The sequence below is a fragment of the Gallinula chloropus genome (assembly GCF_964237585.1).
Source record: "Gallinula chloropus genome assembly, chromosome: 3".
NCBI classification, from domain to species: Eukaryota; Metazoa; Chordata; class Aves; order Gruiformes; family Rallidae; genus Gallinula; species Gallinula chloropus.
Window position 1 is genome coordinate 22,244,063 of NC_140087.1, and position 71,925 is coordinate 22,315,987.

Here is a 71,925-nt window from a genome sequence, read left to right on the forward strand (position 1 = left end):
GGGAGTTGGACCCAAATGCTTCTCTCTCTTTTTCTTTTTTTTCCAAGTAAATTAAGCCAGCGTAATAAAAGAGACTGCCACTGTCCCTAAGTCTTATTTCTCTGGTGGTTATCACTATATTTGCTGCCATAAGCTCCTAGGAATTCACAGATCACTCAGTGTCTCTCTCAGACAGACAAAAAGAAAAAGGTCAGGCGAAACCCTATCTATGCCACTCTAGGGCCATCCATGCTCCCGTGCAAAGAAGCGGTCTCAGGGATTGCCACGTTAGCCTCAGACGAGCAGAGGGGTCGGTGCGGTGCCACAAAGAAAAGCACCCTTACGTCCCAGAGCCCCGTGGCCACCACAGCTGAGCGCTGCGCTGGTGAGATTACCCCAGCACTGGGCTTGCCCCTTGCTCTCCTGCAAGCCACAGACCCATGTCCCTAATGGCTGGTGAGAATTCAGTTCCCTGGGTGCATTGGTGGCTTTGGGAAAACGCAATCTCTATTCACAGGCAGGGGAACATCACCAAGTGATTTGTTACAAATTATTCGCCATGCTCTAAGAATAACCAACTTATTTCATTTAAAAAGAGGGCAGAGAGGTTCTCTGCAAGCACATGAGTGTTTTTCCCCAAGGAAAATTTCATAATGGTTAATATAAGCAGAACTACAGTAGTGCATATGGTTAACAGCTGCTTTAACATGATATGGCATAACAACTGTCTGGAAATCATTAGCCTAAATTTTCTTTAGTATTTGGATAATTAACCAACAGACAGAGCTATTCCAGCTTATCAGATAATAAATAGATATTTTTTTCTGTATTAATTACAGTACATACAGTCCCGTTTCTCAAAATAATACAGGAAACAATTGCAGAGTGAACAGAGAAAAAAAAATCATAGGTCTCAATAGATATTTAACAGACATTTAGATCTTTCCAAAATGCTGAAACATTCATGGGTTCCAAAGAAGACTTTCCTTTAAGGAAATTAAAACATAAAACTCTATTACTGTTAAGGTTGCAGAGAGACTAACAAAAGCCTGGAATATAAATATTTATATATGTATAAATTTTGTTAAATATATTAAACCATAAAGCAGAGTTCTCAGGGACTTTGATAGTGTAGATCACCTTTTGGTACACAGGTTTTGTAGCAGGCCTTTATTACTCTTCACAACTGCCACCTTCCCCCACTTTTATCTGCCCGTAATAGTTTTGCTGGATGTTCAGCTATTTCTTTAGGTTAAACAGTGATATCAGGGAAAAAAACTTAGCTCTCGTAATATTAAGCAGAGCCAAAACTGAAGAGGAAGAGAGATCAGCAAAGCATATGGAGGGCAAAATAGCCTTCCTGGCTTTGTGTTGATGTACAGAAAGATAGAAGCCATTGTCATCTGGCATGAAAACACATGTGCATGGTGTCAAGAAATTACAGGAAGGAAGCTTGAAAGATAGAATAATTCAACCAGCCAACAACTCTATAATTTGTTAACAGTCCTGGTCCAGAGGTTCTGTTGCATATTCAAACTTTGTTCATTACGCAGAATAATTAAATTATAATGATAACATCGCTTTGAAAAGCTTCTTTAGCAAGCAAAACTGGTCAAAGAGACCACCTAAAATTTAGACGGTACATAAGCAGCAGAAATAAATGCTTATGATTGCAGAGATGAATTCTTGTCACCTTCCCATGAGTCTGGGCAGTATGGAGATAAGGAATGTTGACATTAAGCTTTCTTTTTATGCTTCCCAGGGTGTTTTTGTGCACCTGTCCTTCCTTGAGGAATTCTGTCCTTCCAGCTCAGAATTCATGTTTAATGTCCACAGAAAGCTAAAGCTAAAGCTAAAGCTGATGCAGGTACATTCTGTGTTGTTTTGAGTGGGGAAGTTACATGTTTCAGTTATAGTGAAGCTTTTGGAGTGTGGAGGGAGAAGAGACATGACCAAATTACAAATAGCTACTCAGCTGCCTGAGAATAAGCTAGAGAATAATTTGACCCAATTGCCTCTTCTTTTGGATACTACTGAATGCAACCTTCACTATAGCTGGTCCACAGCGTTTCCTTTTGTACCTCATACGTACCAAAGCATCCATCTCTTTACAGCACACATCTGAAAACACAGCGGTAAATGCCAATCCTATAATGGACTTTGAAGCATGGGTGTGTTCTTCCTTGGTAAAGATAGATTCCTTTTCAACAGTAGCCATTTAGTAAGTAATATGTGCAATGCACTGGTTCCTGAATCTGATGTCTTGCACTTCTGCTACTATGCGACACGATAGAAGCCAGGGACAAAAGACTTACTAAACATCAATAGCTTTTCCACAAACTCACCACCACTATTAATTAACTGCCTCTAATGAGTGTAGCATGCTTTCTAAAGTCCAAATCTGGTGGTTTGGCTGGAGTTCAACAATAATCCTACCATACTGATAGGTTTCAGCAAACTACCAAAATGCCTATTGGTGGTATTCATGGGACAGTATAGCCAGTAAAGGTATTGGTTGCATTTCCTTGTATATGCCTTCTGTGTGATTCATGGTCCAACATGAGTAATGACTGCAATTCCTGTAAGGTCATGCAGTAGGTTTACACTATGCACATATCTGATCACTTTTGTTCAATGGAAGTTGTTGCAACACAGATCAAGAGCTCGTTTAGCTCAGAGAACTAAACCTTGGGAACAGATACAGCATTGAGTTCCTACTAGTTTTGGTTCCATGGGAGACAACTGAAAAATTCACATTTCCTCAGAAGTGTCATGAGTTAAGCTATTTCTCCCAGATCTCCATATAGCAGAGAATGCTTATGGGCTGAACAGTCCTGCACAATATCGGATATTTGTTACTTAAATCTCAGGAGTACAGTTCTTTGAGTTTTGTCTTCTTCGAGTTTGACCCATGACCTTGCAAAAAGCAGAAGAAAGTCACCCTGTGCCTGAGAGGGACCTCCTGAGCTGCAGGAGTGGAAGTCTCACCATCTTCCAAGTGAGCATTTCCTCCCTTGCAGAGCGCACTGGGATACTTTTGCCATACCTGCCCCAAGCTGCCATACACAAGCACGTTTTGACAGTAGCAGATTTCCAGCTTCCCGAAGGAGTTTACAGGAGTGAGATGTCAGCTCTCTGATGGGTTACTATTGCTGTCATCTTGGCACAAACATAGGTGCACAGCCATTCACATACATCAGGTCACGAGTAAACAAGCACGTAGGGCTCTTGTGAGCGTGGGCAAAAAGTAATCCTTATTTAGGGAAGTTTTTACCTCACTTGCCCTTTTCCAGTCTTATATGACAATAGCTAGAGTAAGTCTGCACAACAATAGAGTCGGATTCTAATCACAAACTAATGTCTCTGTTCTCAGCACATTGGATGAGGAAAAAATTTCTGTTCCCTTTCCCATTGTTGGCCTCTGACCAAGTTCCATGTGGGTCTAATACTGCAATCTTCATTCAAATAAGAAGAGATTTATCAAAGTGAGGACCAGGATTTTTGTCTATAAAATCAGCTGGTTCCTGTTAGAAGATTCATTCAATCATGATGACATTTGTGATATCTCCACCAAAATCAGCAAAACTCATTCCTTTCGCTTCACAAGATTCATCTCATTGTATCTTATCAAAGTCCTTTTTGTTACTCAGACCAGTGACTGTAAAGAATTATCAAGAAAAAAAATAATTCTGGAACTGCTTAAGACTACTGATTCCATGAGGGGGATGGGATGAGTGCATAGAAATCCCCTTCCAAATTAATAGCATTTGAATCCTGAAACAAATGTCACACAATAAAGTTGTCTTCAATATTACAATAAATTTAATGAGCCTTAGAGCAATTCAGTCACAATAATAAAGCACAGAATCATGCAAATAACACTAATAGTAACAGACAAATTCTAAGAAAAAGTATTGCATCTATCTGACAACAATAATGGTTAGAAGATGAGTAATTAAATCAGAAAACAAACTTTCAATGGCAAGCTTACTAACCAGACATTTTGTAATTTAAAATATGTCTAAAATAAAATTAGCAAGAAATTATTAATTATCCTACCATGCTATTATTTTTTTTTCTTTTCAGTTTTATATATTCCACCTTTGTTTTCAGTATTTAGGCAAAACTTTGTGGGAATGCTCTTCACAGTTAGCTTCTATTTAACATTTCTCATCTGTTATCTGGTACTAGGAGGTAAGAAATGACATTAAAAGAAAAATATTGGGTCAGTGAAAGAAAAAAAAAACAGAGAAAATATCCAGCTTCAATCTCATTTTCTGTAGCATTATAAGGTGCTCTTAATCTGTCAAAAATGGGAAACAGCACTTTATAGTTCCTTAAATGCTGTTAAAGCCTGAATGTACCAACCAATCCACATCCAAAAAGTGACAGCAACGTTTTTGAAAGGACTGCTGCCAGACAACAAATAACATCTACACTTTGAGAAGTGGAATTTGTGTCCTAGAACTTACTGCAAGAAAAGGGAGAGAATTACTGGCCATCTTTACGGGTGTCTGAAGACACATTTAATCCATGAGCTAATTGATTTATTTTGGCAGGAGAGCTGTCTTTTTCTCTTTCTCCTCTTTTTCTTTTTTTCCCTGTGAAACAAGCAGGCTATCAGGACAGCTTTTAAAAATGTGAAGATCTGCTTAATAAACTCCTTTGAGAGTAGTTGGAACACAGATGTTTCTTGAAATTATTAGTTATAGCTGAAGATAAAACGATGATGGCAAATTAGAATTCTGAGTTTTATACTGTGCAGCTATTAAATCTCTTTTTCTATTGGTGATCTTATCCAGCCGTATGCAACAAATGAATTACTGCAAAGCATGTATTGAATGTACCACACGTACGTAGCCAGATAGTTGGATGACATATGGCTAATGCAAACATTTGCACTCTTCTTCCACGGGGGAAGCATTTACTTCTGTAGTGTAGAGCATCAACAACTTAATGTCCCAAAGTGCAACCGATACAAGAGACAATGTTGGGTTTGTTTTTTTTTTTTCCACAGCAAATTTCACAGCACCATCCCTGTAGCTGTTTTCCTACAATGCATAGCAGCAAAATTTGTGTCGCTCAGCACTCGTGGCAGAAAAAGCACTTGGTTGCCTTTGACCGGCACGACTGACCATGTTAGATCTTGGCCTTTGGAAAAAGGACCTTCAGCATTGGCACTTAGGGATCAGGGACTGGCACAACTGTAGAGTTCACGGGCTTGAGAATGCCATTTTCTCCTCAGGCAGCCAGTGGTGGCTTGAACAAGCACCTCATCAAAGGCAGGCAGGCATCTCCCAGCTGTGAGCACGGGCATGCAGCCTTCGGTTCCTCTCCAGGCTATGCTCTTAACTGCTGCCCACAATTAAGTCTTGTTTTCACCATGTCAAAGCTCTGAAGCTGTTCCTTTCTGGTTTTTGCTTTTTTTGTTCTTACATTCCCTTTCAGATCCATCACTTTCCCCACTAGAGCTCGTTTAAGCCATCAGGGGTTTAAATTCAGCCCTGGCAGAAGTCAGGGAGTAGGTTTCTGTGCCCACCTCCAGTGATACAAGGCTAACCTCGGGACCCACGCTCCCAGATGAGCCCAATGCCAGGCACAGGAAAGCCAAGCATGCTGATTTTCCCGTGCCCTCAGATTTTGCCTGCCAATCTACCAGCAAAGCCTCTCCAGGCTGCCAGTGGCGGCTGCCACAGTAAACAAAAAGCAAACTCAGCAAGGCTATGTCACCTGAGGAGCTGGCCTCTGGTCTCAGGAGCTTCTCTTGAAGTTCACCAGGAGATTTCCAGCCAAAAAGCTTCATGTTCCCTTTCCAGTAATGGCTGCTTTTTTCCAGTGCTGAGAGCAGAGTTCCCATAAAAAGTGTACTCTTGTTATTGTTATGGGACAGTAATGCTAATATTATAGTAGTACCCAGAGGTCTGGAACATAGTCCTACCACGTTGTATGCTGAACAAACATAGCCATGGGTTTTGGCCAAGGCATCAACTCTGCTATGGCAGCAATCACCACCACATGCCCGCAGAAGAGCAGGGTATACCAAGCAGGAGCAGACCCCCACAGCTGCTGGTTAGATGCCTTCAAAAACCCAACCTTGCATGACCTGAGGGTGGATTTTCACCCTCCTTTTCACAACCTAATGAAACCTGACAGAAGAAAAAATGTATAGGGTGCAGCATAAGATAGAGGGCAAGATAGGAAGGTCATCACAACCCTCACAGAAGAAGTAAGGAAATATCTGATCTGAGCACCACCACAGGCTAAATTGATTTGTTTTTTCAAAGGAAATATTGCAGTCACAAGATGGCCCTTCCAGAGAGATTTTAATGATTTATGGTAACCAATAACTGGCTTATGCTCTCTCCTGGGGTGCTGAGATCACCCTTTCACATCTAAAAGTACACACTCCCAGCTTTTGGCTCTCAGACATGTCTGCAAGCAAGATGGTGACAGGAAAGATGCCACCAGAGTGTGTCTGAAGGAAGCTTTCCATGGTTCAGACACATGATCTGCTGGAGACACTGGAGCACAGAGTTTGTTCATTTGTTTATGTCAAGAATCAAAAAGACCTCAACAAATGTCATTAGCTTTAACGTATTTAGTTAAACATTTAACCACATTAGCATGAGAAAACTGTAGTTACTGTGCCAGTTGGTTTGCTGGAGAAGCAATTACCAATTGATAGACGCTGTTTATCAGCACACTCTGAACACTACATGTTAACTGATGTAGCATTCCTCAAGCACAACTTCTGTCCTCATACTGCTGTTAACTATCTGTCCTGGGGTACCTGGAGGCTGTCCCCATGCTTCACCATCCCATGAGGTACTCTACAGGCGCACAATGTTTCACAGACCTTATTTCAAAGACTTTTAAAATGACGTTCATGGTTTCTGGACTGGATTCTCTGTTAGTTTAGATTGGCAACCCTGCATTGACTTCAGTGGAAGTCTGGTAATTTACACCAACTGCGAATTTGGATCTTTATTTCTTCTTCTTTTTATTTCTGAGGACAGACTGGTTTATTTTAAAAGCTGGCTGCTGACTAGAAATGTGTGAAATAACTTTTTTTGCTGCATAAATATTTTTAAACAGTATTTTCAAGGATTTTGCAATGAGTTACATGAAGCTGGCAAAGCTGTGGTACCCCCTTCATCCTGTGCAAACAGAATTATGTAAAGATCAGGCCTTTGGGACGTTAACATGTTCAAGCAAAAAAACATTTAAAAAGCAAGACTTTTTTCCAGAGACCCTTAACCTTTCCCCATCCTGACCCCTGGAGTGACATTCCACCATCCAGAGATATCACCTGATTTATCCTGACCACCCCCACTAGATTTTTTTTTAATACCCCAGGTAGAACCCACTGGCCAGTTCACTCCTTGCATTTGCCATCACCTCAATGAATAATTAATATCATGCTGTGAGTCCCTTGGTCTATAAAGCCTTCTCCAAATTCAATTAAATTTCTAAGAGTAGGCACGAGGCCATCTGAAAGTTGTTTTTCCCTTGAATTTAATAGGTTTTGGACTAGAAAGCTGGTCCTCTGGCCTGGTAGTTTTTCCCACATAAGGGAGGCCTTTCTTTTTCTTCATTCTTCAGAATTACCTCAAGATCCTCTTAGCAGTAAGCACTCACTTAGCCATACACCTCCCCAGAATATTTTATGTGATGGAGCTCTTCTAAACATGGACACAAATATTTATGACTGCACTGCAAATGGTTTCTGCATCCCTTTGAGCATTGTCTAAGGCCAAAATTCATATCCAAGGAATCAAGTTTAAAACCTTGACATGAAAAATCAGGTCTTGGCATCTGGTTCTCGAAGGAGGACTACACCCCTGCTAAGGCTGGAGGGATGCCTTGCCTTCTCCAGAGCTGCCACTTGCCCAGCTCCATGCATGTACCTCAGTATCTTCTCTCCCATCCAAGGCTTTCCTTCCCATCTCACCAGTGTTTTGGGGAAGGCAGTCCTAGTCTGTGCAATATCCAGTCTCTCTTGCTGATGAAGAAATTTGCCTCCTCACCTCTAATCACTCTTAAAACGGGCTCACATTTAGCTGTGCACTGGTGTCACCAAAGCAAAAAGATAACAGCTTGGACAACAGCAAGACAGACATGGACAGATACCTACAGGTATGCAGGATGTCTTTGATCCCTCCTTTGAGCTTGAACTCTTCCCTTCCTCATCCTCCAAAGGCAGTGGTGCAAGGCTGTATGTGGGTGGGCAAGAGCTGTGCAGCCGGCTTTTTGGGCATTATGGTATTGATGGCTCCTCCTGGAATTTGCTTCATTTGAGGACCTTCATGCCTTGCACTCTTGCACTCCCCATTTGATGGGAACTGATGCTGCTGCCTGACCCTTTCCAACCTGCCTCCCACCTGCCTGCTGCTCGGCCTCGTCTCGCTTTGCACTCCAAGCCCCATGGGACTGCTTCCCCAGCTGTGCACTGGCTCTTCACTCTTGCACTCCTGTCACAGACATGCATGCACACACACCAACACATCTTCCTCTGCAGGGATTTCTGCAGCTCTCTGCCCTCCCTCCTGCTCCCAGTTCAATGTTCCCAGCCTGGCAGCAAGGGCTGGCTCAGATGCAGAGAGCCCAGGGACATTCATCCACCTGAGCTGCTCCCTCCTGCTGAAGGTGGAGGGCAAGGCACAAGGGGCCAGGCAAGGAGAGCTTCCTCCTGAAGGCAGAGCTGAAATTTATAAGATGGCTGGAGTTCTGCCTTTAGATCTTTCCTGGCTCTGCTCCCAAGCAAATCATGTCAGTGAGAAGAGCTGGAGCACTGCTGGTTTCCCCCCCTTCTCCTCAGCCCTGGAAGACCTGCTCAGAGCTCAGCTCTCTGGCTTCTGAATCACGGCTGAGCTGCACACAGAGCTGGCCATCGCTCCCAGCCTCTGCTCTGCCCCTCCATGCGCCGCTTCTATGTATCACAGGTGTTGTGCATTTCCCTCGAAGGACTGAAAGGAGTTTTCAAGAGCTCCAAAATCACTCAAAGTTAATGGGAGCTGGGAGCCCAAAGCGCCCCTGAGGAGCTGCACTGCCCCAGCGCCACTCAAGCCCTGATGTGCACTGGAACCGGGATTCCTGAGTCACAGGATGCTTTTAAAAATGTGTTTCGCTCTCTCACACAAGCAGGAGCCAAGAGCTTGCGAGTTCTGGTCTTGCTTCTGCAATTAAACTGCTCTGAGGCTTTTAGGCAAGTCACAACCCTACTGAGCCTCTTTCACCATCTGTAAAACGGAGATAACAATATTTAACATCCTTCCAAAATAAATGTTAATAAGACTTCAGCAGCTTATGTCTGCATAGGGTCTTGAAGATACAAGGCGCTGGGAGAGCATTATGTGTTGTTGTTACTAATTGTGAATATCCTTCCCTTTAGTTTGTTGTCAATTATTATTAAAAGTGAGAATTTGTGATCCAATGTAATATTACTCTGAAAAGATTTAGTATCTTTCACAGCCTGTAAATAACTTGGTTGTATTTGTCTGATGCAGAGATGGTAATAGGAAACAGATTTCAAAAGTGGTGCAAAAAGGAATGTGTGGTTATTCTGACAATATAGTTTTCTTAAATTTAAACCTGATAAATCAGCTTTGGGCTCATATTTTCTCTGAGAAGACTATTTTTAAGTGAGGCAACATAAATGAATTCCGTAATTGGAACATAAACATTAGCACTATGTTTCTACCCTTCCGTTTGTACTAATGAATAAACAGACACATGTTGGGGCTTTAAACAACATTTGGCAATGAAGGAGAGGGAATTTGTTCACAAATTAATGAAGGAATCTGACGAAGGTCTTCCTGCCACCAACTTTTTGACCCCAAGAAGTGAAAAGCGACCCCGTGCACTGTAAGATGAGACAGTGTCACCGAGGGCACTGTGGCATATCAACTGTTTACCAAACATGAGATACCTATCTGAAGCCATCTAAAATTTGGCAAATGAAAGGTAATTGGAGTGAAAATGTTAGATCAACTGATCCCCCCAGCATGGGAAGTTACTCAGACACAGGAAAGCTCTGCTATGTTTCCTTCATCCTTTTTTTCACCTCAGAAAACATAGGACACTAGATATATCTGCTCAGGCTCTGCATCTCCAGCATGGATGTTGTTTTTCCTCTCCCATCTTGCTCATTCCAATGGATTCACACTACCATGGACTTCCCTCTAGTGGGAGCTAGCCCTAAAAATCCACCTTAATGTAGAGAGTGGAGTAGCTTTTGGTTGTCATGTCATGAAGTCAGTTTAGGAGATGCAGACACTTTCTCAGGGAAATGGGATTGCTGGTTTGGGTCTTCCTCTTAGGGATTTCCATCTCTGTCCCCTAACACCAAAGGTTTCCCAACCCTTCTGGATCATGATGTGTCAGCTGAAGGCTTGTTGATGCTGCTCTTCTATTCTTTTTTAGAGGAATGAGTAAGCACACGACCATGTCTGCAGAAAATGAAGCCTGGACTCTCTTCCATGGCTGAAGTTTCTTGTTTTCTCAAGCCACGTAACACCACTGTGTAGGTCCAGGTGTATGTATGGTTTTGTGTGGTTTTAATGTAGCTTCTTAGCTCCTTTAGATTTAAATCCATAATATTTTTCTAACATAATAGCAGTTTTGGAAGGGTCAGCGCTAATGAGTTATATTATAGTTGGTAGAGGCTCTCTGAGTATATGGATCTTGAATGGAATTTCAACTTCCGTGGAGCTAAAGCAGATAGGAATTTCTCAAAAGAACAGAAAGGAGTGAGAATGTTAGTCTTTTCCATATTTCTAAGCAGCCAGTTATTTTGGAATCTATTGCAGATGTATCCCGTTAACTGTCAAGTCACTTAGTAAACCCACCAAATTACTGCACGCTCACTCAATAAAAGTACTAGATACATAAAAAAGCAAGGAAGTTCTCAAGGTTTTTCTTAAACCTAACCAGGAAAAAAAAAATGTTGTTTGTTCTCTTTTTCTTCTTTCCTTTTTTTAACCAAGGAGTACAGCCAGGGAAAATGAATGTTAAAAAAAAAGAGCACAAAATGAGGGCTTACATTTCCAAACCTCGACATACCACATGTGCCTATAAAATACAGGAAATGGGTACAAATGTGAAGCTGCACAGAGGATTAGAGGCACATGAACACATTTAAAGCAGGTGGAAATAATGTCAGCTGGCGCTGTAATGCTAGGTTTGTACCAGGGGCAAAGAGTAGGTGGGGCCATACTGCTATTAACTTGCTCTTGATACAATTTTCTGAAAAGAAATCATAAGTAAAAACAATTTCTAGCATCCTTAAACAAATGTACAGATGTTAGTTGCATCTCTCTTCCCAGCGCTTTGAAGACAGGAAAGCCTCCAGGCCTTCAAGCTCAAATGCAAAGCCTTCCAAATCCAAAGAGCTACTTTGTCAACAAAAGGAGCCTTGGGGAACATCACTGAAGTGACTTTTTTTTTGTCAACTGGCATTACAGTATCATGCAAGGCCACCACATGACATCAAGCTATTGGGAAATCTGTGCCCTGGTGCTAAGTTCTCCACGGATAAACATGTCATGCATTAAAACAATAATGGGATGCAGGCAGGACAAGTAATAAAATGGCCTCTACTGCCCCCACAGACTCATCCCTGCAAGATCAGCACAAAAATTCCCCTATTAATTCTCAAGTAGGATGCTTTTGGATGCACTGTATCAGAAAGAGCTTGGCAGGGTCAGTGTAAGGCCTACTGAGAAACACAACTTTCGTCTCTCTTTGGATAGTTCTGCCAGCAGCAAGGGTAAAAGTAACTTTTTGTTACCTATGCCCAAGGTTACAATCTCCTCTCTGAAGGTACTGGGGTCAGCTGGAGCTGATAGGGCCCGGCAGTCTGGGGGAAAGGGCTCCAAGCTGGTGCTGAGGCACAGCACAGGATGGTCCCGACCCTGTCTGCATCCTCTGGGATACAAGTCGCTCTGTGTGCACAGTTGGTAAAGTTTACTGCATCCTGTGCCTCTCCTGCCAAACTCTCGCTCACAGTGAGGATCCAAATCAAAGGCTCTCCTGCCTCTACAGCCCTGCCTCCTCGTAGCAGCTTAGATTACACATTTTCCACGGGCTAGAGAACCAGCCATGTCCTACGGCTTAAAAGCAAAAACTGGAGGATCGACTGGGTCCAAAGAAATTTTTGTTTCCAAAAAAGACAAAATGTGAATGATTTCAGAGTCTGGAATCCCTTTGGTCGATGCCTTCCAAAAGCAACCCTAGCCCTGCATCCAAAATCTACTGAGGGAGAGAAAACAAGCAAACCTTTCCCACTTCTGAAGATATGGCATACTTGCTTCAGTGCCCATTAAATGAGATAGTAAGTTTTCCTCCTCTTTGCCAGGTTAAACTACAGATACTCCTTCCCATTCTCTTGTACTGTCTTCCAGAGCACAAATAAAGCACCATCTGGCCCTTCATTAACTCTATTTGATTTCTTTTGATCTCATGTAAACGATGAGAAAAAGATCTAAGACTCCCTTCTCCTCTTTAGACATGTGCATAACTCATATCAGTGTCAATGGGAGTTAAACATGCCTATGGAGAGGAAGAAATAGAAACCACTGTGTGTTTCGCTGTAGCATCTTTGCATTTGCAAAATGGGAAGAAAAATGGTCCAAAACCTAATTCCCAGACCACATTCCTTCAAGTATTTAAAGTGGACTTTAGAGAGGATGTAGAAATACCAGGATACAGGACACAGTAGGGTATTTGACGTTCTTACCCATAAAGCAAACCATCTCAGTTGTCATGAATTCAAGTGTCTGATGCTCAAAGGAAAAGAAAAAGTGTAAAATTTAAAACTCATTTTGAAGTTTTCCACACTTTATCTTATCTTTATATAGAAGATAAAAATTGCTATAAATGAAAGCCTGAGATCACAGAGCCTTCCAAAGCCCCTCTTTTATTTATTATCCCAAATAGCACTATCATTCCCCATCTGAAGGAAGCAAGGTCAGTTTTATCTTCTCTCACTGCTGGTCAAAGTTTGTAAGGGCAAAAGATGGTCTCTCTGTTTTGCATTGGCCAAAGAAAAAATGGATCCAGAGAGCTGGCAAGTGCTGGTTAATACCTCACACTTCCTAAGGCATGTGGAGAAGTTTGTGCCTATGTAACATCACTGGTGTTGAAAGCAGGGAAGCATGCACCCTCATGAGAACCAGAGATACATGGGCAAATCATGGTTAGGCAGAGAAGCAGGGATGCTGCATACCCCTTCACGTCCCCTGGAGTGAAGTGCTTGGTGCTAACCGAGGCTTTCACCTTGTCCTGCACCACACCCTGGCACTGAGGTTCCTTCCTTGCCCTGTTGTCTCAGCACCCCATCCCATCCCTGTCCCTTCCACCGGCAACCATCCCCTGGTGCTCATTTGGTGAGGCTTTTCATGGATCAAGTGATGGATTTGGGGATGTATGAGCATGGTGAGAAATTACCATGAGAAATTACAAGCCTGCTCAACAGCTCATCGGTCTAAACACAGAGCCGGTCTGCCCAGCTGAAGTCCTGTATATGCATGTGTGTGTATCTGTATATTTACACTAACACACATATACACACACGGCCTGTGTCAGCAGCCTGTCCCACCCAGGTGCTCCCAACCTGAGCACTGACCGCACAGCCCAGGCGCTGTTGCAGGCCCTGCGGGCGCTGAGCTGCCAGACCAGGACGAAAGAAAACGGTGGGAGAGGGGTTGGGGAGAGCAGAGCCCCCCCACCCCCGCCCTGCGCACCGGCGGTTGCGCGCGGCTCCACGGGCACGCAGCCGGGCATGGCCCCCGATCGCCGGGCTCTCAGCCGTTTCACTGCGCCGCTGCGGGCGGGCTTGTCCCGCCATCCGCGGGTGCGCAGCGTAGCGCCGGGGAGCCGGCTGGCCCTGCGGAGACCCGGCAGCGGGGAGTCGCGGGGAGCCGTGGGGAGCCGCGGGGAGCCGCGGGGAGCGGCGGGGAGCGTGGGGGAGGGAGCCGTGCCCTGCCAGACGGTCCGTTTCGTTTCTCCGGCGTTCAGTGCGGGCTCTGATCTGGTGCGCTAATCAATAACCATCCTTCAGTCTTTGAACACCAGGGGGCTGAGAGGACTTTTCAAGACAAATTCCTCGGGCGATGATGTATACTTCACACTTACTGTGCACTTTCCACTGAGAAAAGAGAGAGAAAGAGAAAGAAAGAAGAAAAAAAAAGGGGGGGGGGGAACCCCAAACAAAAGAAAAAATCGTATTTACCCACAGCAATCAGCGACTGAAAGAATCCCGGCCGCAGGGGGAGGTTCCAATCGAGAAATATATATATATATATATATATATATATATATATATATATGCATGTGCGTGCATGTATGTTTATGCACACATACAGATTTATATTATTATGCATATGTGTATGCATGTACACACAAGCTTCTTTTTTTTCTTTTTTCTCCGCTTTTTAAAAATTTATTTGTTTTTAAAAAGGCGCCAAGGGGCTTTCCACGTGCAAACCTTAAAGGCTTTAAAGCCCCGCTCCGCGACACGTAGCTGGAGTCCCCCCCAAGCACCTCGCCCTCGCCCCGCTCCCCGGGCAATTACAAGCAGAGCGCTCGCACAGTTTTTAATAACTGTTTCCCTTTCAGCACATCGAAAAAGCAATATATTTAAAAGATATATTATGTATGCAACACTTGATAGGGAGCTCGGGGGAAATGATCTCCTGGATGTTACTCTGAAAGTATTTTGGTCTGGCTGATTGCAGGGGGAATTTGATTTTGACGAGCCAAATCCCTTCTTTTAGGTGACAGGGGGTGAACCGGACCGTGTTCAGGGGCTCGGCCGGTACCCTCGCTGAAACGGGCGAGAGCAAGGGGCGGCGCGGGGAGCCGGCGTGCGTGGGCTGCGCGGCAGAGAAGCCTGTTTGATGGCTCCTTCCAAAATCTCTGCCCAGATGGAGCTCAGCTTTCTCCTCCATAAGTGCTTTCTACCTCGAAACCCTACCGTCCTGCCTCTTTTTCCAAAGCCTCCCCGTAAAGGCGCTCGCCCGCCGCTGTCGGGGTGTCCCGGCTGGGCGTCGGGGCTCGACGGCCCCGTTCCCTCGAGGAGTCCCCCCAAAAGCGGGCAAGCCAGAGCTGAGGGAGCGCGGCTGCGGATGGTGTTGATGCCCCGTCACAAATGCGGGACTGCGGGGATCCCCGGGGACATCCCGCGGTACGCGGTATCCCATCACCGTCCCCCGGAGTGGATCCCCGCCGCCAACATGGGGCTCGCCTGGGCTGCAGGCGGTGTTTGCGGCGAAAAAAGTAATAAATAAAAGGCAAAAAGAGAGTGTCTGAGTCCCCGGGTGCCTGGGTTTGCGCTCCCCCGCGAAAGAGGGACGAGCGCGGGACTGATCCGAAAATCCAGACGTGAGGCTCCGAGGCGAAGCCTTCGGGCTCCCAGCGCCGCGTTCAGCTGCTGGGGTAAAACCCAGTCGGCGAAGGTGCGTCTCAGTCAGCGAGACATTTCAATTCCCCCCGCATATAAACACAGGAACGGCCTTTCAAGAAATTCAGACAACTTTGTAAAACACCATCCACTCACACGTTCACACCGAGAAGAGCAGTAAAAGGGTATGAGTGTAGGGTCTGGATTTTATATTTTCCTGTCCTCCGGGGTCTGGTTTTAGACGGAGGGAATTGCTTTTTATTTTAGGGATTTTTTTCTTCTTCTTCTTCTTTTTCTGTGTGGGGAAAGATTAACCTTTCGAGCCGAGAAATACAGGTGCTCCCAGGAATTTAACCTCCCCCACACCCCGCACACATCTAGGCGAGAACCGCAGAGCCCCGTTCCGCGGGACAGCGAAAGGGAGATTACAACGTTGAAAGCTAAAACAAAGGACTCTCGTATTTCCCATTGAACAGCACCGGGCTAGTCATGGCAGGGGAAAAGCCAAGTCCTTAGCAAGTGAGGGAAGCAGGAAGAAAGCCAGCTCAAGGCGGAGAGGCAGGGACTTTCGTTCAGAAATTGATCTGCTCTTTGGAACAGGAAAAATTGACTCTTCCCTTCACATCTGCCCGATTATTTCGGTTTATTTATAGCTGACGGGGATATATCATCTTTTCTTTCCCCCTCCCTGGAAACGGGAAAAGCACTGGTAGCTCTCTCGCCTTACGGGATAACTTTTCCGCCGCTGAGAACCGGCGCTGCTTTGCGAGACCCGGCGGCGGCCGGTCGGGGCTGGGGGCGGCGCCGCGTCCCTCCTGCCCCGGCCAGCTCCGCCGCGGCCGGGCGCTGCTCCCGCCGCCTGCCCAGCAGCACCGCCGGCCCGCTGCACCCCCTTCCTCCCCCCAAACAAAGCCTTAGTGCGCCTTGCAAGCCAGGGTCGCGTTCCGGGGGGAAGCTCCGCTAGGCGTGGAAGAGGAGGCCCGATCCTTGCAGGCAGGCTCGTGTGATGTTCAGAGGAAGTCTTAACTAAGCAGGGACTGTAAGGTCAGCTTCTACAGCAGACTAAGGGCCGTAGAGTCCTTAAGTAACCTCGCATTTAAAAAAATAATAATAATAGAAAGAAATAATAATAAAAAAGCCTCCTTTGGCATGGTTCAGTAATAAAACAATCGAAAAAACTAAACCTCTCCCGCTCGGACGCTCCAAGAAGCTACTTTGCAATTAGCTTCAAAACCCCCCTGTGACTTAATGACCTAATTTGTGAGGTATAAATTCAATGTCTTCTTCCTTTCTTTTCTACTTTTTTCCCACGGACCTACGGGGAAATAGACTTTTTTTTTCTTTTTTTCTTCTTTTTTTTTAATATACTAAAACTCTGACTGCGACACTTTGCTGCGCAGTATTCAAAGAACGGAAAATACTCGCCTGGGTACCCTTGGCTTTGTAAATAACCGCTTTGCCAATAGATGGCATAGTGTCCTTTCCATTGTGAGGAAGCTCCGCTTCCCCGTTTATTTACCTTGCTTGTTTGTTTTGCTCGCAGCAATTTTATTTATTTATTTTTCCCCGTATAAACGTCTCTTCACATTTCCTTCCTCGGAGTACAGAAAACATAGGTACCTTAAAAAAGGTATATTGCAAAAATTAAAATTACAGATGTAATACATACTGTGAAACCTATAAAAACGCGTTTACAATGGTTACGTAAAAAAAAGAAATTTATAACTTTCATATGTACCTTACTCGTGCAATATGCAACTGCCATATGTTTCCTAGTTCCATAATTCAGTTTTTCCTGGACAGCTGGAGCAGGTAGTACTTCTTAAAGTACATTTCGTGTAATATGAGAACTAGCCCTGACTAAAGACCGAAGGTTGCCATAAAAAGACACAAGCCTTGCGTAAAAAATGTTGTTTAACTACACATCATTTCTTACAACGGTATGAAATAAATGTTGCCGTGGACCCACGTTATGATAAAACGGGGATATGCCGTATCTTTTTACCGCTGAAATCCCGGCCTCGCAAACATAAATATTTCCAATTAGTGATTCTACCCTAAACTATAGTGATTTAGGGCTACCTAATTTAATTTAATTCCATACATGTTTTCATATTTTTCTTGAGACAATAGTGAAAATATGACTTAAATTTATAGGAAAGCAATAAAAAAGGCAAAGCCAGAGGTTTCTTCAACCCTCATTTAGCGTTTACAAACGTTTATTTTGCGACTGCAGTAATGAAAAGGGTATTTTTTAAAATCGTTTGTCCGAAACGAACAATAAATGTAAGTGGGACCGTCGTATTAAAGGCTGGAGATTTCCTTAAAAATTATTCATACTCGCGGCTGCGTAATTCAGATCAAGGTAGTCACTTAAGCTCTATAAAACGCGAACACCAGAATATTTCTGAGTTTAACACTGGTGCCTTTAAACCGTGTTTTCAATTATTTAATGCAGTTCTTCGGCATTTTCACCCGTCCAGAAAGCCGGTCGGTTGGCTGAACTTTTATTTCCGTACCCTGATCTTGTTTATACTCCGCAGCAGGAGGGCGAATATTTTTTTTTATTTCCCCCACCCCCACCCCCGCAGTTTTAAAACGAGACCTGAGGCTGCGGGGGCACCGGCCGGTAAAGACGTCTGGGCCGAGGGGCTCGGAGGAGCGTGCGGGAAAAGGCCGGTAGCCGCCGCGCTGGGGGTGACGCGTGCCTACCGGCGGCCCCGGGCAGCGCGGCCGCGGGCACAGGGCTCCGGCCCCCACCCGTTCGCCACCTCGGTGCGCGGCCGCCCCGGCGCAGCGCGGTGTTGAAACGAAAAGCAAACGTTGTCACGCCGCACCGATAAGCCCTCCTCCCCACTCCACTCGAGGCGGCTTTTAGAGGGCCGTCGTTGCGCCTCTGCGGCCGCGCTCCTGGCAGGTTGGGCTTGGCTTCGGGGCGACCGGCGACGGCCGCAGCGAGGCTCCCTGCGGTCCAGGTTAGCTCTGGGTCACCGCAGGCGACAAACGGCTTCGTGAGAGGTGAGGGCGGAGTGATTGCCCTCGCCTCCCCTGCACGGTTCCCATTTCCCGGCTCCTGAGCTGGGAGCACCGACCCGCATGCTACATCCGCCCTGATCCTAGAGCCTGGGGCAGGATCGGCTTCGGCACCCCCCTTGTTTTGGAAGTCGAGTCCGAGCCCGGGGAATCTCAGGTGTCGGGGAAGTCGGACCCTCTCCCTCCCGTCCCAGCCTGGCCGCGGAGCTAAGCCCGTCGGGCGGGTGCACGGCACCGTGTCTCTGGGACAGGCCCCAGGACGAGCACCGGGGGCTGAGCCCAGGGTCTCCGGGATTCCGCGGGCCTGGGCCCGGCGAGGCGCTGGGTAAGCCGGGGTGTCCCGCACCCCTCGCTGTGAACCGCGCTCGTTACGCGCCCAAGAAAGGCGGCGCACACAAGCGGGCCAGGGTCGGGGCCCCACTCATCCGAAGCCGAAAGAGAATCCCGCCGCCGCTCTAGACGGCCGTTTCTGCCAACTCCCCGATGCCACCTCCCCCACCGGGCTGCAGGCCCTTGGAAGCAGCGAGAGCAGCCTGCCCGGAGGGTCCCCGGTAGAGCGGGGCGGGCAGGCTGTAATACCCCGTCGCGGCCATGGGGGCTGAAGGGGGCTTTCCTGCCTCTTTTAAATTCGAGCCGCTCTTCTCTGAAGCCTGGTTTGAAGACGATCTGTATCTAGGGGAGAGTGGCTCCGAGCTCGCCGCACACCCTGTTAAAGGAAAGTTGGAACCGCTAATTCGCCCCCAACAGCCCCAGTCGTCATGCAACCGCGGAGAGCAAGGGAGACGAAGGGGCGAAGAGAGAGACCTTGGGGGTGCACAGAAACAGGGTTTGCGTGCGATTTGCTCACCGGCGTCAATAATTCTTCTCCAGTTGATAATATTTGTCTGATTACCCCCCGACAGCTACCTGCTGTCACTCGTACATTCGACGATTTCTTAGGGTGAAGCGATTAGGTTCACCGGGAATGGGGGGGGGGGGGGGGGGGTGGGGGGTGGGGGGGGTGGGGGCGAGGGAGAGCGGGAAGCAGATAATGATATAAATGCATTTTCCTTAGTGATCGCTCCTGTGGTTCCATTCAGGGAAGTTACAGAAAACGGTGTCTTTAAAGATGCAGTCGATATTGTACTCTATTTACATCCCGGTCTAACGTTCGAAAGATTTGCAGAAATCACACTACGAGTGGCAAAACATGGTCATAACCATGCCCTAAATGTCACTCAAGACTTTCGAAGGAAGCGCAGGAAAATATCTTTCTGGTGGAAAACAGTTTAAACCTCTTTTTTTTTGGGTTTTTTTTTTTTCTTCCCCCTCTCAGGAAGTCTAAATATGCGATTCTCCTACATCAAATAAGTAGCGCCTCACCCAACTGCCTAAAAACCCGGACTGCATTTTAAAGTCCGGAAATAAAAGTAACCCCAGAAAGGTGTTTTGAATATATGTATTATTCCATTAGAGATTCTTCTCTCTTTCATCATCCCATAAAAAAATTAATCCGACAGACATATGGATCACAGGTTGTTCGATAAATTTAAATCCACCCAGTTACTTTAAAAAGGCAAGAAATAAAAACACAACGCGACACAGATCAAACTACAGAAAGCTGGCAAGGAGGGAAAAAACCCAACACAACAACAAGCACCCACCCTCCCGAAAAAAAATAATCCGGGCGATTTGTCCATCAGCCGTAGGACGGGCACGCTGCGCGCACCCCGCGGTGCGGCGCGGAGCGGCGCGGAGCAAGGGGTCAGGGTCTCCTCCGGGGGAGAGCGAAGCGGCCGGCTCTAGGGGGAGGGAAAGGAACAAAAACTGGGCAGGACCAGCGATCCCGTGCCCAGAGGCTTCTCCGAGACCCCCCCCCTCCCCTCCCCCGGCACCCCCGCCGCTTCGGCTCCGTCCTCGCCTGTGCGCCGAAGCCGCGCTTCCCCGGTGCTGCGCCGCGGAGAGCCCGGCGGAGGCGGGGGGCAGCTCGCCTCCCGGCAGGTCCCGGCGGCCGCTCGGGGCCCGCTCTCCCCGCCCGCGCCGCTCTCCGCCAGAAGCGCAGCCTCAGCCTAAAGTCCCCCGCGCCCCCCGCAGCTCGTACGCTGGGCCCCGCCGCCGCGGAGCGCACCCTCCTCCGCGCACCCCCGGGCGGCTGCGGCGGGGGTCGGTACCTGCTCCCGCGGGCCCCGCCGGGGCCGTCGCACCGGTGGCGGTGGCGCGGGTGGCCCGGCGGCCGCGGGCGGCGGGAGCGTGGAGGGGCCGCGGAAGGTGCCATCGGAGATGGGCGGGCGGGGAGGCTGCCGGAGCGCCCTCGGACAGACAGATAACATCCATTTCCTTCCTTCCTCTCCCTATCGATCTCATCCCCACCGCGATGGCGTTTAAACTCCTGCAAGATCCTCTAGCTTAGCACGTTTCGACCACTCTCGCACATCTGATTTCCTTCAGATTCAATCACGGCTGCAACAGGCAGAACAGACAGACTTTAGACCACGGAACAGTTAATATGTCCCAGATTTAACGTAAAGATAAACTAACTCCACAGCACTGTTCGTCGGTGACAGGCATTAGGCATTTTCTGCTCTCTTATCGATTCAGAGCGACAGCCACTGCAAGGGAATTTTTTTCCTAGTGATGAATTTTTCTCAGACAAATTGCCATCTCTTCCAACGTGGTGAGAGTTAACGCTCCTGCGGTGGTTTCTTTATAGTTGGTTTTTTTTTTTTCCCCTTTCCCCTTTAATCAATTATCTCTCTGTCACGTACCTTTAGTTTCACGCCTGGAAAGCACTTCTACAATTTTAACGCTGATAACCTTACTTGAAAGGGTAATTTATCTCTAGGGCGTGCTTATTAATCGGTCCCTTCCTCAATGACGAAGCAACTCTTGAAATTAGGGATAAATTTGCATTTTCGATCGGATAGGTACAATGCGATAGTGGAAACGGTTACGTCTCCTAAATGGCAGCTATTTCCTTTTTAGATTACGATCAGAAATCTCAGCTGTGCCACTCGACGGCCCGAGCAGGACCTCCGAGGCTGCAACACAGATGAACCACGCCACGAATTTCTCTCTCTCTCTCTCTCTCTCTTGCACGAAACGGCGAAGCGAAGTTGAGATCCTATTCCCCGAAAACGTGACATTTGCCCTATGACTTTTTTTTTAAGGAAGGAAGATTTCTATTCTGTTTCCCTCAACGGACCACGTCACCCCATTTAGTTCTGCGGATAATAATAATAATAATAATAATAATAATAATAATAAAATTACCTTCCAACAAGAGGAAAACAAAACCAAAACAAAACCCCCACGGAAACTCCCAACAGCTTTTCGGTTTCCCCGGACATGCAAGGAAAAGAATATCTGGCTCCAAATCTTTAAGTGTTACTCACTGGAAAGATACGAAGGGATTTTCCCCGTAACTATTCTGTGCACCTGAATATGGTTATTACTATTATAAGACTCGCTGCGGCTAGATGTATCGATGTTCATACAAGATCAGCCTTAATTGTCTTTTATTCTTGCGGCTGCAGCGCCTAACGGGTTGGGTTTAAAGCGGGGTGCTGCGCCGAGAGCCCTGTGCAGCCAGCGCCTGCGGAACAACGCCATGAAGCTCCGAGCGCAACAGCTGAATAATACTAATAATTACTAATCCCGACGAGCGAGGAATGGCAGAGCGTCATTTTTAAAAAAAATTGGGCTTTTTTTTTTTTCCCCTTTCTTTTTAAAGTCCGACACGCAGCGGCCCAGGAGGGACCCCTTCCCTCTGCGTTCCGGAGGGAGCTGAGGCTCCCGACCAGCCCTATTCCCGCGGGGGGTAGATGTGAAGGGGGCTGGGGGGAGTTCTCATTAACGTTTATTGCGGGGTGCGTCTGCCGCGAGCCGGGGTGGGATGGGGGGGGGGTAGGGTGGAGGAGCGGGACAGTTTCGGTCGGGTCGGGGCGCGGCGAGGCCGGGGGCGGGCCCGGGACAGCGGGGCGGCCCCTTCCCCCTCGCCCGGCCGCCACGGCGGGGGCCCCCTGGTAGGGCGGCGGGGCCGGGGCGGCGAGTGCGGGGCGGCGCTGATTGGGCTGCGGGCGGCCGGGCCGTGGCAGCCCCCGCCCCGCGGCTCCGCCCTGCCCCCGCCGCCGCAGTGACACTAATGAGCGAGTTCTTCCCACCGGTCTCCTGCCTGGAAGTGCTGACAGATCAAGGCAACAAATTTCAATTACAAGCCCTAATTTGTGTCCGCAGAGCGTTTGTTACCCATGTCAGTCCTGCCTGGCCCATCAGACGGGGCAGAACGTGGAGGAGGAGGAGGAGGAGGAGGAGGGGGAGAGAAGGAGCGCATCTGCAAAAAGGAATAGGATTTTTTTTCCTCTTTAAACCCCCCCGCAAAAAAAAAAAAAAAAAAAAAACAAACCCAAACTTGGCTGATAACTCGGATTTAAAAAGAAAGGCGAGGAAAAACCCCAGCCCCTTGCCTGTGCGGTCGGGAGAACGGGAGGGCGGCCGGCGCGGCGGGCCGGGCGCGGGTGCCTGTGCCGGCGGCCGCGGCGCGCCTGGATGCGCGGGCTGTAGGGGGGCGGGCATGGCCGACAAGCGCCGGTCCTCGCCCGGCACCACCATGAGCCTGAAGGCTCACGCCTTCTCCGTGGAGGCGCTCATCGGGGCCGAGAAGCAGCAGCAGCAACAGCCGCCGCGGCAGCCCAAGCGGCGGAAGCTGGGCGGCGAGGACGAGGCGGCGGAGGACGAAGGGGGCAGCGGCTGCTGCGCCAAGAGCTCCCCCGCCGCCGCTGCCGCCAGCAGGACCTGTGGCGACATGGAACTGGGCTGCGCCCCCCGCGCCCCCGCCGGTGAGTGCCGCCCCGCGCCCCGCCGCTGCCTCTTGCCGTGACTGCCGGGCGGGAGGCCCGCTCCTCCGGCTGGGCTCCGGTTCCCCCGTTCCCCGACCGCAGCCGGCACTCTCTTTCCCTGCTATTTCTTCTGTCTTTCCAGACTGCATGGGCAGCCTTCCCCCTCCCCCCCCACCTCCGCCGCCGGCGCTAACGGTTAAAACCCGCGGCATTCCCCGGGACAGCGGACCGGGCCCCGGCCGGCGGCACGGCACGGCACGGCTGTCCCCGGCGTTGTCGGGGCGGCAGCGCGGTGGAGCAACAGCTGGGGGCTAGTTTCCGAGGAGGGGGGGAAAGTGCTTATACAGCACATAGGTATGTGTGCAGTGCTAGAAGTGTACATGCAACTATGCCCCTGTGCGTGTGTGTGTATACACGCACAGTGTGTGTATTTGTGCGCCTGTAGCCTACTGTACATGGGCGCGAGTGCACTTCCACGCTGCGGGGGCAGAAGGCTGCGCCCGGCGGCGGTCACGCTAATCGCGCCCTAACCAAACGAAAGGTGCCGCCGGCCACGCACTTCAGAGCCGCTGCCCCCCGCCTTGCCCCGCCGCACGCCCGGCCCGGTGCGCCGCGGCCTTGGGCTCCGCGTCGAGGAACTGAGCCCGACGGCTCGGCGCTCCTTTCACCGCCCGGACGTCCCGGCGCGGCCGACCGGCACTCGGGTCGCCCCTCCCGTCCCGGTGCGCAAGGCCGCGGCCCAGGCCCCGGCCCGGCGCAGCCCGTCAGCCCGCCGGGCTTTCGCGGTGGTGGGTCGGCGGGGCTCGGCTGGGGCTGAGGGAGGCCCCCGGTCGGGAGATCCGAGCTGCCCCCGGCTCCTCTCGCTTCCTCCGCTCTCCGCTCTCTCCGCAGGCGGCTGTGAGGAGGGCTTCCTGGCGGCCTCCCCGCCCGCCTCCCCCGGCGGCTCCCCCAAGGGTTCGAGGCCCGGATCGCCGCTGCCCACGCCACAGTCGCCGCGGGTGGACCTGCAGGGCGCCGAGCTCTGGAAGCGCTTCCACGAGATCGGCACCGAGATGATCATCACCAAGGCGGGAAGGTAACGGGCAACCGCGGGCTCTGTCCCAGGCTCGGCTGACCGGAGGGCGGAGGGGATCGCCGGGCGGGCACATCAAAGCGGGCAAAAACCGGGGGACACCCCCCGTTCCCCCCCCCCCCCATGACGCCCCAGATTTACGAGGCAGGTAGATGGCGATAATTTTAGATGGGCACGGGAGCATGTGGCGTTTCGGGTTTCCCGTTCATTAGGGCGAGGTCTGGGAGCGCCGCGTCCTTCTGAGGGGAAACTGTTCCCCTCTCCAGTGGATACACATGGTAAAAACCTGGGCAGCATAAAAGTATCCGAACTTATTAGAAATTACAAAAACATATTTTATTGGATCCATATGCCACCTTCTACGTTTTCAGAGAGGCTTTATTAATGATTGAAACGCCGTCTTAAACGGCACAAAGCAACATTTGTCTTAAGAGGGTCCAGTCGGGGTATTTCTGTTTTATCTTACAGGTGCATTGAAGTAACAGCAAAAACCAGTTAGCCGCGGTCAGGTTCGCCCGCCTGCTTACCCTGAAATAACCGAGATAGGGCTTTCCTGGCCAGTAAAGGCTTCCAATTGTATTTTTAAAAATATATATATAATTTAAGGTCAGCAGCAATGCTAAATAAGCTGGGATGGCTTTCAGATTTCTAAGACACAGAAAAGCACCCTTCATTAGCTTGCAGTCAGCTCATCTCTAGGATGGGGTTTTTTTTTCCCCTCACCTTAAAGAATTAACTTTCTTGTTAAAAAGCGAGAAACGCGTTTTTACTAAAAGAACCGCATCAGTTAATTACTTTGGGTTTTTTTTTCTTCACAGAAGGATCTAAATAACAAACCTTTTTTTTTGAGGGGGGGTGGAAATTAACCTCGTAGATTCGTTTCTGCTTTCAATAAAGAAGTTTTACTATACCTTTCAAAGACAGAGTAGCTCTTGCACTTCACCTTTAGTAAGTTGCAGACAGGAAGTTCCGTCTCAATAAAGACCATATTGTTGGGTTACAGCATGGCACGGTGGCTTTTTTTTTCTTTTTTGAAAATATAACTGCATTCTTGCACTGTTAGGATTGTTTATCACCGTGGATTTAGCTTGCTGAGTTGCTGCTACAGAGCCGATAGACCGTTTGCTGCTGTTAGCTGCAACTCCAGTGTCAGTCTGCAGTTACTGCGAGCATTGGTCTTCCTGGGTGGAGTTGTTGTTTGCACATCTCCAGAAATCTATTTCTAGCTAATATCTCAGGCGGCTTTAAATGCGTGCACTGCTAAAGAAAAAAATCCCGAACCCAAAATGATTTACTGTCTAACAATAAAGCTGAAATGATGTGGTAATAGCTGTACTCCCAAAGCGTATCCCAAAACATACGAAGCATTGTTCGAGTAAATGCACTTTAGAAATCTGTTTTGACATATCGAATGGGCCATTTCATGGCTATGTAACTGTAATCGTCCAAAAGGACTCTGTAGGCTAGAAGGAAGAACGAGAAAAATCCCACGAACCGGTTACTTTTCCCAAACAACCATTCCCGAGTCTGTTTCACATTAAAAATGACCTCTCTCTTTCCACGTTCAGGCGGATGTTTCCCGCAATGAGAGTGAAGATCTCAGGTTTAGACCCACATCAGCAGTATTATATTGCTATGGATATTGTGCCAGTGGATAACAAAAGATACAGGTACGGTGACTTTTTAAGGCGAAAAACATATGATGCAAGCGATAGGGAGCTTGGCTATTGGAACAAAACGTTAACACCACATAAATTAGCAGAAGGTGTTATTTAACTCTCCTTCAGATGCTTATTTACATCCCAATGTAAATGGTGCCAAGTATGCAAACCCAACTAAAATTTCTCTTACGCTGTGCATGTACTGTGGTCAGATGCTCAGGTTTTGGCTTTCCAGTGCGGTCAGGAAATGTTAGCATATTTTATTCCTCATTATGTTGGTCGGAATTATTTCCTATTAACAAATAAGTATCAAAATGCACATTTTTTTTCCTAGTCCTAAATGGCATTAACATTAATTAATTACAGTAATAGCATCGATGCCTGATTTAATGGCTTTCTTGGTCAAGCTTCAAATTGATTGTATCGTGTAATTTAAAAGCTGTTTATCACTCGGTTATTCGGTTGCTGAGATTTGCAAAGGGCAATGTTTCTCATTACGTTTTTTTTTTTTTTAAAAAAAAGAACCGATGGCACTGTTGTCTGAAGAATAGGGTGAGGAGCAAAAGTAGTTGTTCTCTCAGCATTTAAGAGTAGGAAATATGTGCTGAAACTCTCGCTGTTAGCAAGGGTGGTCGTGTTTGCGTGGCGGGGGGGGGGTGTTAGTTGGACTCTGCTGAAGCCACTGGCCCTGTAGAAAGCTGTGCAGGATCGGGCCCGCCGCAGTTACTACTGGGAGCTGTATACACGTTTTGTAGGTCTTGCTTTGCAGATGCAATCCCGTGCTCCGCAGGAGCCAGGAGGAGCCTGGCCAAGCAGTTCCGTGGGGGCAGGATCAGGTCCTTTCCCACCGCTGGTTTGATTGTTACAGCCCTGTACTTAGCATAATGCAGGGAAACCCGCTGCGGGTTTAATTGCAGAGCTAGGAATATTTCAGTACTGAGACTGAAAGGTTGGTTCTGCAGGAATGCTGCCTCCTTTCCTAAGCAAACACCACCCTGTGGGGTGATTTTGGGGGGTTGTGGGGGTTGTTTTTGCGTGTCCTTACCTCGTTGTCCTTTCCGTGTGCGGTGTATAAGGCATTTCTTAGGACTGTGTCAGGGTCTGTGTTTTTTCAACAAGGTGCGAAGTAGGAGCTCTGAGGATGGCCGGTACATGCAGTTAGGGGAGGCTTTTCTGACTGTACTTCTTCCTTTGGACCAGTGCAGTGCAGCTCAAATGAAAGCCCTTTTCAAAGCCCTTTTCGTGCTTTGTGTGGCATGTGTGCAGTTTGCGGAGCAATCCCAGTGTATCATTGCCAGAGGGTCCGAGCAATTCCTTAGTTCATAATTTTATCCCAAGTTGAATACAAATGCTAATATTAAAAATGAAAAGCCAGGTATGTTGAATATAAGTTGTTTAAACCCCCTTTCATTGCAAATAAATACAGTTGCACTGAGTAGCGCTGTCGGTCCAGGGTCACACGTACGTGGTGCCCAGATAACTGAAGTAATTTAACAAAAGTTGTATGAAGGGGCAATATTTTCTCAACTGACAAATTGAAATTTCTGTAATTATCTATTAGTAACATACCGTTAGCCTTCTCCCAAAAACGGAAATGTTTTACTTGATTCCCCTTTTCATTCTTTCCTGCACAATGATTTAAAAACATTTTTTTTTATTGCCATTACTTTAACTTTGGAGATTCATGTGCCTTTAGAAACTGTCTTGCAGATCTTTACATTTGAAAGGCAGATTAGCACTCCCATATGCAGCCTGGTCTTTAGCTGTCATAGCAGACAGCAAAGCTAAATGGAAATCAGAAAATTCCATGTGGGTCAGACTTCTAGCAAAATTGGACCTTGCTGTAAATATTTGGAAGCTGAAGGTGTTGCTCAAAATATTTTATGTGTATTTATGACTTAACTTTTGTAGGGAAAGCGCGTATTTAGTATAATCTAACAAATATAAAATAAATGAAAAATGTTACAACAGTTGAGTTTGTGATCTGTGTTTGAAAATGTGTCTACAGGAGTGAATTTCACCACCATTCCAGACTTTAGTTTTACAATTTGATATGAATTATATGGAGCGATGCACATACCAGATCATTTAATTTCTGATTATGTTGTTGGTCTTTTTCTAGTATGTGGAAACAAATGATTTGGTAAAATCTTTCTTGTTTTTAATTGAAAATGTAGATGAATTACTAGAATTTTACTGTACTTTAAAAAAAACCAAACAACATAAAACGTTGAAGTTTTTAATTAGCGCTTTTAAAAATTGCCCTGTGAAGTGTCTGCCTTCAAAATAAGTTTTCAACTAAAGCAGATGCTATTTTTATCAGAAAATGACTTTGTCAGCATTGGCCTGTCAAATGAAATATCAGGCGTGTTTTTTCATTTTTAAGCTTTTCTGCAATACTATCCAGGAAAATTAATATGATCTTGCAGAAATAGCAAGAGCATAGTTTGACAGTTCCATTATTTTTCTTAATCATAACGTTCTTTCCCTTCAATAGCTTTATTTATAGACCCTTATATGAGACTCAACATACTAAATCTTCCAAATATGGAATTACTACTTGATTAGATGAATGAAGAACTAAATTCTTCCCTGTTTGCTGATGCCTGTTCAGAGCAGAGCTGTAGCAGTTAAAGAACTGACACCAGCTTAAAGCTCAGTGTGGAGCCTGGCGTTACAATTGTCACTGATTTTAAGAAGACTGAGGTCGGAGCAGAGCATGATTTTTAATGTTACTTTTGCAGATATCAGAACTATGTTCTGAAACTGAAAAAAACCCCAAACAATCCAAACCCAACAAACCCAAAGTTGTATTTATTGTCCTCTCATGTTTTGTTAATTGATGGATTCTTGCTATCTGTATGGGCCTTAATTTATTAGCACTGAATGGATCTGATAGATTATTTCAGGTTTTGTGGTTATAGGTGTTCATTTCCTTTTTATAGGTATGTTTATCATAGCTCCAAGTGGATGGTGGCTGGTAATGCTGACTCCCCAGTACCGCCTCGTGTTTATATTCACCCCGATTCACCTGCCTCCGGGGAGACATGGATGAGACAAGTCATCAGCTTCGACAAACTGAAGCTTACCAATAATGAGCTGGACGATCAAGGGCATGTGAGTACTACTCTTCTGCAGTATTTTATGTAGGCACATTGCTCAGCGCTGGAAGCCTGACGTACAGCTTCAGGGTGCCAGAAATAGGGTTGACTTTTCAGATCTGTTTTGGAACTTTACCGTCCAGATTAAAAATCTCCCTACTTTCTGCTCCGATAATTAACTGCTTATTAGAGCCTGCTGTTTTACTCCCCCCTCAAAAACAGAATTCCTCTGCAGAGTAAGCCTTTACAAGGCTAAATTGCCTAGTCTGAAGGGGCAGAGTTGCTCTCATGTTTTCCCACCGAGTGTGTTACTCGCAACTTCTGCTCCGATCAAAAAGGACGCTTAAATTCACAAGAGGCTAGAAGAAACATTAATAGTGTGTAATAACTTCATGTGAATAAAAATACACTTAACTATTTTCTTAACCTAAACATTTGTGTGAAATCCCATGAGGTGTTAATAATTGCAGTCAAAAACGAACAACATGGGAGCTGGGCTCACTCTGATAATGATTTATTGCATACCTTATGAAGCAAGACCCTTTCACAGCTGAGGCTCATTACTTCTGAAAAAACTGGCGAGGACGTATGCAGGACGAGTGTTCTGTTTGCAAGTTCTAAATTGTTTAGTTATGACATTATCTAATGTGACAAAATGTGTTATGTTAATATTTCCTTTTCTCTTCAAAACTGTTGAAACATGACAGATGTAAGCCAGTATCTTTCCAGCAATCCCTGAAATAGTTCTACTTGACACCTTGGGAAATAATTAAAAAATGGGAATTGCTTTTAGCCAGGGTGAAGTCCTTAATTTTGCAAAATCCTGTAATAAATGGCAAATGTTGGCTTCCTTTCAGAAGGAGCGTTGAGTTCCAAGTGGTAGGATTTTTAAGATGTTGGAGGCAAGTTTTGAGTCAGGATGTGGATTCCATTGTCCTCAGCGTAGCCCGATTTATTAACCAGGATACTTTCTCCTTGGTGGGAGTGAAAATAAAAGTTACCAGTCACAGAGTACAAAGATACTACGTGCATCTATCAGTATAGTTGCAACTCTGTGACATTAACCCAGGTATTTCATCAAAACACAGTCCAACTGTGAGACTTCTTTTCCCCCATGTGCGTTTGCAGAGGAGATTAACGTGAGACTGGTCATAACTGTGCAGGAGGTGCAGCTTTTATATTACAGAGGCTGGAATACAGGATACTGACTGCATGGAGCTAGCAAATGTGATAGCAAGAGTGAAAAGCCTTTCTTTTGTATGATGGTGTTCATAATTTTATTGCTGTCTTTCTTAAAAAGAACATGGGGGTATTCACAACTCTCAAGTTAGCAGTGCTTTTCTTTAGGCTTGTAAGAGAGACGTTTTACATTGGTACTTTCTGGAATTACAGTTATGGGGTGACACTTGACAGTGTCTGAGTTCAGGTTAGCACACGTAGTTCCCTTAGTTTCCCCAGAATTCGTGCGTTTGCCACCCCTCTGAAGCAGGAGTTGCTTTCTCCGAGCCCCCAGTCTGCTGTAAGGGCTTTAAAAAGTGTAGTGGGTGTGAACGGGTAAATGTCGCGTTTCCAGTGGATCTGAGGCTGGCTGTTTTCTGTGCTCACTCATTCCAGAGGGGTGTTACGTGGGTACCATGGTCCACCCGTCGTCCACTTGCAGTCACAAACTGCCCTGTGCTACATCCTGGCTCTGTAGTGAATCGCATTACTCTGTTTTTCCATCCTGAACCTTAGCTTTGTTTTTATTCCGGACTGAAACCTGTGTAGCATACACAGCACGCTGTTACTCATATTGTGGGGGGATATAAATTTTCTGGTCTTTAGTTAAGTGTTTCGATTTGGAAACTAGTGAAGCAAAGCCCTAGTACAGTGATTTGAGACACATTGAACTGATTCAGAGCTATGGCAGCGCCCCTCCTCCCCAAAATGGAAATCTAAGTATTAAAATAAAGGACAAAAGAAGGATGACTGTAAAATAATTTCATATTTCTAAAATCTGGGAAATTGCAAACATGTCATTCATAATTACCAGAAAAGGCAAAAGCAGAAAGCAGAAAAGTGTCTCTTCCAATGGGTACATTTTTTCTTTTAAAGCTATGGTAGTGTGGAATGCTGTATTGAAAAAGCTATGTAGCCTCTGAATGCCTCCAGCAATAATGGAAAACGAATAATCATATTTTGTGATGAATATAAACCCCAATTGTTTCTCATAAACAGGAAGGAACCATTTTTCTCATGAGGGTACCAAAGGAGGGATTGGGCATTAGAAGAACTAGGGGTCACGGCCATACTGTCCATCAAATATTTGTTTTTACATCAAGTGTTCTGACTCTCCCATCCCTCTATGGGAAATGGGTTATATTTTAGATTATTAGAAAGGGTTGTTTTTCTTTTCCCCTACTGCTTAGACAGAATGGCTCAGAGAAAACTCAGTGGGGTCTCTACACTCTGCCATCGTTCCTCCAGTAGTTCAAGCAGCGTTGCGCTTACGCTGTTGTTCTTCGGGTGTGCTTTCCATGCTGTCTGGTTCTGGGGCTTCAATCCTTGTCAGAATTGTTCCTTTATTTTAACTGCTGTCCTCAGAGGTGTCAGCTTTTGACAAGTTTTTATTGTTAGAATCCCAGGGGTAGGTTTTGATCTTGCTGGCGTTGAGATAGGGAGCTCACATGACATCAATCCAGAGCCCTTTTACCTATTGCAGAGTTCGAACTCTCAGAATCAGTGAGAGAAGTGACCCACATGGATGGGAATGGAGAAAGGATTTGCAAACGGAGGTGAAAGCAGTATTCCCATGCAGTATTTATACCATCGTAGCGGCTCGTGGCTGCCAGCTCCCCTTGCATTGCGTTGGCCTGGGGTTAGCTTCTTGTGGAAAGAGATCAGCCATCTCTTAAGATGACTTGCTTCGCTGCTCAGACCCTGTCTGGGCTTCTTGCTGCCTGCTGCTATTTTCATCAGTGTTTGAGTGGGAGTTTGTGACGACATCATTTTACAGCGCTGTTCTGCAGAGAGATCTTGAAGTACATCTGCACGTAGGACACTCTGATACATGGGTTCATTGCAGGCTGAGGAGATCAAGCAAAATCTTTAAGGATATGTTTTCCGTGTGTGTTTTTGATCTCAAAAGGGAGTCCCAGGGTGAGTTCTCTAATTTGGAAAGAGTGCGTGCTTAGTCATTAAGACACATACTGTGGCATTTGTGCCTTTCATCTGACTTGTGATGGTAAGGAAAAGTAAACCTGCATTTTGCAGTTGACACAGAGAAGCCTGTAGTCTGGGCACTCTTTGTTAATGCCTCTCATTCCTCTCTCATCTGTGGAGTTAGTACTGCTTTGTAAAAGCAGTTTCTCCCTCTGGCTGGTTAGAGCTGGCTTATTTTTTCTATTTTGATGCAGTTTGTAATCTGTATTTCAGTAGAGGGGAAAAGTCAATATTTTTTATGCTATTTTCCATGCCTTTCAACCGAGTATTTTTTGATGCAGAGAAACATCTTTTAACTTTTAGTGAAAATGAGGCTGTTAGCGTGTTAATTGTTCCTCAGTGGTTGTTTTTTTGTTGGGTTTTTTTTCCCATTTGAAAGTGGGGTGAGGCTGGAAGCAGAGGCGGACTGTTACTCTGCCCGGACTTGGCTCCAAGTAACAAGCTCTGCTTACAGTCAGTGAGCAGTTATATGTTCTTGTCACAATGAAAAGCTGGGAAACATCAGCATTTGCACTTGCAGTTTTTGTCTTTGTGGAGAGGGTATCCATGTTCCACGGCCTCACACACTCCCCTGACTACAGAAAGCCTGAATGCACGGGCTTTGCAAGGAAGAGAAAAGAGGCTTTTTGGCAAAACCAGTGGCAAGGTGAGGGCCATGCGGGGTGGGGAGGTAACTGTAGTCTTTGTACCACCGAGCTGCTGGAGGATCGTTGTTTTCCCCATGAAAGAGTATCAGGCTCTTGCTTGCTCTGGCTGTAGTGATTGTGCTGCAGTGGTGTCCGAGCTCGTGGTCAGCTCTGAGGTCTCATCACAGCAGCATCTCTCAAAAGCCATATTGCAAAGGGACTCCCAGCTTGGTGAGTCTGCCAGTACTTTGGCCACCTGTGGTCTGCCAGGCTGTTGCCGTGTACTGCTGCCTACCTGCAGGTTCCCAGCTGCGGTGGTATCATCTGATGATGATGTCTTGACAGCTGCTGTGGTCAAAGTGTAGTTTTACCTTTGGTAGGAGAGGTTTATTTCTCTATGGAGTGTTTTGGTCTTGCCCTGTGAGGGGTTTGTGGAGAGAAGCAAGATCTTCAACCCTAAATGGGAAAGTAATGCCAGTTTGTGTTTGACACTTGGTGGGACTCGTCCTGGTTGGGGTTTTTTATTGGCTTTTAAGGGTATGAAGGGTAGGTTGCCGTTTCTGCAGATAAACTGTTAGATCTCATTTGTGCTGTTAAATGTGCAAGAACTGCGAAGTGAAAACCCAGAATCTCGTTCTTTGGCTTTTTCCTAACAGTAGCTTTAGGTGATGCTTAGAATGTTAGAGCTGAATGGGTTTTGGAGTGCATGTTGCCTCTCCATGTCCAGTCTTTGCGGTGTTGCTCTTTCATTCACCTGGGCTCTGCGGTTCCGTGTTACTGAGAATTGAGTCATGATCATTAACAAAGATCCCATTGTACAAGGCACAGTAGAAAATTGAGAGAAAAAGATGTTCTTGTTACAGATTTCCTAATTGTCCAGCAGTATGTCCGTCCGTCCGTGTGTGTGTATATATATATATATATTTATATATATAATTTTTTTTCCCCAGTATAGCACAGAGCCAAGCCAGGTTGCTCTTAAGAGATGCCCCGGATCAGTTTAGGTGTAATAGCCATCCAGCTAGGGAGTAAGAGGCATTCATCTCCTCACTTCTGTGACTTGCCTTGTTCTGATACACGAGCGGAACTGCTGGTAGCTGACTGGGGGTTATCATTGAGTGCGGGCAGGTTTGCCGTGCAGGCCAGCAGTAGTTTGCACGGCAGAGCTGATGGGGTGAAGTAATAATTGGGGTGGGAGCGGGACATGGCATGGGACAGCGATGGGTTTGGACAGTGGAACACAGCTTTCTGTCATTGCTTTTTTTTTCTGTTGCACCAGTACCTCCCCTGGTGTCACTCGTTGTTCACAGGAAAACAGGGTCAGGCAGGTACTGTCTTCTCTCTGATTTCACTTCGCAGGTCTTTTCCAGCAGAGAACTGGAAGGAGTGTTGTAAAAGGGAATACACATTTGCACAATAAAAAATCCTGCTCTGTGTAAGACTTCAGAAACTGGGAAAGGCTTCCTATGAGAACATCCATCAGGCACTCTCTGAGCAAATTAATTGGAGCCTGTGATGTCACTGTCAAAACCTTACTTACAGGCTAATAAACCCCCTGGTTATCCAGAAACTTGGCTTATCCAAAATGGGGTCATGTCATCTGGCCAGGACGAAGTGTGTTAAACTAGCCAAACTCCAATTTATCCGCATGAATGTAATGTCCTCTATGTAATTCAGATGAATGAACTTCCACAGTGTCTGGCATAGGGGCTCTGTCGAGTCCCTCAGCACATGCATATTCCGAGGTTGCTCAAGGAGTAGGAAATTAAAAAACTTTTCCTGAATGTTGATTAGGGGTTACTAATTTCTTAGTTGAGCTTCCAATTATTTTTTTTCTTGAAATATTCTAGTTTAGTCGTGGTTAGCTGAAGTGGAATGAACCAGATGGAAAATTCTGTATTATAAGTTTCTCAAATTTGGGAGCAATACCAAGAGGTATTTTTGTGTTTAGTTTTATGTACTATGAGTTCATATACTTCTTGTTTATACTTTGTTCTAAATTGAGGTTTTGTATGCTGGGTTTGTATACTGATATTATTGATATGTATTGTAAATGTAGGGTTATTGACTCTTCAGAGTTTTAGGTTTTGGTATTTTATTCTTAAGTTTCTGCTCCTTCAGAGTGTTAGAGTCTCAGCTTGCATTAAAAAAAAATATTTCTAACCTTTGGGATAACAAGAAAAAAATGGACCCTTGCATATCCTGAAATTTCCCAAACCAAAAAAGAAATTCTGCTTCTGTTCTTCTTGCTACATCAAACCCAGGCTTCAGTGGAAAAAAGTGAAAAAACTTTCATAATTCCGTTGGGACCAGGACTTCACTCCTGAGCTTTGGTTTTTTTGGGGGTTTTTTTTGAGCCAGTTTCTGAATTCAGAGCTCCTGAGTCGTAATTTTTAAATGCTTAGGGTTGGCAGTAACATAAATGCACAGGGATTAGGCTACTGTAATAAGAACCTTCAGAGGTTAAAGAAAGCATTTGATTTCCAGTAAGTGGCATGGTAAACACATACCATAATCTGTTCCAAAAAGCTATTAGTCCTGAAACAGCAGGGTGTCCTTTCTAATAAATGTTATCTTTTTCCTTTCATGACTGCATAGATTATCCTTCACTCCATGCATAAATACCAGCCTCGTGTCCACGTCATCCGGAAGGACTGCGGCGATGACCTGTCCCCTGTCAAACCTATCCCTTCAGGAGAAGGGGTGAAAGCCTTCTCTTTTCCAGAGACAGTTTTCACCACTGTCACAGCATACCAAAATCAACAGGTAAATTGAGCTTCCTGCTTAGCACTTTACAGGCTTTTCAGAGCGGACCATGGAAGTAAGAGGCTGGAGAAAAGCAGGCATGTTTATTGTATCGCTCACTAAAAAGCGTTGTCTAAACCCTTCCTGTATTAAAAGCAGCTCTCACTACAAGTATTGTAGCAGTGCCTGGAGGCTGTAGCTAAGGCTTCAGGACCTGAGGGCTAGATGGTGCAAGCAAAAAGTCATTCTTAGTATGAGATCACACAGTCTAATTGGCATAGTTAATGCTGTCTTAATGATAAATACAGTATTGAAGCACAAGGCAAAGAACAATCTAATTTTTAAAGGTGGTTTTGTGCTTGTAAGTGTAGATACACATCAGGATAGAATTTTTAAAGTGCTTTTGTTCCTGATTCAGGAACAGTGATTTCAAAACTCCGAGGACCCTAACAGAGAAGCTAAGGTCTGAAGAAAGTTGCAGTTGTGTTTCCTTAACTGCATCCACAATTTATCTGGGTCCACACAGATTTAAACTCAAAAGTAAACTGCAGGTTGCGTGACTCCAGTGTTTGGCTTTTATTACGACTTGTGGTACATGGTGACACCACAGTCTTGTGACATTTTATTAATTCCATGTAAGTTATTGCAGCTATCTTTTGGGAAATCATGCATGTCTTGCTGTCTTTACAAAGAAAAGAACAGCAGAGTCATGTAAATGCTGGAATAGAATTATTTGGTGCCTACTCTGTTTGCATGACTTGGGAGTGGGTTTTGGTGGGGTTGCTGTTTGGGGTTTTTTTATGGAGGATAATAGCCTAGAGATAATCTCTGTTTTCACTTTTCCTTCTTGACCCATACAAAAATAAAATTTAATTTAAATTTTATTGCAGTTAGGCAGTATACTCTCTTAGGTGAAGAATGACATTTGCCAGAAGATTTTTTTCCTCAAGAATTCCAACCTGACGTTTGGTAGTATTAAATACCTATTAGCTTCTCTGGGGATTTGCAGAAATAATGATCAGAAGACTGGCCCTTGTTTTGCTGTGCTTCAGGACAACCATTGTAAACGATGCAAATGTGGAGATGTTTCTACTCCAGTCAGCTTAATTTTGTCAGGATAGTAATTTTGTGTGTTTAGCTGAATTTTCAGGTAATAGTTCCTTTAATAATCTTCACAGATAACTCGTCTGAAGATTGATAGGAATCCATTTGCCAAAGGGTTTCGAGATTCGGGACGTAACAGGTAGGTGTTGGGGAAGGAGGTGGGCTTGTTCCTCCTGGCAGAATCAGTTTGTGAAGACTGGTAGGGGGCAATACCTGTAATGACAGACAAAGGGGTCTGAGGACTTGAATTCCCTACTGTGATGGGCTCCCATTCCTACTCCTTTAACCATCTAAGTCAGTTGTGGGTTGGCACATGGCTTGGCTCATGTACTCAGGTTTCCTTTTGGTAGAAGGGTGGTGTACCATGAAGGCTGCAAATGGAATTCATGCATACAACAGTCTGTGATTTCACACTGTTCCTGAAATCTCCTTGTTTTTCTGGCTGGAGACAAAAATTGCAGATGCCAGCATCAAACTATAAACTCTTTCTTGCCTGCAAGTGGCATTTAGGATGGGTGAACAGCTTGTTGTTTTCTTTTGAAGGGGGAGAAATGCAAGTCGGCTCTTGGAGTAACTTTAGTATGCTTGTCTAGGCATGGGGACACCTGTGTTCAAGTGTCTGTTCAGCCTGAGGAGTTTTAAATCCACTTCCTAGGTGAATGCCTTTCCTACTGGGCTGTAGATGACCTTGAAAGGAGCCTGCTTTCTACCTCTTCTGTTGTAATTGGACTGATTAGTTGCTTGTTCCCTCTTAGTCCGTGAATCTTTCAAAATAGCAGTTGGGAATCTGAGTAGTGCAAAGTGCAGAGTTGGGTCTAGTCCCTGCCACCAGTACTGACGAGGTATTTCATCCAAAAACTACTTCATGCAAAATACTTAAGCCTGTTACAAATTGCATGTTAAACCATTGCAGCTAAAAGAAGCAGCATTTAATTGTGGTGTGTATTATACATCAGTTCCAGTGACCACATTGCGTTTGGTGTCCACAGCTGCTGTATTTATGACCTGGCCTTGCAGAGGGAACAAACTGTGTGCTGGTAGGAATGGTCTGAGAGCAGCTTTTAGTCACTGCTTTATTGAGCTGCTCTGAGCAGAGGCTGCAGCGTTACAGCCTGGTTTGTGCTTCCAGCCAGAGTTACACAAATGCTGAGACTGGACAGCAAGCGAGACTAGTTTCTAGCAGCTGAACAGTTACAGAAGGCGAGGGATAGCTGTAGATTCACAGGGGTAGCTGTAGATTCACAGGAATGCATTTTCAGTTTGTACTCTGCGTTTGCTGGTCACTGAGATTTTTCTCTTCTACCAAGAAGCGATTGGTGGTTCTCTGTCCTGGGGCTGGGAAGGGATGCTCCAGGTACCAGCATAAATAGCGTTGTCTTCCTTTGCAGCCTTCTAGGCTGATAGTAAGTGAACAGTAACTTCTAGGTAAACGTGGTGATCGAAGACACAAAAACCGTTGGGGAAGAAGAGAATTGCCATACGTGCCCCTGTTTGACAGCTCTCTGTAGGCAGTGTCTCTGCTGTGCATGCCCTTTGCAAAGCTGTAAAAGAAGTACCAAGGATCTCCTGAGAAGTGTCAAACCATGACATCTCTGGAATTTCTGAGTTCAAATGAAATTAGAATTTCTTCCATAATGCTCTGCAAAACAAGAGAAGATGCCCTTGAAAATAGAGAAGGGAGGATCATTCAGAAACCAGTCCTGAACTGGATTTAGTGTGGTGGGACAGCCCTGGTGTTACCCAAGAACAATATAGGTGTAGTAAGAGTGCTGCATCTGCAACCATTCAAATCCGCTTCTAGGACTGGGGCTATCCAGAGAAGGTGGGTTTTTGTTTGTTTATCTGCTGGGAACAAGTTTTGTTTGAGCGTTAGAAAAAAGCAGGATATTTGAATTGAAAGACAGTTACAGTTTATGGAAAAGGATTAGAACTTCAGTTCTGTAGGAAGGGCCAGTGTCTGTAAAATATTTCAGAACTGGCAGTAGATGAGGTCTGAATTCTTTTATTGTAACAAACACACTGCAGAAGTGGCTCTGCAGACTTAATCCACTGTTGCCTTACTGAAGTCAGTACTGCTGTTTTCTTTGGTAGACTCTGTGGTGCTGAGTAAGTATGTTTGGGCATGCAGCTCAGATTTTTAATTGTGGAGGAAAACTTATTTTTAAAATGACATTACTGGTTTACTCAACTGATAATTAATTTGCTGATGATAAATATTAAAATTAAACCTTAATATTTGGTTAGCGTCATTGTTCTAGCTGGTGTAGTTATCACTGAAGCATTTTAATCTGCTACAAAAGTGTAAAAAAACCCCAACCCTGTGCTACCATTATATCCAGCTTTTCAATCTTTACTTATTGCAGCTATCTTACTTTACTCTGTGCTGCTGCAGGCGGTAATTCTGTTTAATTAAAAATATTCCCATTCAGTCCCACAGGCTATTTTACAGGAATCAGTAGCTTCACCTTTTAAAAGCATTCCCTGTGCATTTGCAAAGCGCAGCAGAATTTATGTGCTGAGAATAGTTTCATTCTTCAGTTAGGCCTGAAGTTTGACCTTATAAAAACTTTTACTCAGGAAAGGACCAGAATTTCTCCCTTTAAATACTTCAGGAAAAACATAACTGTTTTGTTAAATAAACTTGGCCATTTGATAGCGCAAATTAGGGTGGTGATAGAATGTGGAAGTTGTTGGAAGGCATCTTGTATAAATTATCGCCTCGGCTGCGCTCCTCCAGGAGGTGCCTTTTATCTCCACTTTAACTAGAAATGAAAACTCACCATTACTGCGGAAAATTAAGGCTATCTTTTTAGTCCAGGTCCAGCTAATAAATACTTTATAAATGTTTCCTGATGTGCATGTGGGATACTGCTGGAAGGGCAGTGGGGAAGAAGTACCAGGGAACACGTCGGTAGCTTCAGCTCGGTCCATTTGCACAGTCTGAGTTTACAGAGCGCTGCTGCTCAAAGGCAAGTGCTTGGATTTGGGGTGTTTCTGGTACTGAGGCTTAACAGGCCTTTGGGCCCCAGCAGCCAAAACCAGCAACAGAATTACACCTCTGAGGTGCGTTATTAATAAAATTCTGTCAGAAAACAAATGAAGCTTTACCTTTAGGAAATACAGATTCGTTCAGGCACTGCCTGCCACAATTGTCTACCCAGTTATTCCCATTTTGACACACGTTTTGGGGGGGGGAAAAACAAGACACAAGATCTTTAGTTTCCAGTGGGTTTTTGCTCAGCACATAATAACCAAGACAAGACTGCTTTATACATTTCAGTAGCAAAAGAGCTGTAGACCCATGCCTTGCTGATGTCCTGAGCGTGATAGAAATTGTCAATGGATCACCTTTGCTCTATGCAGAAATAGGAGATCGTCCATCTGCCGTTAGAGCAGCTTCTCCTAAGGAAGCGTCATACTAGGAAAACATTTAATGTCATTTTAGCCAAGCCTCCCCTGTCAAGCAATCCTCCCAAAAAGGCAAAAAGTATTGAAATAGAGATCTGGATTTCCAGAATTGGGAGACTCTGTGTGCTGACAACAGATCACAGCAATCTCAGTCTTACAGGACACAGGGTTCTTTTCTGAAAAGCAAAATTAACTTCAAAATAATCCTAAAAGTTACTATTTTTTATAAGCTTCTGTGGTAAAGTATCCCGAGACATGTGGCAGGACACAACTTTCTTTCATGACACTGTGATATTTTTGCTCTGAATAGAATGGGACTGGAAGCTCTGGTAGAGTCTTACGCCTTCTGGAGACCTTCACTGAGGACACTTACATTTGAAGATATACCTGGGATTCCCAAACAAGGTAATGGTCATCTTTGTGTTCTTTCAAAGCAAAGACGCAGGAAGGTAAAGCTCTGCCCATCCTGCTTTACAGAAGTCTAGCTGCATGTGTCCTTGCAGAGAAAAAACAACCAACCAGCAGGCCATCACCTCTCATCCACTTATTGTGAGTTAGAAAAGTAACTTAACCACTGTGGCAATACAAATGTTACCCTGTAAGGATAAATCAGATCGCATTCGGAGGAAAACGCCAGTTGTTTAAGTGTGGAATAACCTGTTCCTTAGCATTACACAGTGGCTGGATGGGCGAAGGAGATGTCATTTATAGACAACTTCTGTTGTACACAGCTAAGTTCCACTGTAGGAATTACTTGTATTTTAAGGAAAAGAAAAAGAATGAGAGAAGACATGCCCTACTAAGTAATTAAGTAGCAAGCTTAATTTGGTTTCTTCCTTGGAAAGCCGTCTTGATTCTTGAAGACCTAAAAATCGTTCAGTAAAAGTCCCGACAAGCTATCTGCATCCTAGAGCTTGAAAAAAATGGATCTCCTCTCTATTGTGCTTTTTCCTGCTCCCCAGTCCTTTTTAACCTCTTATTTTCCACTTTCCTCATCGTACAGGTAGTGCTGTGAGGGACAGAGAGGGGTCTCTGTCATTTTCTGAGTTCATTTTATGTCTAAAGTACCCCAGTGCGAATAGAAAAACCTCTCCGCCTTTTCCCAGGCGAATCACACATCCTACTCCTGATTCTTCACAATTCCTGCTACCAAATTTACAAACATCCTTCCTGCTTTCTTGATATGGTATTGCAAACTCATTAAGTGTCTTCAGAGCAAAAATCCAGAAAATACGTAAATACCCAGAAATCTCTTCTGTCAGGTTCTGCTGAGCCCGCTCTGGAGAAATCTTGGGCATCAGTGCTTGGTCTAGGCAATTGAAAAGTTTTTTGTGCCAAATCGTAGATATGTTGGATGAGGCTTGGCAGAGTTTTGGGCAGAGCATGGGGGTGATGGGTGGTCCTCAGAAAAAAGGCCTGTAATGAGCTGTGCATCAAATACCTTGTCAGACCACGTAAGACTGAAAGGCAGCTCGCTATGAAGTTAATCTGTCCACAAGACAGGCCAGCTGTATTGCCCTGTCTGTATCTTGCAGGGTAAATGCTGCCATGAACTTCTCACTTCTTTTTCTGCTGTTGCCTGAGATTAAGGAGCTTGTTGAAGTTAGTGTTGATATTCAGAGGATGGGAACTGGCACCCTTGAAAAAGCTTTAGGTGTATATTATGTGAGACAGGAGGTGATTCAGAGGCTTTGCAGAAGGGCCCCATTAGGCATTTGTCCTGGTTGTTGGTGCTGGAAGGGCTCATCTTCAGGTAGCAGAGGTGTTAACATTGATTGAGAGAAAAATAAACGTGCCTTACATCAGGATTTCTGGAGTGTGGTGGTGTCTCATTGTGCTTTGAGCTTGTGGAGCAAGAAGCAGCAGGCAGAGTTCAGTAATGTTTTTTTCTTGTTACTGGCTCACCTATCAGGAAAGCTTGTTAGCGTATTGACAGAGTGTGTCTGCTTGCAGCATCCAGCTGTTTGACTGAACACCAGAGCAGCCTTTCTTGCTGAGCACCTTTCACCTGGGAGACCGTGAAAGGCCCAGAGTAGTTTTTCTATGCTGGTTTTTCAGGGAGATACAATCTCTAAGAAATGGCAGCACTTCTTGCAGCTGTGAAACTTTCAGTCCTGAGAAAAGACTTCACCTGTAGCAAGCATTGTGTTTTCAGGAGCATTCAGCACTGGTATTCATCATGTAAAAATTTCTGATACCAGTAAATGAACAGTTCACTGGAAACCTAAACCTCCACCTACCCATCAGAGAAACGAAGCAGCCATACACATTATTCAGCCTACACTTTTCCTGGAGTCGTTCTGAAGTTTCGTTCTCAAGGGGTTTTGTTTGTTTGAAGTTGGAAGTTTTTGATTCTGAAGTTTTGTTCTGAACTTCACGTGAAGCTGTTGAACTGTGGGAACGTCCATCATTTGAGCTAAGGAGCCGGTTCCTTTGCTGGTGTTCAGGCAGTGAAAGTCAGGCACAGAGTGCTTGAAACACTCTGGGGTGTAGCAAGAGCATGGACAACACAAAATTCTTCATTTTGAAGAAGGTTTTCTGTGATGTTGTACTTACTGTCTACATATTAGCTGTCATGCAGTGCCCTTCCAGTGTCAGATAAGGAGTAGCTAAGCTGAGGGCTGTCGGAGTTCTAAGTATGAAGTGGTGGCTGCAAAAGCAGAACTGCAGTTCTCATTGTTTGTCAGGTTGTTTCCTTAAAAATATACCTGGGCCATACATAGTCGCTCTCTCCTTCCCCCGCCCCCCCCCATGCATATGTACAATATTGGTTTTTAATTAAGTTGTGTATCATGTCAAGGGTTATTATCAAAGACAAAGATCTTGCTCTGTCACCTAGGAAGTGAAGCTTCCCCAACATGCTTCTGACACTGTGATACTCTCTTCCAGGAAATGCAGGTTCTTCTACTTTGCTCCAGGGATCTGGCAGTGGAGTGCCATCTACCCACCCCCACCTTCTCCCGGGTTCCCCTTGCTCATCTCCAGCCTTTCACCTCAGTCCCAACACTAGCCAGCTCTGTAGCCTTGCTCCAGCTGACTACACAGCTTGTGCCCGCTCAGGCTTGACCCTGAACAGATACAGCACTTCCCTGGCTGAAACCTACAACAGGCTCACAAACCAAAGCAGCGAGACGTTCGCACCCCCCAGGACTCCCTCTTACGTGGGTGTGTCGAGTAGCACCACTGTGAACATGTCCATGAGCGGCAGCGACGGGGACGCCTTCAGCTGCCCGCAGACTGGCTTGTCTATGCAGATTTCAGGGATGTCTCCACAGCTGCAGTACATCATGCCATCCCCGTCCAGCAACGCCTTCACCGCTAACCAGACCCACCAGGGCTCCTACAACACGTTCAGACTGCACAGTCCCTGCGCTCTCTATGGATACAACTTCTCCACCTCCCCTAAACTGGCTGCCAGTCCTGAGAAAATCGTCTCTTCCCAAGGAAGTTTCTTGGGGTCCTCGCCGAGTGGAACCATGACGGATCGGCAGATGTTGCCCCCCGTGGAAGGAGTGCACTTACTTAGCAGTGGGGGGCAGCAGAATTTCTTTGACTCTAGGACCCTAGGAAGCTTAACACTCTCGTCTTCTCAAGTGTCTGCACATATGGTTTGATGAAGCCTTCAAGTAAAAGTACAGTATGTTTGGTGTCTACAGTGTATTTCCTTTGGAATATGGAAGGACACTCGATGTAGCTTGTAAAGTGTGTGTATATATAATATGAGGAAGTTTCACTGAGTTTTTGACTTGCTTGTGGCCAGATTATTCCCCTATTTTGAGTTACACAGAGTTTGTTGCGGCGCAGGCTGCTGTAGTTTTCTGGTGTAATACACTTAGTTGTATAACACGTTGGGACATATGCAACAAATTAAGTAAGACTTCCTCCCCTTTCCCCCTCCTCTCTTCCAACCCCTTTAAAGAATGAAATGACACTTGGAGTATTAAAAAAACACAAACAAGCCCACTTACATTTCCTATAGTACTAGTGAGTTTCTTTAAAGCATTCAGACAATGATAAGCTGATGCACCAAAGGCATTTTACAAGTTTCTTCTCTGTTATAAGGGATATGAAGGGTATTTGGACTTTTAAGTGTTAAGCATCCAGCATCCAGCCTAAAATAGAACTTTAGCTGATGGATTATTTACAAAGTAAACGGAAAGATCAGTTTGCCTTCTCATGATACACTGTTGTTAGCTTATCAAGCACAGTATTCTCACTAGGATTTTCTTTTCTTTTTTTGTTTTGGTTTGTTTTGTTTCAGTATTAGTCTAGATTTATGATTAGGTATTTGAAGACAAATAATGCATATTCAATTTGTGGTGATAGGAGTAATTTAAACTAACAGCAGGAGAAATGGCGTTCCTTGATACAGAATGAACTTTGGGGTACTTCATTTTTGTCAAAGGAAGGGCTTGATGCATTTTTCCTCCATAAATATTGACTGTAAGACATTTACTGGACAGTAGGATATTCTAATGTATCTTTGTTTTTGTATTTTTACTTTTTTAAGGAAAATGCAGGTTTGATCTAGGGAAAAAAAAAAAAACAAACCCGAGCAGGATATGAAATTCCATTCTTGGTTTTACGCTGTTGTGTGTGTGCTGTGGTTTGGGTTTGTGTTTTGGCATGTTTTTGTGGGGTTTTGTTTGGTTTGGTTTGATTTTTTTTTTTTTATAAGGGCAAAAAGTCCTCCATCCTCAGCATCTCATAAATACATGGCCTGTAGCAATTAGGCAGATGACCCAGTTTGTCCACGGATGTTGCTGGAAGCAGAACTTTGTTCTATCTGCCTCCCTATAACACAGCCAGACTGGGACCAAGATTACAATAGGCAAAATTCCTTTAGTAGTTTGCTTTGAATGCTCCAGCGGGACACCTACAGCCTGTGTCCCTCCCTCCAGGGAGCCATCTGTCTTCCTCTTATTTCCTTCTGTCACGAGCTTACTGCTGCTCTGTTTCTCAGTCAGGTTTTGCCCCAGAATTGGAGAGATGCCTTTATTTCCCAGCTCTGGTTTGAACTGGTGCTTGAAGGAACATAGATCACAACCCTCTCCAGAGCGATAAGGACATGGGAAGACAGTTGTCATACAAGTTTTTGCCCTCATCTGCACCTGCACAGCCCCTGTGCACATCACTCCTGCAGCAAAAGCTGCCCCTGGGCTGCCTGTGGGTCAGAGAGGTTGTGGAGCAGATTTTAGTGCTTGAGAGAATGGGTCACCTCCAACAGTACACTAAGCCTCCTTTGTATTATAAAGTGGGTGCAAATGTAGGTGAAGAAGCTTCCCTGGTCAGCACAGAAGGAGAATAAGGCCTTTCAGATTTTACAGTTTTCTCAGATGTTTGTTTTTGGTGAACATGGATTGTTGTGTTCCCCAGGAGTTCTACATCTTTTCTGGCAAACGGTGGGCTTCACTGCTCCCACTGCAAGCCAGACTCGTTGCAGCTAGTGTTTCTTCAGTGGGTTGGAGATTCATGCAGAAACAGCTCTCACTGTCTCTTCTTATTGGGGAATAGAAGAGAAACCGCAAAAGCCTTTAAGCCTGAGAAGGCTTTATTTCTATTAGTTACATACTTGCTTATGTTGAAGAACACATGCAGAATGTTCTCATTCAGTGCTGGGAAGACAAGAGCATGAGCCCTGCAGTTGAGGAGATGGGGTTTTGCTTCTTTGCTGTCACTACCTTCCCAGGTGACCTCGTGCAATTCACTCAGCCTTCCGATGTCCTTTTTCTTTTTTAAAAGTCTGTTAAAAAAGGCACTTCTCTGCCTCATGTAAATGGTGAAGGTACATTGCAGTTGAAGGTAATACTTACACCTCATGTACTGTGGACAGTGCATTACAGCTGAATGGCTAGGTAGTGTTCATGTGTGAGAATAAAAAAAGCATTCATGGGTTTCAGGTCTGTCCCTGGCTTTGAAGTTGCAGTGCCCTTTGAGGGACACTGCAGTGCCCTTTGAGGCAGACCTCCTAGCAAAGACCTGCAATGCTACAAACAATGTTCCAAAACCTCACACTAACAATTTGAGAAATGGTTTTAAGATGTGTAGATGGGCAAGTTTTCAGTGATGTAAATTGTCATAGCTTTATTTGTTTAAATTAATAAGAAACTTGTGTGTGCAGTAACTCCTGCTCTAGCCAAAACTTTGAAGTGTTGCAATTGGAAAAAATCTTTAAATGGGAATGATACAATTAATCTGTATTTCAAAAAGGCTAAAAGATAATTATGTGTCATCTTAAGGGCTGTGACTAGGTAGAAACATGGAAGAGCTAAATTGTGCATGTTCCTACAAGGGGAGAAAAAAGGGTTGTGTATGGATGTTCATGGAGGTGCTCCTGGCAAAAGCATGTGCTTTATTGTCTGGGTATTTTTTTAGAACTGGTCTATTACTTTTCCTCAAATTATTCGTAACATATAACCACACAATATTGTTTGAAACATTTGTTCCTTAAAATTTGAGTCTCATTGTAAATACTTACTGGTGTGTCATTGTGAAAAGACTAGCTTTTTATCAACATAGTAAATGCTATATATGCATTATATCTATAATTATATATCTGTATTTTACAAAAATGCCACAGAAAATATATTAAAGTGTGTATTCAAACACTTTTTACTACATTTGGAAAACTGAGGGGCTTGGGCCTTTTTATTTTCTCTACTTCAGCAAACCCCCGAAGCAAGTGACTTGAAGGTAAGCGCTGAGATTCGGAGACAAGGACCTGCACTGAGCCAAGCAGTCCACAGTTCGTAACTGTTTCAGTGTAACCATCTGCCCTTGAACCTCCCTGCTACTTGAGTGCAAAGCCCCTGGCAAATGTTGAGTGTGCAGGGAGATGCTGAGGCTGATAGCAGAGCTCTGAGGCTTCCACGTGGGAAGAAGGGACCGAGCAACTCGCTGGGCTCACTAGCCAGTGATGGGGCCTTGCTGGTTCCTCATCACCCCACTCATCGCAGATGTCATGACCAGTTCAGCTGCTCTGTATCAGCCAGATCTGGGAAGTTAGCACTTCTGTGTGACCAGATGCTTCAGCAGGAGCTCAGTACCTTGTGTATTTTCTCCCCGTGCTCTTATTTTGGTCATTCCTTGTCTGTTCTGCTCGTTCTAAATGCAAACATCCATCCATTCATAAGGCACAGTTTAGAACCTATAATCAGCTGTTATTTAGCAATCAGCAACGTTTCACCCCCCCTCAGAAATGCTGTTCTGCGCTGTGGCCTTATTTCCCATTGTACTGCAATAAATGATTCCATGTGACGTAGGGCACAGGGCCTGAAAATCTGATTACTTTAGAGACTGGGGTTTCATAGTCACTTAACACCAGCATTGTTGCAAATAGCCAGGATCGGGCAAGAGAAGTAGGCATGAAATGCTTGATCATAAATACCAGGTCTCGAGAGAGAATGAAAACTTCTGGTTTTAATAGAAGAGGAGGGTTTTTTGGGTTTTGTTTTTTGGGCTTTTTTTTAAATAGCAGAGTCAGACTTCGAGAGGGCTCATTTCTGCTTCCACAGAGAACAACAGGAGAAACTTTAAAATCACAGTGAATCGTACCAAATCTGTAACATGAGCAGTTCAACAGAAGGAACTTCAGTCACCAGCAGAAGTACCTCATGTTCTGTTGAGTATTTTTTCCCTGTGAAGATAATACATCTAATTAGTATATATAGATGTGTGTTTTACAAGTCCGAAGAGTAGCTACTTTTAGAGGTTTACATACCAACTTCACATACAAAATTACTATTTTTATTAATGTTTTCAAGTACGTGAAGGGTGAGAGTCAGGTGGATGGAGCCAGGCTCTTCTCAGTGATGGCCAGCAATAGGTCAAAGGGTGCAAGCTGGAGCATAGGAAGTTCCATGTAGATAAAAGGAGGAACTTTTTCACTGTGAGGGTGACAGAGCACTGGCACAGGCTGCCCAGAGAGGCTGTGGAGTCTCCTTCTCTGGAGACATTTAGAACCCACCTAAATGTGTTCCTGTGTGATTTAGTCTGGGTGATCCTGTTCTGGCAGGGGGGTTGGACTCTAGGTGATCTGTTGAGGTCCCTTCCAACTCCTGGTGTTCTGTGATTCTGTGTGCTTTTGTTGTGTTCTTCTGAATGCACTGAAAAACTCATAGCATTATCATTTAAGTTTACTTTGAAGTCCAAGTTCTAATATCAATCACTCCAATTTATCTTGATATGATGATTAGTCTTTGTGGGCTGCCTTTTCGTTTCAGGTGACAAAATACTGACTTGGCAGCTGAGCTTGTCATTGATGTGATCTTCAGATTCAATATTTTGTCTTGTGTTTAACACAGTTTTTGATACATCAATTTAATATATGTAAAACTACAGGAAAATTCATATTCTGCCTTCCTATCCACTGTATTCCTCAGTTGCCCGGTTACTGACACGTTGAGATGACACACACTTTAAAGAGGTGATGACTTGCTTGGTCAGGAAATAACATTTCTAGAGAATCAGTTTGCTTTAATGTTTTTTGTCAGTGCTGCTATGTTCATGCTCTTAAAAGGCATTTGTTACCCAGAAGAGGAGAAGTCCTGTGCACTCAACACCTGCTTTTTCAAAGCAGTGTTGAATTTGCCATCTCGGATAGTTTGGTACCAAGAGCCCAGGCAGAATGATTCCAGCAAATAAGAATCTGAATCTTCTGGACGTATGTGGAGAAAGATACAGGCCTGGACTACGCATAGTTTTATCTGTAGTCTGTATTAAAAGTGAATCCTTTTCATCTGAAAGGGTAAAAGTAAAGTTTTGTACAGGAATTTTCTAGGTCTTTCTGACAGCATGCTGCAGGTTGTCTGAAAGCCTGTCCCTTCTTGAAATATCATTTGCAGTTCCAGTTCCCCTCCTTTAGGCTCTCTGCATTCAAAACCCCTGTACAGGTTTTCAAGGGAAGAGGTCAGCACTTATTCCACTGTTAACTATTGCCCTAAACTGCACTTCTACAGCAAAGACTCCTTACCCACTGCGAAGTAAGTAATCCTACTAAATGTCAACCATGATGCTTTTCTTAATTTCAGAATCTGAAGTCTGTAAAGTAAATGTTTTTAGGAAACACCAGTAAATCAGAAGATTAGTACTACTATCAGGAAAACACAAGAACTGTGGGCAAATAGGAACAGTTTTCTGATACTTGCATCTCACATCTCGCACTCCACCAGAATGAACACCAAACCTCCAGGAGCTGGATACATTTCCAAATCGAAAGTTGTGGCCTTTCTAAACACTGGAGGCAACACCCAGGTTTCAAGACAAGTGCTTGGGCTCCGATTCTGTGGCAGGGAATGGCAGGGGAAGTGGAGATGGGCACATATGGACCCTGCAGTCCCACCATACACTTTTGAAATGTCATGGGTGCTGTGGCAGCACCCTCAAGGTACAGTTCTATCCAAATATATCTCAGTGCACCTCTCATAGAAGCCTGCAGCCAAAAATGAGAACTGACATCAAGGGCTAGTTACAAAGAGGATAAAGCACGATGTGAAAATACTTGTGCTACCCAGAAGCTGGGCTACTGCAGCGAACGTTAAGTGTGGCCCCAGCTACAGACTTGTCCTACGTCAGCTCTGCTGCCACCTTGGCTGTGCTGTGCCCCTGTGTTCGCTTGTACACCACAGGGTTTTATTTGGATGCTGTAATACAAAGCCAAGAGTAACTTTAGAGCACACTGGGGAAACCTGGACTCTACTCTGGCCAGTGGTAACGTTCCCATTGACTTGATCTTTATGGATACCACATTTCCAGACCCTAAGCACTCTTTCTGTTGCCAGGTGCTTTGTCCACACACCAGCGGTAGCAATACTGTTTTCAGGGATGTCCTTCTGGCCCTATGTGATGCTTTTCAGGTGGATAACCAGCTCATGCATTTCACATGCTCATAGTTTGTTTTTAAGTTTGCACTTCTGCAGTTTTTGAGCCACAGTCTGTCTCGGACTGAAAGACAAGGCTGGAACTCTGTCCTCCCTCCCCCAGAAGCCTTGCCAATGGATGGTGTATTCCCTTCCACTGCAGATGATTGACTATATATTTCCCACAATGTTTTTGTTATATTTTACAGAGAAAAGTAATAAAAATAGAGGCTGTATCACAATCAAAGCAGTGTTTCCATTCCTCAGGCAATATTTTTCACCAACCCAAAGGAAAACACCTCCCCACCCTTTCCTGGTTACTATACTGGGTATATGGTTCTCAGTAAGAAGAAAACCAGATGCCATATTTAAATGTAAGATGGCAGAAACCAGAAAAACAGAAAAATGGGTCCCAGTCGATGGAAATATTCTTTGAATTCCTTGAAGTACAACAGCCTTTGTATTCCTTGAAGTACAGCACAGACACTAACGCATCCAGAGACACCTGCAAAGGACCCTTTGATACATTAGCAACTAGGTCCCCCTTGGTGTATGCTAAATGCCTTGTTGACACCATGTGTGCTGCAGATTACCTGCCCTGTGCTTAGACTGGGCTTTCCGAGTGCCACACAAAGATGTGCAAGCGAATGCCATTTGTGTGGTTCTCGCAATGGTACGCACAAGTGTAGCTTCAGAAGTGTTAAACAGACCCCAGAGCTCTGTTAAGAGACCAGTTCCCAGGGAGAACTAGCTATGGGCCAAGCCCATGCCATCCAGGCATCCTTGTGGTGGTAATTAAAGAACATCTTATAACGAATAGTAAAGTAATTAATCTAAGCAGGCCTTTATTTCACTTTGCCATAACTAAGAACGGATATATTAATTTCCTGAGCATTTTGAGAGGGGAAGGGGACGAAGGCCTGGGGGTTGTAGTATTGAATGCTCTGGCCCCATGGGGTTGGGTTTCTGTGGAAAGAGGGTAGACTTGCAAAATAAATTTAAATCAAGGGAAAGGAAATGGAAGCTGGTCACAGAGCAGTGCCTCACAGAGCAGGGAACCTTTAGACATCAAAATACATCATCGCAAACACCTCAAACTGGTCAGTCTGGTGTCATGTCCCTGCATTCATTCAGCAGGGGACAGAACTGTTATGTTACGAAGTGATGCACAATACCTTTAACTTCTGAAGTGTTGTGTAGAATGAAGGCCTTTGATAAATTAAAGGCTCAACTACTTAAAATATCTAATCTAATGTTGAATGTCTGCCATTTTAAGTCTTTAACACTCTTTTTTTTTTTTTGAGGCCCCCCCAACTATTAGCAAAGATGAGATGATGCTAAAAAATTTCCAGCCAGATGTGTCTCCAAACTTTCCCAGAGATGAAGGATATCTAAATGTAGTTTGGATTCAACCCATTATATAGATAAGCTTGTTTTATAGCTGATCTCAGCTGTGAAGTTTGGATTCAGATCTGTAACTCCCCTAAACTTTGAAGACTGTAGTCAAATCTGTGGTTTTGGATTTGAATCTCCAGTTGCTTGTTGCATCAGAGTGTCACTCACATCTGCTACACCGACAGCTCAGCGCAAAACTCTGATAGCAGCGTCAGGCTCTGCAGAGCTGAACCTCAGAAAGGCCACGTCTCAAGGCCGCTGTTACATATGAGCAGCGACAGCAGCATATTGCAGGTCTGTAGGTTAACCACTCTCTACATGCCATCTAATGGCCATCAGTGACCCACCACAGAGCACTGGCTGGTGGGTCACAGGTTGTTGGCTCCCGCCCTGCAAAGTATGCTTTACATACTCCCTTCATATTATGTTTCTGGGTAAGTGAACGCTGTAGCTTCCCACAGGGATATTACATGATCCTGTGTGGAAGGAGAGAGGGGTGGCGTAATTGCAGATGGGATGAAAGCTGGTCCTTGAGTCACTCTCTAAGGGCTTATCTAATACGGAGTGGTTGCTGAGAAATAAACTAGGAGGTGAATTTACAACACCTCAGCTCCACAGGTGGGCACTCTTAACATGCAGTAAGCAAGGGGAAGGTGCTCCATGTGGAACATAAAGAGAGAATACTCCAGACAAGTGATGCTCCTGTGAGGATACCGCACTGCAAGTGTCATGTCCTGCAGTTTCCCCCTCGTTTCCTCTACAGGCAGACCTTAAGATTTCAGCTACCCTGTAAAAATAACAGCCCACAAATGTCCATCTGGGAGGGTGTCACTGGTTGTCACCATGGCATAGACAGCCTCACCAACTGCAGTGACAGAGCCACTCATGGTAAATGCTGGACAACTCTTCTGACCTGTTAATAGCTGGCAGACTATTTGATGACAGTTGCAAGAATCTGATGCACAGCAGTATCCTTTACAGCAGTTTAATCTTTGTCATCAAATCCCCCAGCAGCCATGATTAATAGCAGCACTTGAGCTTGTTTTGAAAGTTGTATATTTGGCAGCTATGAACTTTGATCTATGGTTTCGCTTTAAAGAATCATTATGACACAAACTTTTCCTGTAATCCTTCCATCTAATTAAACCACACACAAATACTATGTGGGGAAATATGATGCTATTGATATAAGCTGTGTGTTTATTGCAATATTTTAGGCACTTTATTAAAGTGAATAGTTCTTGCCAGCAAGATAGTAGATAAGGTCCCCCAAAACAATAACATCATCCAGAAGGAATATGTAAGAGAATTTCCCAAGACCAGATTCGATTAGAAACTTTCCTTGTTGATTAATATTGTGCCCTTGAACCCGTTAAGGGCTCAGATGTTTTAACCTGAGCTAAAATTACTAGCATTTAATGAATCCAGCCTACTAATATGTACTTTTCCACAAAAAGTTTGCCTTTGTTCCAGAAAGTCAAAAGACTTCAATGTCTAACGTGATAGTATCTGTCTCCCTGTAGTAGGTTGCTCAGTATTTGGGTATAATTTAATGGGGAAGTTTCCAAAGATCCAAGTAAATTTATTTTCATATAAATATTTTAAACCATGAAACATCCAGCTTGTAGCTGAATCAGTTCTAAACCAGGCATTTCTTGCTGGTCTCTATTCTGCTGTACACTGTGTAGTGAAATTCCCGTCAAGTAGATAAATCTCACGTTTTCAAGCCTAGAATATGAACTGTGGACCAGAGTCTGAGCAGTGTTTTTTTTTTCTAGGGCCAAGGTGCAGAGCTGCATGGTCTAGACTGAGTTGACTTGCTTGTGCATTGCATCTTCAGGACCCTGGCATTCGTGCAGAAGAGGGTTCCTTCCTCTAGAGCAGACTATCCAGGTGGTGAGCAGCAGTTTTATGAATCTACCTGGAATCTCTGGAGTTTCTCCTCAATGTGTGATCTGGGTGCCACAAAAACCCTAGAGATTACAAAGGTGTAAACCACCATTTTGAGGTTTCTGCTGCTTCCAGTTCCACCAACATTTCTATTTGCTGATCACCATCTTCTTGATAGTTTCTGGGTAGGCTTTCAGCCAGCTGGCTTTTGCCTAAAACATGACTCCTGTCGGTACTGGTTATGCACAGTGACCATGGCTTCTGAGTCAGCTGGAAAGCAGACAAAGAACCAAGCATAATAATTTTCCCAAATTGTCTCACAAATTTCCAAAGACTTAATATAAATGTAGAACAGCTGAAGCAACACGAGTGATCCCTTAGGGAATTCACAGCTGAGCGACCTGAAGCAGAGGGAATAGCTGCCCATCACCACTCTCTGGACTTGATCAGAAAGGAGTGAAACAGAACTGCTCTAGTGCAATTCCATCCCTTCGTGCCAGGTTCTTCAGGCTTGGTATTAATCCCCTGTGATGAGCTGTGTCCAAGGCTACCACAAGACCAAGCAGAATTAGCAGAGACATGTGTTGGTTGTCATGAGGGAGGCTGGATCCGTGGTCAGAAATGGCCTTGACCTAACCTGCTCCTGACACAAGTTACTTGAGCTGTCATCCTCTCTTTAGTGGCTCTTCTCTGAATAGCACAACTTGCTCAGGTATCCTGGGATCCCTCCTACCACTCCACAGCCAGGGCTTTGAGTGACAGCCATAGCTGAGCAGAGTGGAGGTGTTACATTATTCTCACCCAGCCACAGAGTCTTGTGGGAGGATATATGTATTTCATATACAACTGGAATAAAGTTTTGTATAAAGAGCTTATAAAACTTCATAAGGACTTTTTACTAGATCAAGGGCCTCCTCTTGTTCTTATTGAACTCAATGGGAATTTTGCTACTGACTTCAAAGGAAGTTGAAAGGAGCCACGAGGGGTTGTTTTCCACTGCTACATGTGTGCTTCTGCACACCAAATTTGCATCTGGAAGTACTGTGTTTTAGTTGGGTTTGGTTGCTGTAGTTGTTTGGGTTTTTGCTGCTTGGGAGTTTGTATAAGCACAAGATCTGCTACATGTGGATTGCTCACACGCATGAGCAAACTGCTTATTTCTGTTGTGCAAAACTAGCCATACACTGCACACTGCATGCGTGCAATGAAAGAGGATGCTCTCAACTGCCTCATCCAAGTGATGTCATTCTCCTGGAAGATAAAATCTCTCCTAAGCCAGTAATGACTGGTGAAGCAGGTTCTGCACTTATCACTGTCAGCTGCATAAAAATAAATCAAATATAAATTAATCCATTGCAGGTCTTTTCCCAGGCAGAAAAATGGAAACCTTCATCTCCTATTCTATAAGCAGGTGTATGGCAACCTTAAGACCAGACTCAAGAATGCAAACAGTTGTCAAAGTGGTTTGGAACTTGCTTTAACTTAAATCACTTCTTAGTGCATGCTTTTCCTTTCCTTCTCTGCAGTGGTTTGAAGAGGGTGAGATTTATCAAACACACACACAAATACACTGCATTAGGCAAGAGGGCTTCTTGCAGAGGAGTATGAGCTAAAGCTTTGATGGCTCAGAAATAGGCATGAAGCTTTTAGAACTGGGACACAATTTAAAAAGTGACCCTGCAAATACCTGGCAGTTCTGGGCAAACCTTGTGTGCATTTGAGGCTCCTGGGGGGCCTAAGCCAAATCAGACTGAACTCATTTCTACATCAGCGATAACATACTCTGTCTGCTTTACAGCTGATTGAGACCTTGCTGCTGATAACTTTCTTTTAGGGATGATTTCATAAGTCGTAGATCTTCATGTTAGGAAACACTCCTGCATTATGTGTGTCAATAATTACCATCCCATTCCTGATAGTTACACATTTTCAATGAGTCTAAATAAGGCCACTATTTCATAGATTTTTATATATTTCATATATTAGAAAGCATTATCATAGCTGTCCTCAGTGATTCTGTAGCCAAGCCATATGTATTTGATTCTTTCAACCTTCCCTTGTCAGAAGATGCCGAGACAAGAAAAAACAAACGTTGAGCGTGCATCTGCATCTCTCTGAGTAAGGATATAACAGAAACCAGAGTGGTCGGGGCCTCTCAGCCTCTCAAAAGAAAACTGCTCTGCCTGCTCCCCCCCACAGTTCTTTTTCTGGATTACTCAAACCATGGGCATGCTGTAAGAAGTTTGCTGAAGCTTCACAGAAGATGAGTCCTGCTAAATTGGAGAGAGTTCAGGGACCAATATGATGTGTGTAGGAGGAAACTGACTGTGTGGAGATGGAGAGTAGCAAGTAGGGAGGCTTGGTGAAAGCCTACACAAACTTGAGGTAAAAGTTTGGGTAGTCCCATAAAGCGTTGGCACCTGGTTGCTGATGAGAACAAATCCAGTTTTCTGAGCCAACTGATGTTTCTTTCCTCTTCATGAAAAGTACGTACTTAAGATCTCACACTCTGAAACTAACCCAGTCAACTTTTCAGAATAGGTTTAATATATTTTGTTGTATTTGAGGTCAAAGGGCTTTGCGGCAGCTGCAAGCGCAGCCAAATAATCTGGACCTGTTGCAGGAGTTACTAGTCAGAGCTCTGATTTGTGTCAGGTGTAGGTTCAAACCAGATGTGACAGGGATACTTTCTGGTGTTGAAAGCTAGGGAAGGTGTCCCACACTTCCTGGGAGCTTAGCCTTGGGCAATATGTACTGAAGAAAACAGATTTAAAAGGTAGACAATAAAAAAGTGACATTGGAAACTGAGTTATAATTCATCTAATAAACAGAAACATCCTATACCATGGTTGTGGTTGGGCCTAGTGTTGATTTTTTTATGCTTTCTGTAAGGCTTGCTTTATGTTCAGGATTAGCTTTTCAACATCCAGGAGTGATAAGGGCTTTTGAAGGGATGTAGGTAGCTGCTGTGAGATAAAGGCACAGAGGAGCTACTAGGTTTCTCTTCATTAAAACAAACCTGAGCAAGACAGCATCCTGGAGTCAGTCACTGACACAGAAACCCAATTTAGAGACTCACATCTTTTAAAAGATAGAGTTTGGACTATGAAGCCTTTGTGGTTGAGAGGGAATGAGAAGACTGAAAGGATATCTGCACAAATGGATCATTGATACCCATAAATTGAAGCTCATGGTATCACACCTGGGCTAGGCTTGCCTGTCAACTCCGACAGCCCTTAGCACAGAGTGAGCAGGTAAGGACGTAGCACAGATCCTTGTCACACATTTTGACCTGACAGGCAGATGTTTCAACCAGTGTGTTTCACACCATTTTGTCGTAGGGATTTATAGCCGTAGGTCCTGATGGGACCTCTTAGATGCTCACTTTGCATTGGCAACAGTGTTTCAGTGTAATCAGTGATTTGAGAATACTCTGCGACAATTAACAGGAATTTTCTCACATTGATATGTTAGACTGTTTTTAAAGCTGTTCAGGCCACTTGCTGTTCACCAAGAGTCCAGTACTGCACCCTGATCCCCTGAATGTCAACAAACAGGGGGAAGTGTGTGAAATACCTGCACGTTACTGCCTGCTCCTTAGAAACACTCTCTGCATATGTAAAAGCACGGCACAGCTCTCTTCAGTAAGCAAAACGACAACACATGTATTTAAATATCAGAGCCTGAATGGAGTCTGCTTCTTTTCCCACACCTCTGTAAAATCAAAGTTTGAAACCCTGTAGGAGCTCTTTTAAAATATCCTGGCTTCCTTGCTGCAGACCATATGTTGTTTCAAAAACCAGGACTGCAAACTCGAATAATTGCATGACTTGCATTCTATCACTGTAGACTGTGCTCCACTGGCTTCAACTGGCACGGTTTGGTAGCTGTTACAGATGCCACAAGTCATTGCTTTGAAGTCTGCACATTAAAAAAAAAAAAAAGAAAAAAGAAAAAGAAGAGAGGGGGGAAGGAGGGAAAAAAAACTTTCAAAAGATTTGCCTGACTTTCTGTTATGAATAAGTCGACATTTTGCAACATCTGTCATAGTCCCTGCCACTTCAGCTTCCTTCCTCTGCTCAGGCTTATGTGTTTTATGTTAATATTGGAGCAGCTGTGGATTCGCGCTCTGAGTGAGGTGCAGCAGAATGGTAACAGCAGGTAACTGCTTTGTCTGAGGACTGGGCCTTGTGGGGTAGGGAGCAGAGAGAACATTGGTATTGCAGTAATATCTATCTGGGACCAAACTGTCATAACAGCAGTCTGCAGTAGCCTGTCCTTGTGGAAGAGGCTCAGATCATTCCCGAAGAGCCTGCAGGTACTCCAAAGCACCTCCCAGCACTGTTCAGGCATTTGCCCAGAGAGGTTGTCGAGTCTCCTTCTCTGAAGACATTCAAAACCCCCCTGGACATGTTCCTGTGCGATTTAGTCTAGGTGATCCTGCTCTGGCAGGGGAGTTGGACTACATGATCTTTCGAGGTCCCTTCCAAATCGGAACGTTCTGTGATTCTGTGTGATTTACCCCTTCTTCTCTACTGCTCTGAATAAGGTGTTATGGACAACTGTGGCTTGGGTGCAGCTAACCTCCTCCATTCCTTGCTGTTTGGAGGCTCAGGGCAGTAAATCCATGCTCTGCTCAGCCTCTCATGGTGACTGGTTGAGTGTTACTGTAAGAGGAAATAAGCCTTCCCTGTGCTGTTCCTTTGGTTATGGATTTTCATATTCCTAGATGCAATCTGTGTAGCCTCATTCCGCTGTTAAATGACAGGACTCAGAGAGAAACGGGTGTCCCAGGTGGAATTGCTATCAGCTTGTTTTAATTAGTTTTTGAAAGCAAATATTGCAGAGGGGAGAATGCAGGGCTAGGAGTGATAAGATTAAGCTTTGACTATTAAGGTACTCGAACGCTAAGAAAAAAAAGCACCTTGGCTTTGGCAACTTCATCTGGCTCCCCAGAGAATTTGCAGTGTGATATAATTTTGCGTGAGGTACAATTTCTCCGTTAAAAAGTGACGCCAACCCCTCCTTGGCATGTCGCTAGCAGAGTTCCTGGCATAGTGATCATGCCCAGCGAGGTACCCTGGCTGTCTGCAGGGCTCTGGCTAAGCCCAACGCTGGCTCTTTCATTCAGCCTCCACGTGGGACAAATCCACCCGGGTTGTTTTCAGGTTTGAATTTGGGGGCTGGCATTCATCACCTCGGAGGCTGCTTCCCCCGATTCAGTGGTGTGTTCGATCACAAGCATCTGTAATCCCTGTAATCCATTTCACCCCGCTCGCCTTTTGCATGGAGGATGGGAAGAGAACCGGTCTGACTCCATAAAAGCACCTAACACTGCCTGTGGCCCTGCTTAAAAGCCAGAGGAAGGTGTCCTTGAAGCTATTAAGAGGAACTATGTGACAGCTCTTTACACTATTATTTTAAGTATCAGCTTCAGCTTCCTTATTCATTTCCAGTGTATTTTTGTTTTGTTTTGTTTTTATTGGGCAATAATATCCCGAGCACAGCGCTCATCTGGTTTAGCTGAGGTGGTGCTACTGAGGTGGGGTTTCCCCCCTCCCTACCATACTGTTGGTCTGTTTTATAGAACATGGGAAAAGGGTCAGGGCAAACATAATTAAAATGCCAGCACATGAGCAGATTTTGTCCACATGTTCTTAAGATCTTGTTGTTCTCGGGCTTGCTGTTTCTATGCACCAGGTGTTAAGACCAAGTTATGTTAAAGGGGCTTCATATTAAAAAAGAGTATATTTGATGTGGTATATTATTAGCTGGCGGTGCTGCCGTCTTATCCTAGCGAGGTAAAATGGAAAAGCTTTTGCCTAGCACTGCACTTTGCAATCTTTTGCAATGTGAAGCATCTAGGTCTTGGGAAAGTGAACGCATTTCAGCAGACACTGCTTTGTCTCTCCCCTGTCTGCTGTGATTTGGGAGGGTTTCTAAATCTTTGCCACTCGAAATCCCTTTGGGCTGAAACTTGCCCAAAAAACTGTCAGCCTTGTTGCTTTTTTTCCTTTAACATGCTGTTCATTACTTCCATATACCTTCTCCCACAAATAAAAAGTGGCAAAAAAAAAACCCCTACTAAAAGACAGATTTCTAACTGGTGGTGATTTACAGTCTTTGCAAACAATTAGGCTTCAGTGAACACAGAGGTTTTTTTGTTTTGATGATTAACATTGCTAAAGAAAAAATATTTTGAAGCCCTGAGATATTGATGTTTGAAAAAAATTAATTAGAACCATGCTGTGTTCAGATTTAAAATTCAAAACCATTTATCCAGGATCCCCTGTTTAACTGAGAATCAGTAAAGGGGGCAAAGTGTGAATGGAAAAGTAGTTAGAGGTGGAAAGGGATATTTTTCTCATGCAAAATTCTTGAGCAGAAACCACCTTTGCTCCCACTCCTGCCCTTTTTAGTTAACAAGGTGCCTAAACTGGAGATCAAAGTGACACGCAAAGCGATTCTCTAAACAAGCCAGGCTAAGGCTCAGCTGTACCACTGTCGTTACCTTGCCTGCACCTTCTAGGATACCTCCAGGGGCAGAATTCAGGTGGGGAAGGCAGGAACGAGGATGGAATAATGTAGAAATAGAGTGAAATGTGAAAATATCATGCATGCATGATACACCATGCCTGGGCCATGTCATTTTGTATGATGGAAGCTCTACAGAGAAGGCAGCCAGGGAACCCCAAACTGAGCAGCCTCCATTTGTCAAAGACTGAATTCTGTGCACATATACAGGCCTCATATATATTCTTCATAGGTATCTACAATACATGAACCCCTGTATAGCTAGTACTTTATATAGCTCATGGCAGAAAATTGGAACTTGTAGGTATCCATTCCTTTTTTCCCCAAAGAAGGCATGTAAATCAGGTCAGATAAATTACTTTCTACAAGCACTGCTAACTCTCCCAAAGCTACAAAGTGCATCTAGGGACCCTGGCTCAGATGTAGCAAAATGTCTGTAATTAGGTGGGATGAATCTTATCTAAAATCACTGTGCTAATCATTCTGACTTCCCCTGGATCTCTTTGCATATGCACAGGCATCATGTTCAACACATGGCAGCCCTTGTGCACTGCAACTGCTTGTCATTTGTCCAAGATTTGCTCCTTCCAGCACTGTGGCTTCTTTGCAAAAGGAAGTGCTTTTCAGTCACCGCTTTGCAAGGTGCTATCCCTTGGACAGACAGACAGACAGACAGACAGACCTTCTTCATACCTGTGCCCCGAGCAATTCCCGCTGCACTTGGCTGTACTGAAGATGAGCCCTTTCTGTGTCTGCTCCTGAATGTTTTTCTCTGGGTCCTGGAGGTGCATGACTGTCTGTTCAGAAATGTAAAATCTTAGTGTTCTGGACATAAGCTGTTGGCTAATTATTCAGGCATGTAACTGGAAAACAGTACTAACTACAAAATCGATCTGTCTCTGTTCTTAAAACAGGCTTTGACTCTTGCTGGTACTCCATGCCTTTTCATGGACCTGAGAGCAGAGAAGGTCCATAATTTCAGCAAAGCTAAAATCCTTTTCCTTTGTTGAAGACCTCAGAGAGCCCTGGTAGAAGTAAGAATTAGGTGTGGGATGGTCTCTCACTTTCTTGCTTGTTTCTTTTTTTTTAACAAAAAGTTGAGCTATGGGGCCTACCATTCTGGCACAAAGTTCTGTTATCAGTATCATCATAGCTAACATGAAGTAGAAAGTTGTAATTTCACCTGGTGTAAGTCATTAGTAGTAAAACAGACCTGTATATTTACTTACCTATGCTGAAATAAGCACATTGCAGCAGTTGTGACTGCTAAAGTTACAACTGAAGAAAAACTTCCCATTACAATTCCCACTTTTATATCTAATTATAAGGTTCTTAATCTTGTACAAACTTTGCTTGGCTGAAACATTGTGTTTGCACTCATTCGAGAAAAGCATTCATGGTTTTATCAGTCATGAGTAATGTAGTCATTTCTATTTCGTACCAATATCCACACAATCTTGCCTTCATAATATATATATTATGTTTATATATAACTTATTATTTTATGAGTACGTATACATATTTACACATACATACACAAACACATAAGCTGATAAGGAAAAGTATTTCAGTATAAGGCTTTCAAAGAATTATGAAGTTAGAACAGAGTGAAAGGTTCACAATGAAACCTAAAACTTTACTGGCTATAAGATTTCATTACTAACACAAAACTCAGTCCAATACTTTGCTCGGGCCAGGGTCAATTTATTTTTAGCAGGAGGAATGATCTTGTATTTAAAACACAAGTGAGAGTAAGGTCTGATTTTCAACACAATCACTTCACTGACTAGCTCCTCAAAAAAAAAAAAAAAAGCCAAAAAAAACCCAACAAAGAAGGTCTTTTTATTGTCAAGAGCATAACCTTGCTAAATTCAGAGCAACAACTTTGGATTTGCCTTAATCTGCTGTGTATATGGGAAGGATCTTGTATGTTTGCCTCTCTGTGTTGTTCCTTCCACTGCACAGTATCACTGCTTTATTCTTCCAATTGCATTGCAGTGGAGAGGTGGGCGTGAAATAGCTCATCCATGCAGCAGCCAGGAGTATTTCTTTGGATACTGATGTTGGTGTGCTTAGATTCTGTGGCTTCTCTCCCTTGCCATGTGAGTGTGTTCGTGCCAGTGAGGTGGTTTTCAGACAAGAAGGGGCGTTAATGCACACACAGTTGCACCAGGTTCCTGGATAATCATCTTGGAACCAACTCAGCAGTTGCAAGAGTCATCTCCTCAGGCAGGAGGCAGAGAACGCTTCCTATTTTAGTCAGCAGCAGAGCATGAGGGGGAAAAAGTTCTTGCAGTAGTAATCACAGTAAACAGTTAACATGAGCAAATCTCACAACCAATGTACATTTACACAATCATTTGCTGAAGGGATCCAACTCCAAACAACAAATTAATTTCTAAAATTTATTTTGCCAGTGGGGTGTAATTTCTAGATACCTAGAAGCATAAAGTAGGTATAAACAAAGTAGACCTTAGAAGGACAGAAAACAGAAAGGCAAAAAGCAGGTGGCTTTTCCCTTGTTGAATGCTTAACATTTCATTAAATAATCTATTGTTATAAGAAAAGATATCTTGAGCTAACACAACTACATAAAATTTGATGACTTTGCTGATAGATCTTGGATGTGAGAAAAGTTTGGAAGGAAAAATGAGTCAGTATCTTCGTCATGCAGTAAGGTTTCAAACCATTCATCATCAGCAATTAGGTTCTTGCATATCTGAAGCTGTTACACAAGTTTCTGACATTTTCCTCATAAGAGTTTTGGAAAAATATATGCACACATTGAAAATCTTACACCTGCCATTGTTTCCTCCCCCTGCGTGCTGGGGAAAACAACGCTTTGTGAGCAGAGGCATTTTAAAGTCCTTTTATGGAAAGACCATTGTGCCCAGTATTGTGCTAATATTTTCTTAATCTAAGCAGATGTTTAAACAAAGTTGTAAGACTGCAGCATCCACCGCTGCTGGGAATTGCCCTATTCCAAGGCAGAATCATGGAAAGTTGCCATAAGGAATTATTCCTCTGCGAAAACGAAGCATAGGTTTGGAGGTGACAGACTACCCCTGAGGAGAAACAAGGAACCCCTGGAGAAGTTCTTTTCTTTGGCACTTGGCTTTATGTGAGCTATAAGACCCCCTGGGTCTTCTGCAATATTTCCAAGGGGTGGGAAACGCAGTTAACATTTAGGAAAAGCAATTTTTGACTGCCAAAACTGCAGTGTCTGACAGTTTTGCATCCAAGCAGAACTGATGAAAATCCAAATATTTGTGGATTTTGCTTCAGATGCAAATATTTGTGTAGCTTCAATCCAAAATTGAAGTCCCAATGGACTTTTGATTAAAACTCCTGATATTCATACTTCAGTGTTTCCCTCATTTCCAATAATATCAAGCTGAATATTTTTTAATAACTTTCTGAGTGGATATACATGTCAAAAATATTTTAGCCTAGTACATGTTTATAACGTGGTATGTGTATTTTCAAAGCCCATTTCAGTAAGGATTTTTATGCAGGGTGTGTTTTATGGCCAAACTAACAAGCAGAAAAGATGATTATTTGCCAGGAGGTATCATTCAAACAGCCAAACCGCACGCTTCTTGGCCTTGGGTCAATCATGCTATCAATTGCCTTACACAAAATCAAACTCTGGGGCAAAGAAAAGTCACAGCTTAAACCAACGGTCAAGCTCATGATACCATTTGGATTAGCAGAAAGGATATTGCCAAGGCTAAATAAGTATGAGTGTTTTCTGTCAGCTAAGCAGACACAGCAGGGATGGCAGAGCTGATCACTGGAGAGAGAATTATGTGTGAACTGATCTCAATTTTAAAATAATATCTGTATTTTGTTGAATGTATTAAGTCGTTACAGAGACGAGCCTTCATATTAGTTCTATGAGGCACACAGATCAGGAAGGTTCAGCTGTTTTGCCCTTCTTGAAAATCCAGAAAACTTTGAGCAACACTTCCTCACTAATGCCTGCTAGGGAAACTCAGCTGCCATGGGATGAGAACCAAACTCTGACGTGAGTAAATTACTGATTAAAAGCTGGGCAATAAAAGGTTAGGAATGAAAGGTGGAGGAAGTCATGAGTGAAATCCTGCAGGATCTGTGTTCTGGCCTGTGCTGTTCAACATGTTCTTAAGTGATATGGAAAAAGGAGTGAATAATGAGGTGATAAGGTACACCGATGATGGTAAGTTATTTAAGGTGGTAAGGACAAGATGTTCTTCATGGTCCAAGAAGGACGTGAAAAGATAAAGTAACTGAGTAAATTAAAGATATTTGATGTAGGTTTATATAAAATAACGCATACAAAAACCCCACGATTCTTGCTTTACCTACTCAGTGATGGGCCCCAAAGTCTGTTGCCACTGTCTTTTGTGAATGAGGTCTTGGTGTTACAATACACACTTCCATGGAGACACCATCTCAATGTGCAGAAGCAGTGAAAAAATAATCCGATGTTAGGCACTGGTAGGAAATGGAGGGCAAAAGTCCATATGACTGTGCTACCACAAAGCCTGTGGTGACCCAGTCAGTCAAGAGAGAAAAACAAGACCTTATATGAAACTAACGGGTGCAAGTGTGGAAGAAACAAAGGAGAGGTATCCTCCATAAATCAGCAGTAAATTGTGAAGCACCTTGCACCTGGAAAATTTTAAGTAGAACTTTTAAACAGGAAGAGCAAAAATGCTGCCTCCCCCAAAGAAAAGAAAATAAGTATTTCTGGGATAATTTTGGTATAGGTTTAGCTGAATAATGGTTCACAAACAGAAGACAGTTTGCTGGTCACAAATGTTTCTTTGAGTATTTTACTTTCACATGGAAAAAGAGAAACACCTAGTGTTTATCCTTTCCTCCATAATCACCTTCTCATTTCTCTTCTGCATCAGATCACTCCATTAGTTTTAATGCTCTTGGAAAAGCCCCATGAATACTTCCGTGGGTCTCTCAAAACTTTTGATTCTTTTCCTTTGCTGTTGTAAACTAAAATAAAATCATCTTACAGGCCAAAGTAATTTGAGACATACAGTTTAGTCACATCATAGAAAACTACATTAAGGCTTTAGTTGGGCAATATTCCTTATCCCATCTTTCTACAAGCCTCTCCCCTGTATGAAAAGAACTTGACCTGGCAATCACAGAGCACACAGGAATGACTCAGTCCTGGAGAGTGTACAACAAACAGGAATAGCAGCACTGCCATCAATCCTGACAAAAATACGAAATTCAGAGTCGTTGAAATGACAGACATGAACACTGCTCTTGCAGAAGAGATAACAACGCTACCAACCAGAAAGAAGAGCAACTGTTGCTAAACACAAGGGGATTTTTGACAGGCTGTGATGATAAGGAGTTCTCAGCTGGCAGGCAGACAGAATGCATCCCTGCAGAACATCTTTAAGCCAGGGGATGCCTGTTAGCCAAAGTGCATGCAAATGGTGGGATGTGAAACAGGAGTGAAAGATAGAACTCATGTGGCAGAAACCATCATCAGGAATGGAAATTTTTGAAAGTAATACAGCCTTGTGCCACTGTGAAGTCTGTGCTTGAAATTTTTCTTGCCAAAATTGTCTGCTGCAGCAGAATCTGTTCCCAGCATTTCTGATGTTCCGTGTTTATGCTAACTGTGCTGTCAATTACAGACAAAATTGTTAGAAAATCCTGAAGCTCCACTCCAGCAGTTCTAATTTCACTATCATCAATGGGAGACATTTGCACTTAATATTTTTTCAGCTGCAAATGTCTTTTATCGAAACTAAACATAATCCCATACCATCGTCTTTCAATTGTTAAGAAAAAGAGAAAAAATAGGACAGGCTGCTTTTTCCTTCTGCTTTAAAATGAGAGCATAAGATCTCAATGTCTTTGAATATGGAAAGAAAAAGAGACAGAGAGAAGGAAAAGAACCAACCATCAGCAACATCTTTCTCAGTTCTAACAAGAGTATTTAGGATCTAGGAAATGTGTTAACTGTGAGATTCCTCTAGAGCTCTGTCTCTCTAGCTTATCAGAGAGAAATTACAGGGTCACTTGGTTACAATCTGCAGGGACCATAACTCTGGTGAGAGAAAGATTCAAATATACAATATCCTTCAATGTTTGGGAACTCAAGAAAAACAATCTGAATAACAGAAACCTAGTTGACCATTCAAATAACTGATGTGATAAAGGTTTTCTTCCAGGAAATTGTAGTTTTGCGTGGCTGGGTTCTGGTGGAGAAGGGGAGCTGCAGGAGTGGCTTCTGAGAGAAGCAGCTAGAAGCTCTTTGCAGGCCCACCAGAGCAAACACCAGCCAATTCAAGGCCAGAGTCATTGTTGACCAAGGCCGCGCCCAGCAGCGATGGTCACAGCGCCTCTGGGAATCACATTTAGGAGAAAAAAACCCACAAGCAGCTGCTTTTTGCCACCAGAGAAGGAAGTGAGAAGATGTAAGAAACTGTGCAGACACCAAGGCCAGTGAAGAAGGAGAGAGGGGGGATGAGGCACTCCAGGGCCTAAAGAGAGAGATTCCCCAGCAGCCCATGGAAGATGACGGGAAGCAGAGATCCCGTCTGCAGCCCATGCTGGAGTGGGTGAGGACACCTGAAGGATGCTGTGACCCCATGGGAACCCCACGTTGGAGCAAGCTTCTGGCAGTGAAACCTACAGCCAGTGGAGAGACTGACCCATACCAGAGCAGGTTTGCTGGGAGACTTGTGACTCCATGGGGGACCAGTCTGGTACAGTCTGGGCCTGAAGGTTGGCACCCTATAGAAGGGAGCCATGCTGAGGCAGTTGGTGAGGAGCTGAAGTCCCGGCAGTATCTGATCTCCTCTTCCATACACCACAGTGGTAACCTTCTGTACAAACCCAGACATCAGCCTGATCAAACTGAAAATATGAACTTCCTGAAATCGTAGAAAATTGGAGCTCTGATCTCCTTTCTTGTAGAAGACAGAGTCTCTGTAAGACAACAAGGGAGATGAAATGGGATTTGTAACAAGTCTGAGCCTGTTCTCCTTAAGGGGTTCTCCTTATTCTACCAATACAATGCTGTGAAGTGCATTCTTACATCCCAACTGTTGATGTTTTTAGTCAGTTCCTTACCTAGCAGCGAAATTACAAAGACCTGTCTGAAAGTATTGATTTGGCCAGCCACCAGTGTCTTTTTTCTTCCCCCTTCCCTTCTTCTACTCCTGCCCCTCAATAGCCTCTGATTTCCTATTTCCAATAACCTACTTTGGTTTCTGGAAGAGCCATGTTTTGCCATGTTGCAAGACCAAATGTGGGACAATGGTGGCTTATATATGGTCCTAAACTGTGTCTGTTTGTTTTGGTGATCTGTGTAAAGTGAATTTACTGAAGCACAGTCTGTTCTGTACCAGAAGAATACCTGATTAAAACAAACTGCCACAACTGGTTTTAGATAGCCCTTCTCCTTTGACTTTAAAGAAGTCTTGAAGATGGAGAAATTGAGAATATATTCCAAAATTCTTGCTTTGTAAAGCAAAGGCATGAGCTCCTTGGATTCACAGACATAGAATCATAGAATCATAGGGGTTGGAAGGGACCTCGAGAGATCATCAGGTCCAAGCCCCCTGCCAAAGCAGCTCCCCAGCTCATATTGCACAGATAGGCGTCCATAACTTCATTTCAGCATTTATCAGTAGTTGAATCCTCCATAACTCTTAAGGAGTTCACTCTTCCACTTCCTATCAAAATAATAACAAAAAAATCTGTTCAAAAGAAGGTTATGATGCAGGCTTCCTACCATCACAGCTATGTGCTAACTTCAGCAGGGCTGCTGGCTGTTGCGTTTAAAGCATGCTGACATTTGCTGATGCCTCTGTGAACAACTGGCGTGATCTGCTCTTTGGGCAGGTGAATGGCAGGCGAATGCAGGCAGTGCACTTGGCTGGAGGGCACCTGTCCTCACAATCCGAATTCCTGGCTGCTATAAGAGAGCCAGTGTACTGCCATTTCTGCTCTCTTGGCTGCTGATACCATCACCTTCTTAGTTATTTATTTTTATCTGGGACTGGGAGTAAAGCGGCAAAGCAAGTTACCCAGCAGATTCACATACAGTTTGCTACCAGACTGTTTTGTGGAGTTTATTGTGCTCAGTATCACCTGTGGATTGGTCTCTTGCAGCATAAGAAATGAAGGATGAATGAAGAAAAAACAGGATATTAGAAGCAATACCACGACCTGGCTTTAACATTGTACTGCAGGATCCTTTAGTGCTGTCCTTGGGAAAAAAGATACTAAGAAGCTACTTTAGTTGGGAGTTGATGATCCTTATGGGTCCCTTCCAGCTCAGGATATTTCTATGTTTCTGTATGACTTTTATCCAGGTTCTGATTCTCTGTGCTGTAATGTATAAGGAAAGTTCATTTACATTTCATTCACATTCAGTGTAGTCATTTGTTTTCAGCAAAGTTATTTTGCATGTAATTGCCATCCTTGGCCAGAACTTTTCATGCATGGAAATCAAAAACCAAAACCAAAGAAGGGCAGGAGAAACAGAAAAGAGATACAAACATGTGCCCTGCCCAGCCTCCTCCTCTGTGTTTTCTTTAGCACTCATCAAGATGAAGAGGAGACTTTGAGTCATAGTCCTGGAAATCTGCAAAATGCTGTTGAATTCACTCAGTGTGGGTCGAAATTTGGCATTCTATGTGTCATGAGATGACTGAAGCCCAGAGCCACTGGCTTGCTTTCCGAGTCTCAGAAAATGAGATAGAGAAGTGTGCACAGTCATATTCGGAAGAAGCTTCTAAGCACAAACTGAAAGTATACAAGCTGAACTCTTGCTGGGAAGGGAGTCACGATTTCCTCCTGAGTGTTCTGGTGCGAGCCCTAAAATGGCTGAAGTCTCTGGGAGTAGGAAGCTTGCTATTGACATCTATTGATGAAGAGGGAGAAAAGCAGCTCAGACTGGCCTGAGCACACCATGTATCAGAGGATGGATAGAGTTGGGAGCCCTCTGTGAGCTGGTGAACAAAGGGGAGTGACTAAACCAGCCCAACTGATTTTCATCTTTTTTGCGGCCTCATTTGGTGGAAGTGCTTCTGGGTAGGGCTCTATTCTGAGAATCGGTTTGACTTTGTAAAAATTAAATTCAAAGGTCAGACCATAAAAAATGTACTACTTACAGCCTAGCTATGTGGATATAATGTTTTGTCCTGTACACCATTCAGTTTTTATTCTCTTTGTGTCATCGGCTTTTATCCTAAAAGCTTATTAAATACAGTAGTACTATGCTTTTTTTCTACCAGAAATGAAAATCTTTGAATAAGCAACACTTCCACTGCACTTACAGTGTTGTTATAACACGGCTGTGTATATACATAAATCCCAGCTTTCATTGTGTGTACACACTGCATGACCAGGGGATCACTTTCATAGAATCATAGAATCATGTAGCTATTTGCTATAGTTCCCTCATTACTGTCTAAGAGTGGTTTTAGTTCATTTGCCCATTTTTCAGCTTTTCAAGAAGAAATACAGGCAGGAATTGCCATCAGGTTCCCATTCCTAGTGATTCAGTTTGCCCTATGTCATAAAACCCTTTGATAAACATAAATATGCTTTCACATGCATGTGAATAATTGTTTTCAAAGTACAGCATAGTCCCACAGACAAGGAAAGCTGCCTGAACATGCTCCCAAAAATGGACTGAACACAGTCCTGCTGGGTTTGACTGCAGCTCTTCACAAGTGAATGTTGTATCAGCTTACACCAAGTCTGAATTTACCCCTATGCTTTCTTGAAAAGAACAAACAAATCCCAACAGCAGCAGCAAAACCAAACTGAATGTATTAAACAGCTATTTAAATAATTAAACCATTAAGCAATATGGGCTTTCTTGTGCATCAGCAGGGAGCTAAGCTTTTCCCAACAACAGTCAGCGATGAATGGCAGTGCATAGGTGTCCTGGCTGGTCCAACACCTTTAAGGAGGGTCATGTATCTTTCCCAGTATGTACCAGTTCATAGTAGGCTTGGAAAAGTTGGGAGGGAGGAAGCAAGCTTCTTGGGTCACGTGATCTGATCTAGTTAAAGGTGTCCCTGGTTACTTCAGGGGTGTTGGACTAGATGACCTTTAAAAGGTACTTTCCAACCTAATGCATTATATGGTTCTATGATTCTGTGAAGGAAGACTTCAGTTATTGCATTTAAATTGGGCAGATCCTGAGGTAGCAGCGCAGTGTGCTGTCACCTAAACTTGAAAAGAGTACCAGTAACATACTAGACAAGAGATTCAGGAGGTTATGTGCCATTAGCAAGTCCATGGAGCACCCAGAAGACAAGGTTGTTCTCTGACTCATACTTTGTTTTGATTTCTTTTTCTTTTTCACCATCTAATGAAGTTTCACCAGTTTTCCAAAACTAAATAAAACGAAGTAAGTACCAAGAGCATAACAGAAGCACTTTCTTGAAACTCTCACAGCAGAATATGGGAAAATTTAAGTGTACACAAATCCTAACAGGGAGAAAATTGTACGCCCCACTCATGAAATTCATCCCTGTTTTTTTCCTCATGTCAGTCTTCTACCTCACACAGGTCCATGTTGTTGCTCTAGTCAGCAAAGCAAACTGCATGAACAAATTAGGATGCTGAAAGCACAAAATAATTGAATCACATCACCTCTTCAGTGAATCACAGATGGCAAAGTTGGGACATTCAAATACAGAATTGTTTGGTTTTTTACAAATCAGAATATGAATCTGATAAACACAATCATCAAGCTACATTTTGCCTTATTGTGAAACCTTCAGACTTCCTTGAAGCACTGAGGAATAGCGTCTCTGCAAGGCAGACATATCACTTCAGAGGTACTCTGAAGAGATGCTGGCTTGCAATGCAGACAGAAGTTGACAAACTCCTTACATCCTCCTGATCCCCTCTGCGAACACCAGCTGTTTTATGTATAGACAGGAATAGACTGTTCTGTCTATATGGTGTTATAACTAGACATTGAAATAGGACAAAAGTACTCGGGCCACCTATGCTCTTGGAAAGAGCACTGAAATTCAAATGTCCTGTGTTTAATCCATTAGCAAAAGAAGATAACTGCCTTTTTATTAAAACTTGGCAATCTGTTTCCTATTAATATAAACCCTGAGAAGAAGAGTATAAATTCTTAGTGAGCAGTGCTCCAAATGTACATTTGATTAAAATGATGCCTCTTCAGAGAAGTAGACTGTATTTATATATTTTGGATGGAACGCTTATATTTTTTGGCAGACCCACAGATAGAATTTGCATGTTAATATGCTGGGACGGATACGGTCTTTTTAAGTAGCACACATCAGAACTCATATTGTTTTCCTTTGAGTCCCTACCACAACATCACTGACAGTAGGAGCTAGATGAGGCTTTTAAGAGAGCCTAGGTAGCTGAGCTTCACAACTTCTAGAACTCTTTAACCACCAGCCTGTGCAAAACTTGGTAACACCTGAAACATTTAACACCCATGCCCATGAGAATGGAAAAACCTAGGGAAGAGTAAGGAAAAATTACTCTGGCATCTCTATCAACTAAGTCTGCAGAGCATAAATTCACAATACATTTCCTTGTCATTCATGCTGCCGGCCAAGCAAAAGAAAAAAACACATTCAGAGACTGACAGAATTAATCTGATGACATGTTTATGAGGCATCACTTTTTAGTTTTATTAATCTTCCTTAAAACTCTGAAGTTTTATATTTAGAATTCATTTTCTATTTCTGAAGACGATTCCAGAAATTTGAAAACCCAGGGTGTAGACGTATGTTACAGCTTTCTCCAGAATCCACTGCAAGATACTAAGCCCAGCCCTTTTTTAATTTCCTTTCTTATTTGCTCTGATTTTCATTAATAATAATAGTAACAGCAAAACCACTCCTAGCTTGCCTCAGATCATTTCTGTGTAGTGTTAGCCAAAAGACATGTCTTTTGATTGTGCTCCTGAAAAAAATAACACTTAAAAACCTCACAATGTTCCCCATGTGCTTCAGACTGAAAAGTGGGAAATGAGTAGCCTTACAAATAGTAGAACAAGATTTGCTGTGTAGGGTAAGGTTTTGCCCATCAAGACAGATCTAAAATTAGATAGACATATTCATAACAAAG

At 44.2% G+C, this 71,925-nt stretch overlaps 1 protein-coding gene across 1 annotated transcript; it reads left to right on the forward strand.

The window, feature by feature from the left end:
• Window positions 1-22,794: 22,794 nt before the first annotated feature.
• On the forward strand, window positions 22,795-44,144 carry TBX18 (T-box transcription factor 18). The gene is made up of 8 exons (XM_084262448.1): window positions 22,795-23,226; window positions 24,118-24,301; window positions 25,867-25,968; window positions 28,905-29,076; window positions 35,486-35,653; window positions 36,811-36,875; window positions 40,455-40,549; window positions 43,034-44,144. Exons 1-8 carry the CDS (start codon window positions 22,962-22,964, stop codon window positions 43,756-43,758), a joined length of 1,776 nt encoding a protein of 591 aa, XP_084118574.1. The 5' UTR covers window positions 22,795-22,961; the 3' UTR covers window positions 43,759-44,144.
• Window positions 44,145-71,925: the final 27,781 nt, after the last annotated feature.

What these genes read in the sequence shown, in the direction of transcription:
- TBX18 (XM_084262448.1), top strand. Translation starts at nt 22,962, where the DNA reads ATGGCCGACAAGCGCCGGTCCTCGCCCGGCACCACCATGAGCCTGAAG. An exon ending in ATCATCACCAAGGCGGGAAG is followed by an intron (nt 24,302 to 25,866) that starts GTAACGGGCAAC and finishes TTCCACGTTCAG; the next exon opens with GCGGATGTTTCCCGCAATGA. An exon ending in AGCTGGACGATCAAGGGCAT is followed by an intron (nt 29,077 to 35,485) that starts GTGAGTACTACT and finishes ATGACTGCATAG; the next exon opens with ATTATCCTTCACTCCATGCA.